The 72089-nt window shown below is 35.6% G+C and overlaps 1 protein-coding gene and 1 pseudogene across 1 annotated transcript; both read right to left on the bottom strand.

Annotated features, from left to right (window-relative positions):
- Positions 1-24525: 24525 nt before the first annotated feature.
- LOC132294518 (squamosa promoter-binding-like protein 7) lies at positions 24526-50719 on the bottom strand (annotated as a pseudogene).
- On the bottom strand, positions 32813-35762 carry LOC132294525 (uncharacterized). Its single transcript, XM_059792423.1, has 2 exons — positions 33865-35762; positions 32813-33761 (listed from the first exon to the last, which is right to left on the bottom strand). The coding sequence occupies exons 1-2, from the start codon at positions 35172-35174 to the stop codon at positions 33503-33505; spliced, it is 1569 nt and encodes a 522-aa protein (XP_059648406.1). The 5' UTR covers positions 35175-35762; the 3' UTR covers positions 32813-33502.
- Positions 50720-72089: the final 21370 nt, after the last annotated feature.

Below are 72089 nucleotides of genomic sequence, written 5' to 3'. Positions count from 1 at the left end.
GTATAAAATGACTTAACTACCCCAAAGACACTCATTTTAAATGACCAAAAGATCCTAAAATGTAAACCTCTCTTTTTCTCTAACTAAGTATATATATATATATATATATATATATATATATATATTAAAATTAGAAAATTGACCGTAGTTTGCTTAGACTCTATTCACCCCCCCCCCCCCCCCCCTCTAGAGTCTATACTTGGGCAACAATTGGTATCAGAGCGAGGTCTCTATTGAAAAAGCTTAAGTGTTATAGAGATCGATCATGACAAACTTAAATGGTCATCTTCTTCAAGAAGGTCAGTCCAATACTAGACCTCCTTGGTTTGATAGAACATATTATGGCTATTGGAAAAGTAGAATGATAGATTTCCTCCAATCCATAGACTATCAAATCTTGTTGGTTATTGTTAATGGACCCTTTGTTCCTATGAAAGGATTTGGTGCTGAAAGGGTCCCTAAGACGGAAGATGAATGGAACACCGAGGATTATAAACTTATCTCCTTGAATGCCAAGGCCAAAGTAAATCTAAATTGTGTTATAAGTCCTAGTGAATATAATAGAGTCTCTACCTGTACCACAGCTAAAGAAATCTGGGATAAACTTCAAGTTACTTATGAAGGAACCTCACAGGTCAAAGAATCAAAAATTGACATTCTTATGCATCAATATGAATTGTTTCGTATGAATGAAAATGAGTCTATTAGTGCAATGTTTGTGAGATTTACTGACATCATTAATGGCTTGAAACATCTTGGCAGAACTATGACTAACTCTGATCTTGCAAGGAAAATTCTAAGAAGCTTACCCGAAAATTGGGATGCAAAAGCAACGGCAATCAAGGAAGCTCACAATCTCAACACACTTGAGCTAGATGAACTTCTCGACTCCCTTCTCACATGGGAAATCACTCTAAAAGATAGAGAAGAAGATCATCATCGAAAGAAAGAAATTGCTCTCAAAGTCTCTTCAAGAGAAAAGGAAGTTACCGGCAACGAAAGTGAAGACAATGATCTAGCTCTTATCACTCAATCCTTCAAGAGATTTCTTCAAAGAAAGAAATTCAGCAAGGGAAGATTCAAAAAAGAAGAATCATCTAATGAGCAAGGCAAACGTGACACTTCCACCTGTTTTCACTGTGGAAAACCTGGACACTTTAAAGCTGATTGTCATGCCTACAAAGAGGAAAAGAAAAAGAGAAGAGCAATGCAAGCCCCTTGGGAAGATGACGACTCAAATGGATCCGAAAGCGATGAGGAAAAGGCTATCCTTTGTCTCATGGCTAGTAGGGATGAGGTAAACTCTAATTCTGATTCTTCCTCTGAAAGTGAACTGTCCTATGATGAATTAGTTGATGCATATAATGGATTACTTGATGGTTTTAAAGAATTGCATGATGAACTAGGTAAAATGGTCAAAAAATGTGCTTCTCAAAGAAGAGAAAAACTTATCATTGAAAATAAATTTCAAACTCTTCAAAATAAAAATGAGCACTTGAAAAATGAATGCATCTTGCTTAAAGAAACAGGATCACCTGAACTTATTTCTGAAAATGCATCCTTGAAGTTAATCATTGAAGATCAAATCGATGGTCTAGCTAAGTTTACTCAAGGTACAAAAATTTAGAACTTATGTTAGGCGCTCAAAGAAGTGTCTTTTATAAAAACGGATTAGGATATGACCCCTTCAACAAGAAAGCATGTTTATTGAATAAGAGAAAGTCTTTAGCTAACTACTTTGTTAGAAGCAAGAACAAAAAATTCTAGTTGTAATTATTGTAAAAGAATAGGTCATGTTATTCAAGAATGCTCAAAGAGAAAGCCTAAGTTCATAAAGAAATGGGTTCTTAAAGGAACTGTTGACCTTGAATCAAAGGTTTTTGATGATAATAATTCATTAATGATGTTCTATGATTACTAATGTCTTCTTGAGTGAAATTACAGAGCAAAGCATTTATCAAAACAAGCACTACAACACAAGGATAAAACTGTAGAAGCAACACCAAGGCATGACCAAAGGACTAAGCAGTCAAAATCAAGTCATCACAAGACATCAAGATGGGGCTAGCTAGGTTGGTGAGTTTCTTAGGATGCTTTGTTAAAGTGTATATGAACATCTTGAAGCTCAATCTCTCCAACATCATGCATATCATCTCATTCATCATGACTAAGGAACAAAGGACTCAAGTATATCCTGATCTGAAAATATAAGTCCATTTCGGTCTACCGAAATAGGAAGCTCTTATGCATCAGTCTATCGAACCTAGAGTAATGAGAGTATGCTATTCAAGCTTGAACCATTTCGGTCGACCGAAACAAAACAAGGCCTTACTTCGGTCTATCGAAATAGGAGTACTGAGAGCATGATATTCAAGCTTGAACCATTTTGGTCGACCGAAACAAAACGAGGCTTTACTTCGGTCTACCGAAACAGGAGTACTGAGAGAATGATATTAAAGCTCAAACCATTTCGGTCAACCGAAACAAAATGAGGCTTTACTTCGATCTACCAAAACAAGAGTACTTAGAGTATGATGTCCAACCTCAAACCATTTCGGTCGGCCGAAACACAAAGGTGTTTCATTTCGGTCGACCAAAGCTGCGTTTTTCAAAATTCAAATGGGCATTTTATTCTTGGGATGCGTGTTCAACAGCTATAACTTTATCAAACATGTCTGAAAGTCTATAAGAACACTTTAGAACTTCATTTAAAGTTATTGCAGACATTGAGAAAGAAAGCCTTGTAATCATAAAGCTTTAATCATACACATACACTTTATTTCATCAAAAGAGTATTGAGCTTCAAGTTATTCATACATACCCTAGAGTGAGCTAAATCTTGTACTTCAGATCTGAGAGAGAGATCATCTTGTATTCCATCTATATTCTTCAAAACTGGTAAGGGCTGGTGTGGCCCAAGGAAGACTAAGAGAAGGTGTTTCTCTTAGTACTTAGAAGCTAGGAAGAGCTTCTTGTAAGAGGTTTGCTCTCCACCCGTAAGGAGAAGCCATAGTGGATTGGGAAGTCTCAAGGGGTCTTGAACCGAGGAGTAGGAGTTTCCGAACCTCGCTAAAAAACACTGAGTACATGTTTGCAACTTCTAACCTATCTCTATACTTATTGCTTTATGTATGTCTTGATATGCCTCTTCATTTATGCTGATTATTGAAGCCTAGAATTCAGATTACATTATTCATTATCTGTCAAAGAAATTGGATTTGTCTTTAATTAATTTTAATTGTTGAAAAATTGACAATAGTTTGCATAGACTCTATTCACCCCTCCCCCCTTCTAGAGTCTAAACCTGGACAAAAATTGGTATCAGAGCTAGTTCTCTATTTGAAAAGCTTAAGTGCTTTAGAGATCGATCATGGCAAACTTAAATGGTCACCTTCTTCAAGAAGGTCAGTCTAACACTAGACCCCCTTGGTTCAATGGTACAAATTATGGCTATTGGAAAAATAGAATGATAGATTTTCTCCAATCCATAGACTATCAAATCTGGTTGGTTATTGTTAATGGACCCTTTGTTCCAATAAAAGGATTTGGTGCTGAAAGGGTCCCTAAAACTGAAGCTGAATGGAATACAGAGGACTATAAAGTTATCTCCTTGAATGCCAAGGCCAAAGTCAATCTGAATTGTGCTATAAGTCCTAGTGAATATAATAGAGTCTCTACTTGCACCACAGCTAAAGAAATCTGGGATAAACTTCAGATTACTTATGAAGGAACCTTACAGGTCAAGGAATCTAAAACTGACATTCTTATGCATCAATATGAATTGTTTCGTATGAATGAAGATGAGACTATTAGTGCAATGTTTGTGAGATTTACTAACATCATAAATGGATTAAAACATCTTGGCAGAACTATGACTAACTCTGATCTTGCAAGGAAAATTCTAAGAAGCCTACCCGAAAAATGGGATGTAAAAGAAACGGCAATCAAAGAAGCTCACAATCTCAACACACTTGAGTTGGATGAACTTCTTGGCTCTCTTCTCATATGGGAAATCACTCTAAAAGATAGAGAAGGAGATCATCATCGAAAGAAGGAAATTGCTCTCAAAGTATCTTCAAGAGAAAAGGAAGTTGTCGGCAACGAAAGGAAGACGATGATCTAGCTCTCATCACTCAATCCTTCAAAAAATTTCTTCTTAGAAAGAAATTCAACAAGGGAAGGTTCAAAAAGGGAGAATCATCTAATGAGCAATACAAACGTGATACCTCTACCTGTTTTCACTGTGAAAAACTGGGACACTTTAAAGCTGATTGTCATGCCTACAAAGAGGAAAAGAAAAAGAGAAGAGCAATGCAAGCCACTTGGGAAGATGACGACTCAAATGGATCTGAAAGTGATGAGGAAAAGGCAATTCTTTGTCTCATAGCAAATAAGGATGAGGTAAACTCAAATTATGACTCTTCCTCCGAATGTGAAATGTCTTATGATGACTTAGTTGATGCATATAATGGATTACTTGATGGTTTTAAAGAATTGCATGACGAACTTGGTAAAATGGTCAAAAAATGTGCTTCTCAAAGAAGAGAGAAACTTATCATTGAAAACAAACTTCAAAATCTTCTTAATGAAAATGAGTGCTTGAAAAAGGAATGCACCTCGCTTAAAGAAACAGGATCTCCCGAACTCATCTCTGAAAATGCTTCCTTAAAGTTAGTCATTGAAAACCAAATTGATAATCTAGCAAAGTTCACTCAAGGTACCAAAAATCTAGAACTTATGCTAGGTGCTCAAAGAAGTTTCTTTAATAAAAATGGGTTAGGATATGACCCTTTTGACAAGAAAGCATGTCTATTGAATAAGAAAGAGCCTTTAACCAACCATTTTGTTAAAAGCAAAAACAAAAGTTCTAGATGTAATTATTGTAAAAGAATAGGTCATCTTATTCAAGAATGCTCAAAGAGAAAGCCAAAGTTCATAAAGAAGTGGGTTCTTAAAGGAACATATATGCCTTTAGCTAACTCCTATGGACCCAACAAGATTTGGGTACCAAGTGAAAAAGTTTGAAATCTCTTTTGTAGGATGGTTTCAAAGTCTCCACATCTTCCAAGGACAAATGGTTTCTAGATAGCAAATGTTCAAGGCATACGACGGGTGACCGCGCAAAATTCTCCTCTCTAGAAGCATACAATGGAGGAAGCATTCCATTTGGAGATAACTCTAAAGGGAAGGTAATTGGTATTGGGATCATAGGTATTTGTCCCTCCTTATCAATTGAACATGTCTTACTTGTTGAGGGTCTAAAGCATAATCTATTTAGTGTTAGTCAACTTTGTGATAATGGTTTTGATGTGACTTTTAAATAGGATAAATGCATTGTTAAAAGAAATGAATCACAAATATTTTGTGCTCCTAGAAGTGGTAATGTATATACCTTGCTCTTAGGTGAACTTCAAGAACAAGATGTTAAATGTTTCATGTCATCCAATGAACATAGTTGGTTGTGGCATAGAAGGTTAGGTCATGCAAGCATGGACTTAATTTTAAGATTGTCTAAAAATGAACTAGTCAAAGGTCTCCCCAAGATAAATTTTTTAAAAGACAAAACGTGTAGTGCTTGCCAAATTGGTAAGCAAATCAAGTTTTCCTTTAAAAGAAAAAAGGACATAACCACTTCAAAACCACTTGAATTGCTCCACATGGATCTTTTTGGACCGGAGAAAATTGCTAGCCTTGGTGGCAAAATCTATGTCTTTGTGATCATAGATGACTACTCTAAATTCACTTGGGTATTCTTTCTTGCTTGCAAAAAAGAGGCTCATTCAATTCTATCAAAATTTTGCAAAAGAGTCGAAAATGAAAAGGAATATAAAATTAAATCTATTAGAAGTGATAGGGGTAGAGAGTTTGATAACCAAGACGTTGGAAGGTTTTGCAACGAAAATGGCTACAATCATAATCTTTCGGCACCTAGGACTCCCCAACAAAACGGTGTTGTTGAAAGGAAAAATTGATCTCTTCAAGAAATGGCTAGAACCATGCTTAATGAGCACAAATCACCTAGATCTCTATGAGCCGAAGCCGTAAATACTTCATGCTATGTGATAAATAGAGTTGTCATTAGAAAGATTCTCAACAAAACACCCTATGAGTTATGGAACAAAAGAAAACCTAATATAGGCTATTTCAAAGTTTTTTGGTGTAAATGTTTTGTTCTCAATGACAAAGATAATCTAGGAAAGTTTGATGCTAAATCCGATGAAGGCATTTTTCTTGGATATTCCTCTAGAAGTAAAGCATATAGAGTCTATAACAAGAGGACCTTAGTTGTGGTTGGATCCATACACGTTGTATTTGATGAATTTCCAACCTCTCCCATAAAAAGTGTGATGGACAATTATGAAGAAGTTGAACTTGAAAAGGGTACCAATGAACTTGATACAAATAGGTCCCCTAGAGAGCTTGAGAAGAGTATCAATGATCTCAACATAAATGAGTCTCCTATTGAAATATATCAAAGTTCCAATTCAAGTGATGATACCTCTCAAAACAAAACTACTCCAAATAAATGGAAGTTAGTTCATAATCATCCCACTGACCAAGTTATTGGTGATCCATCCAAAGGTGTCAGCACAAGGTCACAATTAAGAAATGTATGCAATTTCGTGGCATTCGTTTCTCAATTCAAACCTAAAAATATATATGAGGCTGAAAATGATGAATCTTGGCTTTTGGCAATGCAAGAAGAACTTATTCAATTCAAAAGGAACAAGGTTTGGAATCTTGTCCCAAGACCTCAAAATAAAACAATTATTGGGACAAAATGGGTTTTTAGAAACAAAAAGGATGAGTCGGGAACTATCATTAGGAACAAGGCTAGACTTGTTGCAAAAGGGTATAACCAAGAAGAAGGTATAGACTATGAAGATACTTTTGCTCCCGTTGCTAGACTTGAGGCCATAAGAATGCTACTTGCATTTGCATCTTACAAAAATTTCAAATTATTTCAAATGGATGTAAAAAGTGCTTTCTTAAATGGTTTTATTGATGAAGAAGTATATGTTGAGCAACCACCGGGCTTTGAAAGCCATGATTTTCCAAACCATGTTTTTAAATCAACAAAAGCTTTATATGGTTTGAAACACGCTCCTAGAGCTTGGTATGAAAGACTTAGTAGGTTCTTACTTACAAGTGGGTTTTGTAGAGGTAAGATTGATAACACACTCTTTACTAAAATCATAAATGAAAATTTGTTGATCATTCAAATTTACGTTGATGACATCATTTTTGGATCAACAAATGACACTCTAAGTAAAGAGTTTGCCTATTCCATGCAAAACAAGTTTGAAATGAGCATGATGGGTGAACTCAACTTCTTCTTGGGGCTGCAAATCAAACAAACTCTTGATGGAATCTTAATTTCCCAATCAAAGTACACCAAAGATTTGCTAAATAAATTTGGCTCAGAAGATGCCAAACATGCTAAAACTCCCATGTGTTCTTCCTTAAAACTTGATAAAGATGAAAAAGGTAAGGAAATTGATATTAAGAAATATAGAGGAATGATCGGAAGTCTTCTTTATTTAACGGCTAGTAGGCCAAACATAATGTTTAGTGTGTGCTTATGTGCTAGGTTTCAGTCCTGTCCCAAGGAATCTCATTTGAATGCCGTCAAACGCATCTTCAAATACTTGAATGATACTATTAACCTTGGTTTATGGTATCCTAGGCACACATCTTTTGAACTCGTAGGATTTACGGATGCCGATTTTGCTGGCTGTAAAGTTGAAAGAAAAAGCACAAGCGGCGCGTGTCACTTTATAGGTCAATCACTTGTGTCTTGGTCATGTAAGAAACAAAATTAAGTAGCATTATCCACCGCTGAAGCTGAATATGTTGCTGCAGGTAGCTGTTGCGCACAAATTCTCTACATCAAACAACAGCTAGAAAACTTTGGTTTATTTTTCGACAAAACCCCTATCAAATGTGATAACACTAGCGCCATTTGCATATCAAAGAATCCCATCCAGCACTCTAAAACTAAGCATATTGAGATCAGATATCATTTTCTACGTGATCATATTTCTAAAGGCGATATTAATCTGATGTTCATCAACACCGAGAATCAATTAGCGGATATTCTCATAAAGCCTCTTCAAGAAGATAGATTTTGCAATCTTCGGCGAGAAATCGGAATGGCTATAGAGAGTGAGATATATAGCAGCAACTGAACCTCAAAATCATCACAAAAATCAAGCCTCAAGATCAGCATTTCGGTAAACCGAAATCATAGTTCGGTCGACCGAAAGAAGATCTAGACATTCTCTATAAAAGTCATTTCGGTCGACCGATGAGCCGTTTCGGTCGACCGAACCTTCGAGCCCCATCATACATGGCCCATCTCTGAGTGTTAAAGACCCGTGAAATCAATATTTGGTTTCAAATCTCAAAACCGTATTCGCGCACCTATCTCTCACATTCTCTGAGGCGACTCACGTCGTGCAAATCTCCTCGATTTTCTTCTTCCATCTTCTCATGCGAATCACTCATTATCTCTCAAGGTAAGTTGCACATTGAAATCTCTAATCTTTTCGTATGATTTATCCTTGAGCTTATACATCTATCATTATCATCTCCTGTTACATCTCTAATAGTTAGGGTGTGTTGTATAAATCTCTGTCATCCATTCACATTACCTCTAATCAGTCAAGAGAAACAAATGGCAACCCGAAAGAATACATCTAAGAGAACTAGGCACACACATGACACTGAAGCCGGAGGGTCTAATCCCCCAAATCCTGTTCCTTCCGACCCTTATCGTGCCCCAGCTATGCGCCTATTCCGTGAACCTGTATTCAAAGAGGTTTATGAAACCAAGTTTCTTCACAAAATAGTTCAAAAAGGAAAATTCTTTGACAAAAATAAAACTGAGGAACTCATAACTCACACCTTCTCTCTCTTTGAAGCTATAGGGTTAGGTGAATTCTTATCCATCAAAGTTCTTGTCTACCCCAAGCTGGTTAGGCTATTCTATACTCATCTTGAAAGGATAGCAGGGGAGAACACTTTTCTTTCCTTCGTTGTAGGAACTCAGATCACACTCCCTCTATCAGCTATTCGTCACATTCTTAACCTTCCTCATGGCGATATCACCTATTACACTACCTATGACTGGTATGACAGGGAAGGATTTGACCCTTACCAAGTCGTTCAACAAATGAGCCAATTTCCTACCAACAATATTGACAAAATCTATACAAGTCAATTAACGGTACAAGCCCATCTCATTTATCATGTCATCATTCATTGCATCCTTCCTAAATCTGGTGGTCGCTCCGATGTCTCATTCATGGAGGCATTTCTTATCTGGTGTGTTCTAAATGGCAAGAAATTCGATCTCGTTTTTCTCATCTTTCATCATATGATCGATTGCGCCAAGAAAGCAAAAACTCATCTCTTCTATGCTATACCGCTTACCCTAATCTTGCAAGCATTCAAAATCCGAATAGAAGGCGAGGATAAAAAGGAGCTCACTAATCTCTACAGGTTTGACCGAGATTTATTAAGTCGAATGGGTCTCAAAAAGTCCACACACAACATTTGGTATGATCCCAAACATGGAGATCCAGTAGATGAAGGCCAAGACATTGATATGGCAGAGCACCAAGCTGTAGGTGCTGAAGAAGGTGTAAATGTAGAAGAGCAAATACAAGATGAAGAGGTTGACGAGGAAGAAGAGGAAGAACATGAATCCATGCATATACCTTCCTCCGACGAACGGTCCATCCATGAACTTCTACTTGAGAGTATTGCTCTTTCTAAAGAACAACTTGCCCTTGGCAAAGAAAACAAGGAAAACATTCTCCACCTGCGCCTTCGACTAGAAGAAGTAGCCAATGAAGTCGATCTCGTGAAGAAAGACCTTGCCGATCTCCGTGTCACGGGACTTCCTCACTTTTGATGATATAATATCCCCCCTATATTTTTGATAAATGCCAAAGGGGGAGAAATTGATGTGTCGCTGGTTGATATTGTGACTTTTGACTTTTGTGCTTTGTGCTGGAATATAGAATATTGACTGTTAAAAAATTGATGTAGTTGCTAATGTAAGTTGTGGATGGTAATACTGATTGTAGTTGTAATTGGAACATTGGGGAATTGGGGAATAGATGATGTATAAAATGATGTATCTTGTCCTTAAATTCGTGAATCAATGAAAATACATGTTTCTGGCAATTAAAACTTATATGCTTTCATGCCTTCAATTCTTTCATGATTTGTTTATATGTCTTAAATATGTTATGCTTTCAATTCTAACGATGGTTAAATGATTGCACAAGGAAAGTGGGAGATTTGTAAATCTCTTATTTATCTAAACTATACATATTGATAGGGGGAGAATCACTCACATACTTATTCTCATTTGACGAACACATCAATGAATTATCATCATCAAAAATGGGGAGATTGCTGACCTTGAATCAAAGGTTTTTGATGATAATAATTCATTAATGATGTTCTATGATTACTAATGTCTTCTTGAGTGAAATTACAGAGCAAAGCATTTATTAAAACAAGTACTACAATACAAGAACAAAACTGTAGAAGCAACACCAAGGCATGAGCAAAGGACTAAGCAGTCAAATTAAAGTCATCACAAGACATCAAGATGGGGCTAGCTAGGTTGGTGAGTTTCTTAGGATGCTTTGTTAAAGTGTATATGAACATCTTGAAACTCAATCTCTCCAACATCATGCATATCATCTCATTCATCATGACTAAGGAACAAAGGACTCAAGCATATCCTAATCTGAAAATATAAGTCCATTTCGGTCTACCGAAATAGGAAGCTCTTATGCATCGATCTACCGAACCTAGAGTACTAAGAGTATGTTATTTAAGCTTGAACCATTTTGGTCGACCGAAACAAAACAAGGCCTTACTTCGGTCTACCGAAATAGGAGTACTGAGAGCATGATATTCAAGCTTGAACCATTTCGGTCAACCGAAACAAAACGAGGCTTTACTTCGGTCTACCGAAATAAGAGAACTGAAAGCATGATATTAAAGCTCAAACCATTTCGGTCGACCGAAATAAAACGAGACTTTACTTCGGTCTACCAAAACAAGAGTACTTAGAGTATGATGTCCAACCTCAAACTATTTCGGTCGAGCGAAACACAAAGGTGTTTCATTTCGGCCGACCGAAGCTGCGTTTTTTAAAATTCAAACGGGCATTTTATTCTTGGGATGCGTGTCCAACAGCTATAACTTTATCAGACATGTCTGAAAGTCTATAAGAAACACTTTAGAACTTCATTTAAAGTTATTGCAGACATTGAGAAAGAAAGCCTTGCAATCATAAAGCTTTAATCATACACATACACTTCATTTCATCAAAAGAGTATTGAGCTTCAAGTTATTCATACATACTCTAGAATGAGCTAAATCTTGTACTTCAGATCTGAGAGAGAGATCATCTTGTATTCCATTTATATTCTTCAAAACTTGTAAGGGCTGGTATGGCCCAAGAAGACTAAGAGAAGGTATTTCTCTTAGCACTTAGAAGCTAGGAAGAGCTTCTTGTAAGAGGTTTACTCTCCACCCGCAAGGAGAAGCCATATTGGATTGGGAAGTCTTAAGAGGGGCCTTAAGCCGAGGAGTAGGAGTTTCCGAACCTCGCTAAAAATCACTGAGTACATGTTTGCAACTTCTATCTCTATCTCTATACTTATTGCTTTATGTATGTCTTGATATGCCTCTTCATTTATGCTGACTATTGAAGCCTAGAATTCAGATTACATTATTCATTATCTGTCAAAGAAATTGGATTTGTCTTTAATTAATTTTAATTGTTGGAAAATTGACCATAGTTTGCATAGACTCTATTCACCCCCCCCCCCCCCCCTCTAGAGTCTAAACCTGGACAACAGGAACATATGTGCTCTTAGCTAACTCCCATGGACCCAACAAGATCTGGGTACCAAGTGAAAATGTTTGAAATCTCTTTTGTAGGATGGTTTCAAAGTCTCCACATCTTCCAAGGACAAATGGTTTCTAGATAGCGGATGTTCAAGACATATGACGGGTGACCGTGCAAAATTCTCCTCTCTAGAAGCATACAACGGAGGAAGCGTAACATTTGGAGACAACTCTAAAGGCAAGGTAATTGGCATTGGGATCATAGGTATTTCTCCTTCCTTATCAATTGAACATGTCCTACTTGTTGAGGGCTTAAAGCATAACCTATTTAGTGTTAGTCAACTTTGTGATAATGTATTTGATGTGACCTTTAAATCGGATAAATGCATCGTTAAAAGAAATAAATCTCAAATATTTTGTCCTCTTAGAAGTGGTAATGTATATACCTTGCTCTTAGGTGAACTTCAAGAACAAGATGTTAAATGTTTCATGTCATCCAATGAACATAGTTGGTTGTGGCATAGAATGTTAGGTCATGCAAGCATGGATTTAATCTCAAGATTGTCTAAAAACGAACTAGTCAATGGTATCCCCAAGACCAATTTTTCAAAAGACAAACCATGTAGTGCTTGTCAAATTGGTAAGCAAATCAAGTACTCCTTCAAAAGAAAAAATTATATAACCACTTCAAAACCACTTAAGTTGATCCACATGGATCTTTTTGGACCGGAGAAAATTGCTAGCCTTGGTGGTAAACTCTATGTCTTTGTGATCGTAGATGACTACTCTAGATTCACTTGGGTATTCTTTCTTGCACGCAAAAATAAGGTCATTCAATTCTTTCAAAATTTTACAAAAGAGTCGAAAACGAAAAGGAATGTAAAATTAAAACCATTAGAAGTGATAGGGGTAGAGAGTTTGACAATCAAGACGTTGAACAATCACAATCTTTCGGCACCTAAAACTCCCCAACAAAATGGTGTTGTTAAAAGGAAAAATAGATCTCTTCAAGAAATGGCTAGAACCATGCTAAATGAGCACAAATCACCTAGATCTCTATGGGCCGAAGCCGTAAATACTTCATGCTATGTTATAAATAGAGTTGTCATTAGAAAGATTATCAACAAAACACCCTATGAGTTATGGAACGAAAGAAAACCCAACATAGATTATTTCAAAGTTTTTGGGTGTAAGTGTTTTGTCCTCAATGACAAGGATAATCTAGGAAAGTTTGATGCTAAATCCGATGAAGGCATTTTTCTTGGATATTCCACTAGAAGCAAAGTCTATAGAGTTTATAACAAGAGAACTTTAGTTGTGGTTGAATCCATACATGTTGTGTTTAATGAATCCCTATCCTCTCCCACAAAAAGTGTGATGATCAATGATGAAGAAGTTGAACTTGAAAAGGGTACCAATGAACTTAATACAAATAGGTCCCCTATAGAACTTGAGAAGAGTATCAATGATCTCAACATAAATGAGTCTCCTATTAATATCTATCAAAGTTCCAATTCAAGCCATGATACCTCTCAAGATAAAACTACTCCAAATGAATGGAAGTTAGTTCATAATCATCCCATTGACCAAGTTATTGGTGATCCATCCAAAGGTGTTAGCACAAGGTCACAATTAAGAAATGCATGTAATTTTGTGGCATTCGTTTCTCAATTCGAACCTAAAAATATACATGAGGCTGAAAATGATGAATCTTGGCTTTTGGCAATGCAAGAAGAACTCATTCAATCAAAAGGAACAAAGTCTGGAATCTTGTCCCTAGACCTCAAAAGAAAACTATCATAGGCACAAAATGGGTTTTTAGAAACAAAAAGGATAAGTCGGGAACTATCATTAGGAACAAGGCTAGACTTGTTGCTAAAGGTTATAACCAAGAAAAAGGTATAGATTATGAAGAAACTTTTGCTCCCGTTGCTAGGCTTGAGGCCATAAGAATGTTACTTGCATTTGCATCTCACAAAAATTTCAAGTTATTTCAAATGGATGTAAAGAGTGCTTTCTTAAATGGTTTTATCTATGAAGAAGTTTATGTTGAACAACCACCGGGCTTTGAATGCTATGATTTCCCAAACCATGTTTTTAAATTAACTAAAGCCTTATATGGTTTGAAACAAGCTCCTAAAGCTTGGTATGAAAGACTTAGTGGGTTCCTATTTACAAATGGGTTTAGTAGAGGAAGTTGATATTAAGAAATATAGAGGAATGATCGGAAGTCTTCTTTATTTAACGGCTAGTAGGCCGGACATAATGTTTAGTGTGTGTTTATGTGCTAGATTTCAGTCTTGTCCTAAGGAATCTCATCTAAATGCCGTCAAACACATCTTTAAATACTTGAATGGTACTATTAACTTAGGTTTATGGTATCCTAGGCACACATCCTTTGAACTCGTTGGATTTACGGATGTTGATTTTGCTGGTTGTAAAGTTGAAAGAAAAAGCACAAGCGAGGCGTGTTACTTTATAGGTCAATCACTTGTTTCTTAGTCATGCAAGAAACAAAATTCAGTCGCATTATCCACCACTGAAGCTAAGTATGTTGTTGCTGGTAGCTACTGTGCACAAATTCTCTATATCAAACAACAGCTAGAAGATTTTGATTTATACTTCGACAAAATCCCTATCAAATGTGATAACACCAGTGCCATTTGCATATCAAAGAATCCTATTCAGCACTCTAAAACCAACCATATTGAGATTAGATATCATTTCCTGCGTGATCATGTCTTTAAAGGTGACATTGATTTGATGTTCATCAACACCGAGAATCAATTAGCGGATATTCTCACAAAGCCACTTCAAGAAGATAAGTTTTGCACTCTTCGACTAGAAATCGGAATGGCTATAGAAAGTGAAATCCAGTGAAATACATAACAGTTGCTAATCCTCAGAATCAACACTTCAATTTCTGCTCTCAGGATCAGCATTTCGGTAGACCGAAACCATGCTTCGGTCGACCGAAATAAGGATGAAATTTTCCTCAACAGCCATTTCGGTTGACCGATGAAGCCACTTCGGTCGATCGAGCCTTCGAGCCCCATCATATATGGCCCATCTCTGAGTGTTTAAGACCCGCGAAATCACCATTTTGCTTTCAAACCTCAAAACCCTATTTGAGCACCTATCTCTCTCATTCTCTGAAACGACTCACATCGTGCAAACCTCCTGCGATCTTCCTCCTCCATCTTCTCATGCGAATCTCTCACTATCTCTCAAGGTAAGTTGCACTTTAAAATCTCTCATCTTTTCGTCATATTCATCCATTGAGTTTGTACGTCTCTGATTATCCTCTATTTGTAAGATTAATCTATTGTGATTACCTATATCTTTTGCTTCATTCTAAGATAGAAGTGTTTCCTTTCAGTCATCTCTAGTGTTGCTTTAAGCTCTGTCATCTCTTCACATATCATTAAAACTATCAAAATCACTAATGGCAACCAGGAAGAATCTATCCAAGAGAACTAGGCACACACATGACACTGAAGCTGGAGGGTCTAATCCCCCAAATCCTATTCCTTCCTACCCTTATCCTGCACCGCTATGCGCCTATTCCGTGAACCTGTATTCAAAGAGGTTTATGAAACCAAGTTTCTTCACAAAATAGTTCAAAAAGGAAAATTCTTTGACAAAAATGAAACTGAGGAACTCATAACTCACACCTTCTCTCTCTTTGAAGCTATAGGGTTAGGTGAATTCTTATCCATCAAAGTTCCTGCCTACCCCAAGCTGGTTAGGCTGTTCTATACTCATCTTGAAAGGATAGCAGGGGAGAACACTTTTCTTTCCTTCATTGTAGGAACTCAGATCACACTCCCTCTATCAGCTATTCGTCGCATTCTTAACCTTCCTCATGGAGATATCACCTATTACACTGCCTATGACTGGTATGACGAGGAAGGATTTGACCCTTACCAAGTCGTTCAACAAATGAGCCAATTTCCTACCAACAATATTGACAAAATCTATGCAAGTCAATTAACGGTACAAGCCTGTCTCATTTATCATGTCATCATTCATTGCATCCTTCCTAAATCTGGTGGTCGCTCCGATGTCTCATTCATGGAGGCATTTCTTATCTGGTGTGTTCTAAATGGCAAGAAATTCGATCTCATTTTTCTCATCTTTCATCATATGATCGATTGCGCCAAGAAAGCAAAAACGCATCTCTTCTATGCTATGCCGCTTACCCTAATCTTGCAAGCATTCAAAATCCGAATAAAAGGCGAGGACAAAAAGGAGCTCACTAATCTCTACAGGTTTGACCGAGATTTATTAAGTCGAATGGGTCTCAAAAAGTCTGCACACAACATTTGGTATGATCCCAAACATGGAGATCCAGTAGATGAAGGCCAAGACATTGATATGGCAGAGCACCAAGCTGCAGGTGCTGAAGAAGGTGTAAATGTAGAAGAGCAAATACAAGATGAAGAGGTTGACGAGGAAGAAGAGGAAGAGCATGAATCCATGCATATACCTTCCTCCGACGAACGGTCCATCCGTGAGCTTCTACTTGAGAGTATTGCTCTCTCTAAAGAACAACTTGCCCTTGGCAAAGAAAACAAGGAAAACATTCTCGACTTGCCCCTTCGACTAGAAGAAGTAGCCAATGAAATCGATCTCGTGAAGAAAGACCATGCCGATCTCCGTGTCACTGGACTTCCTCACTTTTGATGATCTCATACCCTCCCCTATCTTTTTTATGAATGCCAAAGGGGGAGAATTGATGTTGTTGGGTGGTTTTGTTACTGTGACTGTTGACTGTTAAAAAAAAAAAACAAAAACAAAAACAAAAAAGAATTGAAAATTGATTTTGTTGCTAATGTAGGTTGTGGATGGTAATGCTGATTGTAGTTGTATTTACAACATTGGTTGTAATGGTCATTGGGGAATAGATGATGTATTTAAAACATTGGTTGTAGTGGTCATTGGGGAATAGATGATGTATTTTGACCTTAAATTCGTAAATCAATGAAAATACATGTTTTTGGCAATTAAAATTTTTATGCTTTCATGCCTTCAATTCTTTTATGATTTGTTTGTATGCCTTAAATATGTTATGCTTTCAATTCTAATGATGGTTAAATGATTGCACAAGGAAAGGGGGAGATTTGTAAATCTCTTATTTATCAAGTCTATGCACATTGATAGGGGGAGAATCACTCACATACTTATTCTCATTTGACAAACACATCAATGAATTGTCATCATCAAAAAGGGGGAGATTGTTGACCTTGAATCAAGGTTTTTGATGATCATAATTCATTAATAATATTCTATGATTACTAATGTCTTCTTGAGTGAAATTACAGAGCAAAGCATTTATCAAAACAAGCACTACAATACAAGGACAAAACTGAAAAAGCAACACCAAGACATGAGCAAAGGACTAAGCAATCAAAAGTCAAAGTCAAGCCATCACAAGACATCAAAATGGGGTTAGCTAGGTTGGTGAGTTTCTTAGGAAATCTTGTTAAAGTATATATGAACTTCTTAAAGCTCAAACTCTCCAACATTATGCATATCATACATTCATAGTGTCTAAGTAACAAAGGACCAAAGTGGAAATCACCATCTAAACATGTTCCTAAGAATGAAGGTCCATTTCGGTCTACCAAAATGGAAAGACTAAATGAATCGGTCTACCGAAGCAAGAATACTGAGAACAATGACCAATCTCAAAAGTTATTTCGGTCGACCGAAATAACTATGAGTTTTATTTCGGTCTACCGAAACAAGGATGCTGAGAATGATGAAACCATTTCGGTCGACCGAAATAGAAAAGGGCCTTACTTCGGTCTACCGAACCAAGAGTACTGAGAGGATGATGTTTGAACCTTAAACCATTTCGGTCGACCGAAACAAAGCAGGGTTCCACTTCGGTCTACTGAAATAAAAGTACTGAGAAGATGTTCTTATCTCAAAACCATTTCGGACGACCGAAACTCAAGGGAGTTTCACTTCGGTCGACCGAAGCTGCGCATTTCAAAATTCAAACGGGCATTTTTGTCTTGGGGTGTGTGTCCAACAGCTATTACTTCATCAGTCATGTCTGGAACTCTATAAAAACACCTTAGAACTGATTTTAAAAGGTTGTTGCATTCACCAAGAGAAATCTGAGCAATCATATATCCTTTCATCATCATCATTCATATACTTTCTATCTTAAAAGGGTATTGAGCTTCAAGTTATTCATACATACTCTAGAGTGAGCTAAATCTTGTACTTCAGATATGAGAGAAAGATCATCTTGTATTTCTTCTATATATTTCAAAACTTGTAAGAGCTGGTGTGGCTCAAGGAAGACTAAGAGAAGGTGTTTCTCTTAGCACTTAGAAGCAAGGAAGAGCTTCTTGTAAAAGGTTTGCTCTCCACCCGCAAGGAGAAGCCATACTGAATTGGGAAGTCTCAAGAGGGGTCTTGAGCCGAGGAGTAGGAGTTTCCGAACCTCGCTAAAAATCGCTGAGTACATGTTTGCAACTTCTATCTCTATCTCTATATTTATTGCTTCATGTATGTCTTGAATTGCCTCTTCATAAATGCTATCTATTGAAGGTTAAAAATCAGATTGCATTATTCAATATCAGTCAAAGAAATTGAGCTCATCTCTAGTTGGTATATTAAAATTAGAAAATTGACCGTAGTTTGCTTAGACTCTATTCACTCCCCCTCTAGAGTCTATACTTGGGCAACATCTCTATATATAAGTCTTTTTTTGCCTTGCTACACAAAATATATTTCAAATTATACAAACTCTAAAAATTATTACATAATAAAATTCAAATATAATATTTATTAAAACTCTAACACGAAATACATTTCAAATTATTGAAACTCTAAAAATTATTACCTAATAAAATTCAAATAAAATATTTATTAAAACTCTAACACGAAATACATTTCAAATAATTGAAACTCTAAAAATTATTACCAAATAAAATTCAAATAAAATATTTATTAAAACTCCAACACGAAATACATTTCAAATTATATATTTTAAATTATAGAAACTCTAAAAATTATTACCTAATAAAATTCAAATAAAATATCTATTAAAACTATAACACGAAATACATTTCAATTTATATATTTCAAATTATAGAAACTCTAAAAATTATTACCTAATAAAATTCAAATAAAATATTTATTAAAACTCTAATACAAAATATATTTCAAATTATGAAAACTCTAAAAAAGAGTTTCTATAAAACTCTAAAAATTATTACCTAATAAAATTTAAGTTACCTATTTTATATATTTATTATTTCTAAAAAAATCTATACTCTCTCTATATATAAGTCTTTTTTTGTCTTCATGTAATCACATCAGTTTTATATATTTTTTTCCAAGGTACGTGTAACCCCCAGATTATGCATTGTTTTATCCCCTAGATTATGCATTGTTTTATTATTTTTTATTTGTCTCACCCCCATATCATGCATTATTATTATTATTATTATTTTTTGTCTTATACCCAGATCATGAATTGTTTTATTAATTTTTATTTGTCTCATACCCAGATTATGCATTGTTTTATTATTTTTTTGAGTAATGAATTCTTTTATATGTCCATGGCTTTTGCCTTCCGAATATGATGTTCTCTATAGAATAACCCTCAGCATTTTAACCCCTAAAGAAACTGAGAAAAAACTGGCTATTTGACTGGCCGATTTCATAATGGTGGTAAAATGTAATTTTGTGGACTTCAAGGAGCTGAACAAGTACATTGATGCAAAAAAAAAAAATTTGGGTTAGTTTTCGTTTAATTCTCAACTCTCCATATATATGTTCTCTCTTGTACATATATAAAAAAATCAAAATTAACATTAATATTTTATTTTTTATTTTATTTTTAATCTTGCTAGAATTGAACATGTAAAAAGAACAATAAAGGCACAACCAAAAAGCGGGAAGTCATTATAATGGATATGAGGTGCGTCATTATTATATTACATATACAATCATAATTATGCAAATATAATATAATGACTAAAGTAATTAATTTTTATTGCAGTTGAAGGACAATTACTTTGACGTTATGGGAGGATCTTGCTGAGAATGAAGGAAACTTTATCATGGAGTTAATACAGGAAAGATCTATTATCACAGTTACACATGTGGCAATCAACACCTACAAAGGTAAATTATCATACAAATTGATATTATTTACATTATATATTATTAAGTAAATTTATAATAATTTAGGGGGAAAAAAAAAGTAAATCTATAATAACAAACTTTTACAAATAACAATGTATATTCCAGGTCTGTCTCTACAAACACAAAAAGGATCTACATTGCAAATTAATATGGATATTGAAAGTATCAAAGTATTAAGATATTGATTCGTTATTTATTGTAACTTCTTTTACATTATATATACACTATTTGTAGAAAGAGAACATGTTTTTTTGTTTTATTTATTTAATTATTTTACAAGATAATTTATATGTGGACAAGTCCAAAGAGAACATAAATAACAAAGATATAACAAGTTTGATTTCCAGTACAAAAGATCAAAAATTCAATGGAGCTGAAAAGTCAAACTTCAAGACATAATAGGAAAATCTACAATGTCCTTTGAGGTATTAAATTTCAGTATATTTCTTAATCTTCCTTAATTGTGTATCACATTTTTATATTCAATTTATATATTGAGAAATTATATTTTGTTACACAACTTGCAGAAAACAAATTACTCTTTCGAAGCAACAATTGAAAATGTCATCAATGATCGCAAACCGTGGTACAACGCGTATGAGAAATGCAAAAAGAAAATTAAAGTTGAAAAAGATAGAGTATATTGTCCTCGATGCAACACAACAGACCCAAAATGCTTTCAAAAGTATTATTATATCTTAAAATCTTATTATTGTATTTATTTCAATAGTTTAATAATATTACAAGTACATAATTCTTTATCTTTACTCGTGCAGATTCATTGATGATAATTAAAGTGCGAAATATAGAACATATTGGAACACTTGTAACCCTAACAGTGTTCAATGATTGTACTTATCAAAAAAAAAAAAAAAAAAACAGTGTTCAATTATTGTCAAACAATAATAAATTGTTCACTAGATGATTTACTACAATTACAAATTGAGGTAATTTTTCATCCGTATTCATAAAATTTTAATTAAATTAAAAAATATTTACTTGAATTTCTCAATAGCTCTAAATTCTCGGTAGCTCTAAATTATATTTGTTTTTTTGCAAGATGTGGATGAATTCAGCAACAAAGTGACAAGCTGCAAAGGAAAATATTTTCTTTTTTCTAGTGAAGATAGACAATACTCAAAAAGTCGTGAAAACTTATTTTGCGGTAAAAGAATTAAAAGAATTGACACTTGACAATGATTCATTTCATGAAGAAATGAGATATGCAAAAAAGATAATGACTGAGAAATAAATAATTTAGGAATACTTTTATTTTCAAACAGTTATAGTTTTGGATTTTCTAATATATTTTGTTTCTTTTGAAGTGACAATTATTACAATCTAAAAATTGTTGATACCCTTTCGGATTTTATAATATATAGAATTTTATATAGTATTTATTTATGAATATTTTGTAAATTATAGAATTTTATTTTCATATTTTTAAAAATATTTATAGTTTTCATTCATACATTAATGGAAAACCTTATTTTGTTTCGTTTGAGGTGACAATTATTTCTCTAAGGCATTCTGGGCTGAAACTGTTTTGCCTATTTTTTTATAAAACTATAAACAATTAAAAAATATTTGAAAATATAAATTATATAAGTTAAAAAACATTCATCACGTACATCGCACGTGCGTTTTATTAATATATATATATATATATATATATATATATATATATATATATATATATATATATATACATAGTGTGTTGCCGACGCACCGAAGCACAAAAGTGGTGTGATAAGATGTGGCCAAGTTTGAATTTATAGAATGTCACTACCACTACTAACTATTAATATAGCTAGAGTAAATAGGGATCGTCCTAAGGAAAAGGAAGCGTATTTTTGTTTGGAAATCAATGTTGGATTAGTAGGTCGGATGATCAAAGATAGTTACAACTAAAGCAATATGAGGTATAGAGAATATGAGAAAGGAATCTTGGGATATAGAATTCACCACTAAGCATTACCTTCCTAGACATTCAATATTTGATGGATTAAGGGAATTGTGTGTTGTAAATGGAAGTGTGTGTCATTAATTAAATTATCAAGCTGCCAAGTAAGCATATATTGTCTAGTAAATCAAGTGAGTAGCACAAAATACCAAATTAAGCCATTAATTCTTCCATAAGCCCACAATTAATGCACACTCATTAAATTAGAGAAATATACTACTTGCATTTATAAGCATGAAACATCAAACAACAAGCATGGATTGTCCACCTATCTAAGAAAGTAAGGCAATTACACTACAACTAAGCTAGTGACATGAAAATTAAACTAATTAAACTAAGGAAGAGGTACAATCCATTAAGAAATAAGTATGAACCATCAAATAAACCACAAGAGTAATCTATTTAAGCACCATGCCTTGACTATCACTAAATTCATAATATCAACACATATAGATATGCATCAATGTCACAAAATCTAGAAATAAATACATGAACATTCATTCTAGCATACATAGACATATGGATAGAACTAAATGATCAATTAAAGTATTAAACTATACAAATCATTGTAGAAACAAGATTCATATATATAAGATATCAAGACAATAATTACAACACAAATCCCCATTAATTACAAAATATCAAAGTCTAGGAGGCATGCTTAGGGCTATCTCTAGCCCCAAGAGAATGGTTTAACCACTCATTGATGTTGTCATCCAACCTTTAAGGGCTATCTCCATAGTAGAAATCATCCTCCTCCTCTTGTGTTCTTGGTAGAAACCCTAGATGAGGGGAAGAACTTTCCCAAAATGGTGTATTTCTCTCTCTAATCTCTAGTCTCTTGTCAAAACCTCCTCTCCCTTTACTCCAAATAGCCAAAATCTTTATTTAAGTAGCTCAAATGTCACACCCAATGGCCAGACCTCGTGCACTAGGACCTCCAAATGATTGCACCACGAGCACACCTTTTATTTGGCTGGAACTCTGTTTTTCACTCACTTGAGGCAGTTCGATCGATCACAAGGTTGCTTGGATCGATCAAACTATGGCGACCCACTTTGGATAATGACAAGGCTGAGATATTTTTGGAATATTTTTGGGAAAAAGACAAAAGTGGTAGGTGAGAATAAGATTAAAAGGGTTCGATCGATCGAAGAAAAGGTTGGATCCATCATGGCATGGCTGGAACGATCACAGTGTGATCAATCGGAGCTTGGTTCGATCGATCAAAGAAAGCTTCTCTTCACCACTTTCCTTCCACTTTGTTCCTTTCTTCCACTAAGCAAGAGATTGCTTCTTTTAATGCTCTAATTCAACTGAATTGACTTATTTTGGGAATAAGTACCTGAAAAAGGAAATAACATAAAATTAGTCTAAAATGAGAAAATAAGATAGAATAAGGTCTTAGAATATTCAAGCTCAAGGGGTTTAAATACACATTTTTCAGCGCTTATCAATACACATATCTACACATACAGTACACGCATGGCAAAGAGAGATCATGAAAAAAGTAAATTCAATAAATGGTACACCAGTAATCATTTTTTTATTTATTTATAAAACAAGTGTAATTTATTGAGCAAAAAAATTGATGTTCATCTCAAGGCATGCACCACAGCAAAGACAATTTATATATTATTGAGTTTAATTATAATTTTCTTTTTGGGGACTAACCTTTGATTACCCCATTTTTTATTATATTGAATCTTTTTTATTATTTGTATAAGTTCTCATGTGCGTGTGTGTGTGTGTGTGTGTGTGTGTGTATAAGTTGTGGCTACATGGTTCAAAGTTAAGGAAAGATCTTATTTTCTTAAATTTTTCAAGTAATAAATTATTTAAAGAAAGTACTTGATTTTTGGGGATTAATTTTTAGTATTTTGGAATAAATGTTTGAAGGACAATTTGGACCTAAACAATAATTATTGATGCATATGTAATTATTTTACTTAACTCAATCAAAGTGAAAAATAAACTTTTAAATTAGATCATTTTGTTATTCAAGGCACCTAACTCTATGTAAATGTAGTTAATTAGTTATCCATATACGGTTACACATATACATTCCAATCGGTTATAAATATCTCAAACACCTAACTTTACTTTATAATTTGTAATTATACTTTTCAATTTTAATTTTCACTTTAAAAATTAAATATTCCCAATAATAGTGACACTATATTTTTTTTTTTTTATTTCCAGGATTTGAATAATTTTCTAATGTTACAAATAGACGAATTATTTAACAGATAAAAAAATAGAAACTACACTAATTATTTAACTAATTAAACAAAAAGAACTAGTGAGAGAGAGACTGTTCTTGGGCAAAACTTAAAATTGCAAAATTTAATTTAATTTAATTTTTTACCAAGGGCATAAACGGAAGATCGAATGGTTTAAAACTGGTGAAAGCACAGTTTTGAAAGTGCAACTTAAAAGGTGTTGTAGAAACAAATTTAAGATGACCACAAATTTTAGGTGAATCCCACTATGCCATTCTTATTTTTAGGACATTCTACTGATCACTACTGCAACAAGGGTTAAATGCCATTCCTTCCATTCCATACTCACCATTTTATGAAAGCATTTTGACAATTTTGAGAGCACATATAGTTACTTCTCTAAATTTTGTGCAACTTTGCAATCGAAATAAACAGTTTACCAAAATATGCTCTATTTGAAGCATCTGTTTCTGGTGCATCTGCTCATCATATGCACTTGCAGGGTCCTGGATTGGTCAGACATAGAACCACCCGAAAGCTTGAATCATGGATTTCCAACCAAGGAAGCATACTTATTTTACACAGGCACTTGGAACTAATGTACAGAAACAATAGACAGACCAATAACAAATTGTGTGTATATAAGAGACGATACATGGGACATTGGTTCCGGATTTACCCAACCAATCCCCTTCCTTGGCTCCAAGTCACCGGGCACCGCACCTGTTAGGAATTTTCATCTCACTACAACAGAAAAAATGAGGGGAAGGGCAGTAATGGAAATGTCAGGTCCTGGCACATCTGAATGAGCAAAAACTTACACCAGAGCAGCAGCAACGACCAGCACTTAGCAATCAAGCTCAGCAGCCTGGTGAACTGCAATCAAGCTCGGCAGGCTGGTGAACACATCCACATGCTGGAGACGTAAACTGCATACCCTAACAAGTACAGTGTACATTGGTATGTACAGGTCAAGAACAAGAGCCCCTTCATCAGTGTCGTTAACACCTAAGAGTTGTCAAAGAGACCTCTGCGTATAGTCACCGCAAATTCAACAGCCTTCTTAGGGTGGAGGAGGACTGCACATATCCCGAAACAAACAGCAGCAGCAGCAATTACAAAGATGAAAGGACGAGAGTTCCAATTTGTATTAGAGAAAATGTGACAGCAGGTTTTCCTAGGTTGTTCCTTAAAAAGGTTCACGTTCATAACCACCTCTCCATTCAAAAGTGAAACCTTCTCACTTCTGTCTGCAGACGTTAAACCCATCTCCATCTCCTGCAATTACAAACCACTACTTATTTAGTAGAAGACATAAGTAAAGTTGATGTACAAAAAGGCATTCAAACCCCAAAAACCACCCCTTCCACCCTTCTTGTCCCACCACCAAAGCGGACAGTTAGCAGCATGCCTTGGTGGTGAGCTTGAAGGACTTGGCTGTGTGATAAGTTTCTTTCTTCCTCTATTTTTTTTTTTCTTTTTGAAAAAAAGAAAAAGAAAAAGAAAAAGAGAGATCATTACAAGCTTCAATCAGATCAACTGATAAGCACCTTTTGCTTTTGGATAAAATTGAAATGCCTGTTTTATAAGCATGGACTGCAGCACACTATATTAAGTGTGACCTGAATCTCTATCAACCATAAAAGATTTTACAGAAGAGCTGCCATGAAGGGGAGAGACTTCTCATGTGTCCGAACATAATAATCCATATAGAATATACCAGTATACATTGCATGCTTGCACATTTTAAGATTAACAACTAAAAAGGACCCCCGACAGTAAAAGCAGCAAGCCTAATGGAAAACTAACCCACAAAAAGGAAAATAAAAATATTAAATAAAAAATAAAAAATTCCTGAGTGCTCTAGTATAACCAGCAGAAAAACAGTAACAAGTTGTTTGTGTGTGTGTGTGTGTGTGTATTAAGACCTTTATAGGCCGAATGTGCAGATATATAATACAACTCTGGTGCCTCCTAGGTTTCAATAGATAATTTCAAAGCCCGAATTTAACATCCGCAAAGGCGGTGTCGCGTTACCAACCTACCAATATATCATTCAAACTTTTCTTTTTTTCCTTAAGAGGGGGAAAAAAAGAAAGAAATGAAGTGTAATGCACTAGCAGGCAGATGTATGATAGCAAGTTCCTCCATAGATAGTAGGAAATTTCCGATCTTAAAGTGAATTTAGTGATCATTTAAAGCTTCTTTTTATCAAAACCATATATAATATTACAGCAATTGATTTCCTCACCTGATTGGTAATTGGAACAACGGAGAGCATCCCTTTTTCAGAGCATTGCTTGAAACAATCTTCTTTCAACAAAAATCTTCCTGAATACACTACTGAATCCCCTTCTTTTTGGAATTTCTTACCAATGATATCTCTAGCATGATCAATGTTCCTCTGCAATGGCCTCGTATCAGTATCAGCAGTGCCATTTGCTGAAGTGTTTAACTTCATTTTATCCAACCAAATCGTCATATATTGTAGCACTCTCTCCAAGATGGTAGTGGAGTTGTTATGTATTAGAAAGTTCAACAAACAATCAAATCTTTCAATTTGTGAAGACGAAATGTGCTGCATATTTTCTGATGTAGGCTCCTTGAGTAGCCATGCTATATCTAAAAGAAATTCAGACAATGCTCTTTGTCTCAATAAGAAAACTTCACATGAATTAGACAAAGAACCGATAGCAGCAAACTGTGATCCTTTTGAACAGAAAGAGGTGTCAAAATTCTGCTGCAATGTCTTTATCTCAGAACAAATCTCTTTGTAGCCTATTAGAATAGGAATGAAGTTGGATAAGCCAGACTGATTCTCGACCTACAAAAGATAATAGGAAGAAAAGGTTTAGTGTTGACAGTTGTTAAAAAATTCTTCCATGCTTTGAAATGCAATTACAGCCAACACTTTCAATTGAATGTTTCTAGCTGAAGCTCAAAGGTCAATGCATTCTTTCTTTGAATATGTCTTTCTTCAGTCTTAGAGTCCAGCGATCCACGAATATTAATTAAACTATTTATTGTCAACAACCAAGAACCGAGTGCACAAGATAATTTACTATTAGATATCAGGTCGAGGGTCCATAAGAACCTCCATCAGTGGATGAACAATGTTTGCAAATATATATATATGTATATATATATGTATATATATATATATATAACACATATCATGAACATAGAAAATTGCTAGTGGCCGGAAAGAATATTATTTTTTAGATTTAGACAATTTCAGTCTAGTATACCATCTCAGGCATATATACATAAATGATATCAATACACCAAATATACCAACTTGATGCCTGACAGATCATATCAGAAACACGATGCAGAGATGATAGAATTGGAAAAACTTTAACCACGATTGCACCCAAACAGATAATAAAAATATAATATACTCAAACATGAAGTTAAATGCAGAAGGTATGTCCCATAATCGATATCATCTATCCAATTAGCCGTAGTAGTAAAACTGAGTTACTTCAAAATGTTGAAACTACTCCATGTCCCATGAACATTAAAGGCAGTCAAAAGAAGGTAGCAAGCGCCATATCAGTTTCTAGCCATTACCAAATCTAGCGACCAGGAAGCATGCCAACACAGGCAATAAGACTTATCCTATGAGATGAAACAGAAAAAACGAACAAAAACATGAAGTCCTCAAAATTCCTACCTCAATAAATGCAGGGCCAAACAGATCTGGTTCAGTATGGGGGATATATATCTTGTATAACTGATGGTCAAGACTACAACCATTATTCCCTCCAGTCTCACTATAAGAAAGTGGAATGCAATAATCACAAGTCAAATACTTCCCAGCAAAAGATACAAGAAACCTGCCATCAGAATAGAAATACATTAAACAGTTAAAGAAGAGTATTAGTAATATCAAAGAGTAAAAGAGGAATCACATCATATGCAAAGGCTGCAATGAGCTGAGACGTTCTTTTGGTTAGAACATGGTATCCATTCATATTTGTTCCTTTAGAAGATGAATTGAGCTTGAGCTAATTTTAAAGCTCATTTTGTGAACACAAGCATTTAAAAGTAGAGTGTTTTGAGAACAACATTACAGTTTCCTCTCTTGCTCAACTACTCTCTCTCCCCCTCTCTCTCCCTATATGTATCTCTCTCTCTCTCTCTCTCTCTCTCTCTCTCTCTCTCTCTCTATATATATATATATATATATATATATATATATCTCACACACACATACATATGTCTTTGCTTTCTAAAGTTGGAAGCTGACTAAGATTTTGAGCCATTTTTTGTAGATTTTTTTTTTACTTTTTACATGCCAGGGATCAGAGAGTTCAGTATGTTATTTTTGTTGGATTTTCTTTCAACTCTACTAAATCTAGGACTCTCTGAGCAATCTAAACATATGAAATCTGATCATCAATTAGATTTTGCTCACTCTTGTGATCTGTATTCCATGTTTCAGTTTTTGCAATGACTTCACTTGCTGGTCTGATGCTAATTGAAACCCACAAAGCTTGGTTTATTTTGATGAAAAAACAGTTGTCAACATTTTCCTAAAATATTTTTCATCAGAAGTACTGAAAAGATTTTCCAAAATATTTTTCATCAGAAAGTTCTGAAGAGATTTCCCATTAAACAAATTGAGTAAAAGAGTTTCTAACATTTTCCGTGAACATGAACCGAGAAGGAAATTAATAACTGAAATAGATGATTGTGAAGGCTTTTGAAATCTTTTTATTCACACATTAGGTTTAAATTCATGTTTCAGAGAATATCCTCCGTCATTTTCGTCCTCTCTTTTTTCCTTTTATATTTTGATAATTTTTTTATTTTTTATTTTAAAAAATTCATCTTATTATGTTATATTGTTGCAACTGAATCTCCTTGGTGTGTAATCTACAGTGGTTTTATTAGTTTAGTTCTAGACATCTATTGTTCTATTATCACCTTTTTTATAAAAGCAGAAAGAAACTTCACCCAATTTATGTTCCTGCTAGGTGCAGGTTAATTAAATTACTGATTTTAAGACTGTTGCATCTCATTTTTATTACTAACTTCCTCAATGCAAATACCTGCTTTCAACTATAAGGCACTACAAATGTAGAGGAAACTAACATCGTGTAAATCTGTGATTACCTGTGGTTTTCATAAATTTCATTCACAATTCATCTCCTTTTTATTTTAGTGGCAAATTGGTTTCTCATAGGATATTGTTCATTTATGTCATTTTTTAAAAAAAATTTATGAAATTGAATTTTCTATGCTCTAAAGAAAGCAGGATTCCAGATAAATACTGAATATGTTTTTTTTTTATTTGTTATTTTATAAGTAAAGACTACTGAATACGATTGTGATTCCTCGACAGTGATGTAGCTAATAATACTGTCATGACTAATTTCATTAATTTGGCATCTCTTATTGGGGTTTTATTTTTTTGAAAAGCCTAATTTGGAGTTTTTATTAAGTATGACGTTTCATTGTTTTCTTATTATAATATAGATTTGAGGGGAAGAGAGTTCATCAGGTCCACAAATGGCTACTAATAATGGAAATGCAAGAGAAACAGATTATATTGGAAAACCCATTTAAAACAAAGATACATATATTGTTTAGAAGAATTTTGAAGAAATACATCTTCTCAAAGGCACAAAAAAGGCGAAATGCAGCTTTTGTAAGACATGACTTGCCTTGGGCCAAAGTCACACAACTCAACATTCTTAAGCATTTGAGAATTTTAATACGCGTTTGGAAAGTGAGACATTCAAATTCAAGTATGTCCATTCAAAGTTAGGAAAGACTTTGCATATATCATACTAGTACATGACAATCCGTTTACAATGATGGACCATGAGTTTTTTTTAATTTCTTTCCAAAGACTGCCTCTTTACATCAAGGCGCCAGGCTCTTGGAGCCTAAAGCACAAATGCAACACCAGACACAAGCCTAAGCAAATTAAATCATGAGTAATTCAAATGCACATTAAATACATCAGTAGTTGAAATTTTAAAATATGCAACACAAATTTTGCATAATTCTTGCATTGACAAAACTCCCTTATCTACAAAAGAAAAGGAATATTGTATTTGACTATATTATTCTCATTCAATTAAGATAAAGATATTTTTAAATTTTTTTTTAATTATTATTGACGTAAACAGGTTGCAAGGTAATCCAATATTCTTTCCATTTGACTACGAGCTGATCTCAAGCTTGATTTAAGATAGGTCTGACAGCGTAAAACATAAGCTCGAGCTTAGCTAGTGTAATTAATGCATGCATTTGGCCAAGCAGAATTAACAAAAATTAACGAGCACGATACACTGGATTTCTCATGCTTGCGAGTCTTTTTTTTTTTTTCTTTTTTCTTTTTTTGATAAGTAAAGATTGTATAAAGAAGCATTCAAAAGGAGAAAGCATCCCTCAGAAAATACACAAGGCCTAATAGGGCCTCTAAACTCTTAGAGAGTCCAAAAAATCAACCATCTCCTTCATGGATTTACAATATCTCCCTAGAACCCAACAAAAAAGAGTGCTAATAATATAGAAATTCAACTCCCCCATAGGAGTCTCCATTCCTTCGAAGGACCTCCGTTTCTTTCAAGCCATAAACACCAGCACATGCAAAGAGGCGTAACCCTCCAAAAATCATGGACTTGGGCCCCCACTATACAACCTCGCCAAGCCTCAATCAAATTTATGGGGGATATGGGCATAACCCACTGAACCCCAAACAAACTCAACAGTAAGACCCAGCAATCCCAAGCCACAGGGCAATGCAAAAGAAGGTGATCAACCGTTTCTCCATCTCTTTTACACATGTAACACCAATTGACCACTACCTATCTTCTCCTCCTTAAGTTATCCGGGTTCAAATCTTCCCTAACACCGAAGTCCACGCAAAAAAAAAAAAAAATCCCCACTTTGAGAAGGGCCTTGGATCTCCAAATAGCCTTTCATGGGAAAGACTCCCCACGGACTTATGTAATGCACCTGTAGAAAGACCGAACAGTCGAACACCAAAACAGCCTTGGGGAGAAGGAACCCACACCCATGAGTCAGAAAAACTCTTGTCTGCACACCATTTCCAAAAGACCAATGGCATCCTCGATCTCCCAATCCTGAAAGTGCCTCAAGAAACATATGTCCCAAATAGTTCTCCCACTATCAAGACAATAGCATCCGGTACAAAATCGTGTCTGTCCATAGCAATCCTAACGAGCTTGGGAAAAGTGATGGCAAGAGAGCAATCGCCATGCCAAATATCCTCTCAAAAGCGGATCCTCCTCCCATCCCCCACTCGAAATCTAATGTGTTTTGAGAATTCATCCCAGTCTTTCCGAATGGACTTCCAAATCCCAAGCACCGTAAAGGATTCTCACCTCCCTTGAACACCAACTACCTCTGTCCTCCCCAAATCTGCTCACAACCACCCTTCTCCAAAGTCTAGGACTCTCCACCCCAAATCTCCACAGCCACTTGCCCAAAAGAGCCTTGTTAAAAGGTACCAGTCTTCTAATACCCAGATCTCACAAACGAATTGGACTATGAACCAGATCTCATGCCACCCTCATGATTGCGAGTCTTATTTGAGCAACTCTGAAAAATGACTAAGCAGAGCTCAAACAATGTAGAGGTTGCTCGTTTGCAACCCTATAAATCTGTAAAATGACCTGAATGCAAGTTCTCTGAGTATTTATGAATAATATAACCACTAAAAAAAATAGTGTGGTAACAAAAATGAAGGGAGGGAAGGGACATCACACAGTTCTAGACTTCTAGTCCCGCTACAGCAGGGCCCTGGGTAGGGGTGCACACAGTTTGGTTTGGTTCAATTTAGAGGGTGAACTAGAACCAAACCGATCCCAGCGGTTCCAACAAAAATGGAACTAAAATGAACCAATGAAACCACCTAATCCGAACCAATGCAACCCGTATGAGAAGGGTTTTGATTGGTTCTGTTTCACCCCATAAAAGCATAGTTTAATAATAATTACATTAACTTGAATCAAACCTTACTCAAACTGAACATTTATCACAGATATAATCATCTTCTACTTCCTAGTCGGGAGTGTATTTCTAATTTCTAAATTCTACCAATAACATATTCTACTAATAACATACATGACCATGCAAGAAAGAACTAGAATATTATTTCATTAATATGTTTACGTAAATGGGAATGGGGGTCAATATTATATAAGAAATATATATATATATATATATATATATGACTGAATGTGTGACAGAACAGATTAATAAAAAGAAATAGACATATGCATAAGTCTTATGGTTCGGTTCAGATTGGTTCGGTCCTTGAAACCTCTAAACCATGAACCACACCAAGCCTAATGGTCTAAGAAGCACGGACACGGATACGGGACACGGATACAACACGACACGGACACGGCGACACGGCAAATCCAAAAAAATTAGGACACGGACACGGCGAATAGTGTATATATATATATATATATATATATATATATATATATGATGTAGTACTTTAAAAATTACCGAGTGTTACTATTTTTCATCAACCTCACAATGGAAAATATATACAAATCATAACTTATAACTAATAAATTATAAAAGAACAATGTTGCAAAGTTATAAAACCAAATAAAAAACAAGATATTAGAATAATAACTAGTATCATTTAATCATCATTGCAACTTTACTCCAAATACAAAAGCATAGACTGAAAGGACTATTAACATTCATGATTGTTTAACATTCAGGACTGTACTGTTAGCACTTAACATTCACAAAAACCTAAAGGCTAGTCCCAAAAAAGATACAAAAACAAGTCAGTGTACTATCATCTATTCCCATCCATCATTTGACCTAGGACTTTACCATTTACAATACCAAAAGGGTAGTCCAAAACAAAAAAAAAAAAGAACATATCAGCATTCATCTATTGTTGTTCATCATCAATTGTCTCATGAATCTCATCATCATTAACACTTCCATCATCGGTAAATAATACCGCCTCTAATTCTGGCTCATCAAGTGAGAGGTTTGCAACCTCAAGCACCCCAACATCACCAAATGAATCAAATGCATCTCCTGCAATATCCCACATCTTAGTTCGTCCTTCATTGTACTGTGGGGTTCTCCTTGACAGAAGACGGAGATTACTATGAATGAAAACCAAATCTTCAGCCCATTGTGGCGCCATCTTGTTCCTTCTCAATGAGTGAATAAAAGAATAAGTACTCCAGTTCCTCTCACAACATGAGGAGGAAGAAGGCTGGACAAGCAACTTCAAAGCTAACTCTTAAAGCAAGGGACCATATGAACCATGTACAACCCACCAACTTTTAGGATCCATTGTATATCTATCACATATAGAATCACTCTCCCCAAATTCCCCCGAGTTTGATGAAAAATTAGCATACTCCAATTGGACTTTTGAACGCTCTTGTGGGTCACTAAAGTATTTTTTAAGGCACCTTGTTCTCTCTCTTGAGACCTCTAAATCCTTGTGTGGTGGAACTCGACTTTGGTCTTCACTAAGCCACACATCACTATAGTACCTACAATAAATAAGAGAATGCATTTAATTCATAATTTAATTTCCTTAATTCTAAACTAAGATTAAAACTTCTTTAGCTTACAAATTAATATCTAATGATTTACCTTGGATTTAGTGAATGTGCCAAGCAATGAAGCGGAGTATTGTTCTTGTTCCAACGAGCTACAAGTATCCCATGCACCACTTCATAAAAGGAAGAACTTTCACTTTGTCGCTTTCTTTCATACCTATATATTGCCATCTTCACTTTTTCAATCATTGTATCCCACATATCATAAACTAAGTGAAGACAAGGCTTATCGGTATCACAAGCCCTTAGCATGTCATAAATAGGTGAAGTAAAGGAAAGGATATAATCAATCTTTCCCCACCATTGTTCATCCAACAGCTTCTCTCTCACATAATCGGCCTTTCCTACATCATCCTCCTTATAGCAAGTCCACTTGTCACTTGTGACCATTGCTTGGAGACCACCTTTTATAAGTTTAAATCTTTTCATCATCACAATAACAGAAGCAAAGCGTGTCTCTGCAACTGAAAGCAACTTCAAGCTGACAAACTCATTGAAAATAGCTAATCTCATTGAATGGTTCATGATGAAATTCTTTATTATTGTAACCTCATCAGCATAATCAAGAATCCAACCACACTCTGCATATGCAATTTCATTCTTTTCCACATTTTTTGCAGCACAAATATTTTTGAGGGCAAGATTAAGAGTATGGACCACACAAGGTGTCCAAACAATGTGAGGGAATTGCCCTTCAATTAGTTGTCCAGCAGCCTTGCAATTTGGGGCATTGTCTGTAATTACTTGGATCACATTTTGGGGGCCAACCTCATTTATGACTTCCTTCAACAAATTGGAAATGAAAAACTTGTCTTTAATTCCACCGGAACAATCAACAGCTTTCAAAAACATGGGACCTCCTTCTGTCATAGCCATAAAATTAATTAAAGGCCGCCTTTGTGGATCACTCCAACCATCACTTGCAATGCTAACACCCTTTGCCTTCCATGTACTCCTAATTGGTTGCAATAATCTATCAATATTTGCCTTTTCTTTTTGAAGTAGAGTGGTTCTCAATAGATTATAACCCGGAGGCAAATAACCTGACAGAGGATTATTTGCAGCATAGTTGTATGAACTCACATAATACGGGTTTCTTGCTAGATGAAACGGCAATCCTGCGGAATAAAACATCCTAGCAATCTCTGAGTGCAATTGTTCCCGAGCCTCATTATTAAATGCCTTCCCAATGGCACCCCCACTTGCCTTTCTTTTCTTTGGTACATAAGCCTCCTGAGTGAGACTAGTAGTACCACCCAATGATGCACTAGACGGCGGCAAAGGAACTTTTTTTGGTTTAGAATTTTTAATTCTCAATTCGGCTTCTTCAATTGCTTTTTGCATTTCTGCAATATTCTGATATGTGACTTTTGGACATATACGAATACCATACCAGTGTTCTGCAACAAGTGGGCTTTAACTCTTGTATAAGACCCCCTGAATTCGTTATTACAAAAGTGGCATTTGAATAAAAAATTTCCTCCTCCACCGCCAATTTTTTCTAATTGTGTGACATAGTTCCAAAGTGGTTTGTTATCATCTTGTTCGAATTGAGGAGTACAACTAGCAACTGATGTAGACAATGACATGTCTAATTCCCTAGACAAAGAAAAGAAAAAAAATCCATACTTACAGCAGTCAGCAAAGAAAGAACAGTAAGCAAAGAAAAAATAAATTCCTATTTGCTACAGATTCATAAGTCATATGCAATAACTGAAATTAAATCAAAGATGAAATCCAATTCATTTACAGGTCAATAAGTCACGACTCACACAAGCTAAAATTTAAAGCAAGAATAAAGACAACAGAGAAGAAAAAGAAGAAAAAGCGGAAGAAAGAAATTAGGAGAGAAATTAAGGTCTGTAAAAAAGGAAAAATACCAGAAAAGAAGAAGACGGGTTTGTGAACTGGGGTTAGTGGAGGGGGGGGGGGGGGGGGGAGGAGAGAGAGAAAAGAAAAAGAAAGAATTTGGGGTTTTGAAAAAGGAAAACAAAAAACAAAAAATAAAAAATAGATGAAGAAGAAAGAAACTAGGGTTAGTGAAAAACGGGGGAAAAAAAAAACAAAGGAGAGAGAAAAGAAAAAGAAAGAAACTGGGGTTTTGAAAAAGGAAAACGCAAAAAAAAACAAAAAAAAAAAAATAGATGAAGAAGAAAGAAAGAATCTGGGTTTGTGAAAAAGGAAAAAGAAAAAAAAAAAATGAAGAAGAAAGAAAGAAACTAGGGTTTGTGAAGAAAAAGAAAGAAAAGAGGAAGGAGGAGGAAGAAAAGAGAGGAGAGAGAGAGAGAAAGAGAGAGAGAGACTGACCTGGAGGCTGGAAGGAGTCGCTTTGATCTGCAGCAGGAAGTTGCAGAGCTTCGTCGTCAGTTTGAGAGAGCACAACCCCCGTCCTTTGAATCTGATCTTGTAATAGTGTAATGACTGCCTTAAATATCTATCTCTTTTGTTTAAAATTACATATTAACCTTGAAAGTTTAAAATTATTATGTTCTGACCACATAAGTAAGTAAATAACTTTATATATTTGTACTTTAACCCAACTTTCTTTTAAAAATTATCTTATAAACCCCCAAAAATAAGACACGCGTGTCGGACACACACCCTGGCGTGTCGGACACGTGTCCGTGCCGTGTCCAATCCGTGTCCGAAAATTTTAAAAAAATAAAAAATTCCAGACATGCTTTTTGCCGTGTCCGACACGTGTCGGGCCGTGTCCGACGCGTGTCCGTGTCCGACACGTGTCCGACACGGATTCTTTGCCTATTTCGGAGTGTCCGTGCTTCCTAGCTAATGGTTCTACTATTTTGGAAATGTAACTGAAGCCATACGGTTTGAATTAGTTTGGATTGGATTAACAGTAACAGTTTGCATGGTTTCATCGACACCCCTAGTCCTGGGAAGGAGGATTCAAGACAAACATAATCTTTGATATATCACAAAGCAGCTACTCTCAGGCTTGAACTTGCACCAACAGCACTAATGTTCAAGCATTAAACGGTTCAACCAGGCAACGGCCCTCCAATGAAAGATATAACCAAATGAAATTAAAAATCAGCTAAACTTAGATATCTTTGAAATATGAAAGATATTGCTCCCGGCCTAATGATACTCCACTAGTAGTTTGGCAAAAATATCAACAAGTATCCTGGAAGTATGTTGCAATTTGATTGCACCTTAGAATCGCCTTCTACAAGTAACTAAGGTGAGGCAATTAAGGTTATGAATACATCTCAACACAATAGAGGCTCATCATAAGTATTTTTCTTTTTCTTTTTTTTGATAAGTAATAATTCATTAAAAAAGCGTTCAAAAGGGGAACGCGTCCCTCAAAAACAACACAAGGCCAAATAGGGCCTTTAAATCCTCAACAAATCTAAAAACTCTACAAGCTCATCATAAGTATTTAGAAGATGATACAACTCATTTTGTCATTCTACTCTATCCACAACTAATAACTCATGAAGTACCACGTCCTTTCTCACCACCTACACCTGGAAACCATTTAGCACCCCTTGTCCTTGTAGAACCTTCAACCTAAAGCACATTACATCCATTTAGTGCAATTGTGGGTCGTCACTACATAGGACCAAGCTTCCAACTGTCCCTTAATCTGTAGTGATGCTACACCAAAATTGGAACAAATGCATTTGTCCATCATTTTCAGCTATGCCTTTTTTTTGCCTAAATAATGACTCAACTTGAGAAAGGCATATTCCATCAATTTGGGAGAAAATTCCTCTTTTTTTCATTTCTTCTGTTTGCAATTAGACTCTCCCTAAGGTTATACTTCAGTTCAATCATACTTACCAAAGGAAAAATACTTAAGAGTAAATCATAGGATTTTCATATCTTCCATTACTTATATATCTACGACTTGCTTCTGGAACCATCCCATTGTCCTTGAGCACCTTTAAGATCACCATATCATTCCTTACCTATGGCATGACTGACATTTGCTGCAATCGAACGACCCAGTTGTAACCTTAACACGTTCACAGTTGTTATGCCTAACTTTTCATGAATACATCACCTCTATCTTTCCTTGTTTTCTCACCCAGAAGTTCTCCATTGTCATTTCAGTCACACGGATGTTTTTATCTTGTAGCTGCTTGGCACTTTCAGAGTGAAATAGCTATTATCAATAGCATAAACATTTTTAATATTCACTTGATCAAAATTTTTTTTTTTTTTTTTTTTGATAAGTAAAATGTATAAAAAGTGCTCAAAAGAGGAGCATATCCCAAGGGAACTACACAAGGCCAAAAAGGGCCTCTAAACTTAATAGTCACTTGATCAATTAAATCCTGTAAAACAGACTAGTTTGGCCTCCTCCAACGCCCTTACATCATACCATAACTTGAATACACACACGTATACATATATGCCACAACCCATTAAAGAAGAGAAAATAAAGTTGCCATATGGTTCCAGAAGCAACAAATTATAAGGATCAAAAGGAATCTCATCATTTTTAGACAATAATATTTAATTTCATTAATTACTAAATTTTTTGTTAAGGGCCACTGGACACCTTGTGGGTAAAAGCAGATGGCTAGGAAAACAACAAATTGTCTGAGATGTGTGGCAGGCGAGAGAGGAATAAACTACCTGAACATCCTTATCGGTATTAGGGTGCCTCAGTTTGCTGGTTAGAAAATTTTTCTCTAATAGCACACCTGTGCCCCAAGTGTGACCTCCCTTGACCTCCTCCTTTGGTGGCGGCAGGTGGTATAACTCAAGCTAAAATCAGGTGTCCGTTGTCAGGCTGAGCATCAGTAATAGAATATGCTCTAAAATTTGAATGGATCTTCGACTCCACCGCCTCCCTCATGCTATTAAAGGTCAACACAGATAATTCAGCTTCAGTTATCCAGCTTACTTAAGAATCAGTGTGCTAGGTAGGTCCATTCAGAATTTTTGTTTCTTCTCTAGGCTAACCAAATTTGATATGCTTAGGCGAATGCACCCTAAAAAGAGCATTAATAACGAAGTCATGAAAAATCTGTCCATTAATGTCTTTATTTCAAAAGGATAAAAATATCACATAAAAGTTACCGAGGAAAAAATTATCAAGGAAAGTTATTACATAGATGGGAATATCTGTTGAAGGAAGTAGTACAAACCGGAATTTGGGTTGAAGTAGATTGCTTCCACATGCAACAAACTCCATGGGCTTGCCAGCCTCGAAACAAGTAGGATGAACATAGTGAAGCTTCGGTGGATTTCCCGCAACCTCAACCTTCATCACGGAAGTTTCATCTGCATTCATTAAAATGCTAAGATCACATTAGAAAGTATGAACAGTTTAGTAGTAAAACGAAGTAGCAACGCCGAGATTCCAAATGAATAAATTTGAACTTGACGAGGATCTTTCCAGTTCTCCAAGAAAGTGGGGCAAGGGGATTGATTGAGAAAGATCTCTTTTTCTCACCATAAGTTTGTGGACAGATCCCCGAGGAAGAGAGGAGGGGGGGGCGCGGTGGGTGGAACCAAAGAGGGAAAGTTTTCAGTTGAACACAACATAATTATATTGTCCTGCTCTCTCTTTGCGATGGAGTGGGGGAACCAATAATCTACCTGGAAAAAGGACCCAATCACTTTGAAAGAGTTAAATAAGGATCCACACGAGGCAAAAATATCATCGATGGTTCTCTAGAGTGAGTATGGTGGCTAATTAGTCATTTTTTTCTATTACCTCAATAATGCCCAACTGCTCTACAAAAAGAGGTCAAGTACAACTAACCTCCGCATTTGAATCAATTTCTCTTTGACAAGTATGGACAAAGTCTGATCATACCTTCTGGAAACTAAAAGACCACAACTATATGAGAAATAGCTATTAAAGACCCCTTTGTCCACAAATGATGAGAACTTTCCCCAAAAAATATTGTTCTTCTTACAGCTTTTCACAGATTACTAGTTTGCGCCTGCTAGCAACATTCTCCTCCTAACACTCCTCTCACGACAGAGCTTAATTTTGACACAAATTTGACCGACTGCAACTATAGCACCATGCGGCAGGTTTAATGCCAAACCATCAGCCTAGTTACACTCAAAAGACTTCAAGGAGGTGGTCTTAGTTTGGTTTACCACAAGAAAAGTGCTCCTACTTCAACCACTATCTCTTTAATCCTTCCAACATGATGTGCAATAACTAATAACCGACTACAACATCTCTTGCAATCAGCTTTGACACCCTCCATTAATTTTGCAAGTCTCACATTGTGGACATCCAATATGCGACCTGCTTTTTTTGTGTTAGATCTCATTCTCATGAGAGGGCAGACAAACCATTGAGGAGGAGGATCTTTGATCAATCAGGCTCTCTAGTTACTTTGAGGAGAATGAGAAGGGAGGTATAATTCCCACGGATTGGAATTCATCCGTTTGGAGAAAGAACAGTTAATCCTACATATATAAGATTAGACATTCCCTTGGAATGTCCATCCCATCCTACTTTGGCGTTGCAAATATGGTAACAGATTGACATGACTTTCCACAACCCATATAACCATAAGAATCTAACCCTAACGCGACGTTTGGTAAGAGAGAGGTAGGGAGGAAAGAGGGAAAACAGCAAGTATAAAGTATGCTTCCATTGTTTGGCAGAGACGCAAGGGAGAGGGAATGGATGGGAAGATGGATGACTCGTCCCTCTAAATCGATAAATTCACTTCCATCCAAAATCTTAGGGTTGCATCTCATACATCAATTATAAAGGTTACAAGGAAAATTTGATTTAGTAGGCATAATAGGTAAAAGAAGCCTGACAATGATATCAGGTCAGACAACTACAAGATGAAGGAATTGCAAAGGATTGTAACGTGTAAGAACACCAGATGCCAATCAAGTTGAAGGAGAATTTTTCTGATCACTTTAAAGCAATGACTATTCCTTCTTTTTTTTCTTTTATTATTATTTTTTCTATAGGCAACTATTTTTTTTTTTTTTTTTTGATAGGTAAGATTTTATTGAAAACGCTCAAAAGGGGAGCGGAACCCAAGGAAACAAAGAAACACAAGGGCCAAAGGGCGCCTTAGACCTTCAAAGAGGCCCAAAAAACAATAATCTCCTCCGTATTTTCTATAGGCAACTATTAGCAAGAAACGAAGACAATGTTCAAGCTCCCTTATGAATTCAACCCCAAGAAAGTTATTTTATTAACGAACTACTAACTAACTAGCTGACATCTTCATTTTGAAGCCAACATGGTCAAACAATAAAATTAACGAGTGACAAAACAAGAACATATAAGAATAAAATGAGAATGCATTTACAAAAAGCTAGAGGTCAAACCAAAGTAAACAAAAGAGGGAAAATCATTAATAATAATACAGTCTTGCAGCATTGTGAAAGACTCCGATTAGGATTACTAAAAGACCCCCCTTCCCTCCCTCTACCACCAAGAGAGACAGATGGGCTCTGATGAAGCAGAAGAAAAGTCCTTGCTGGAGCTCAAAAATCTAATCTCCTATATGAACTATGATGGGAGGAGCAGAAAAGGAAGTGATAAGAGTAATGGGAGCAGGAGGGGAGGGGGAGAGATAGTGTCTATGAAGCTCAAAGTAGTGTCTTGGTATGTTCAGGCATCAATGACCAAAGCAAAAGGAGAAGTTGGTGAAGGCTTCGATTAGAAAATGGGGGGCACATGTGGTGTGTTTGCAAGAATCTAAATTACCTAATGCCACAGCTAGAGTTATGAAATGTTTATGGGGTAGTAGAATTGTGGATTGGGTGGTGATTAATGTGGAGGGGACAGCGGGGGGGTATTGTGGTTCTTTGGGATAAAAGGTGGGTGTCAAAGGTGGATGTGTGGAAAGGAAGATTCTCCCTCTCTCTTCTATTTGCGCTGGAGGAAGATGGTACACAGTGGATGTTTTCTGGAGTGTATAGCCAGGAGGGGATGTGGAGAGGAGAGAGTTGCGGGTGGAGTTGGGGTTGGCTAGAAGGAGATGGGCGGTTCCTTGATGTGTAGGGGGGGATATCAATGTTGTCCGAATGCCTAGTGAGAGATCCACGGGGGATAACTGGACCTTAGCAATGACAGAATTTTTAGAATTCATTGACTCTCAGCTTCTTCTCAACCTCCCAATGGAGGGAGGCCAGTTCACTTGGTCTAGCGGGCAGGAGTCCCCCACGTTGTCAAGGTTGGACAGATTTTTTATTTCTAGTGATTTGGAGGAGATGTTCCCTGATGTGTCTCAGGTGGCATTGGCTAGTGCGGTCTCAGATCATATTCCTATTCTTCTTGATTGTGTAGGGGTGAGGAGAAGGAGAACCCCGTTTCGGTTCGAAAATATGTGGCATAGAGTCGAGGATTATAAAGACAGTATCCAGGATTGGAGGACTGGTAACAAAGCCAGAGCTTCCAACTTGCATCCAAAATTAGGCGTTTGAAGGAAGACATCAAGACTTTTTTTTTTTTTTTTGATAAATAAAAGGAAGACATCAAGACTTGGAACAGAGATGTGTTTGGTAATCTTGAATGGTGGAAGAACAGGCTGCTTCTTGAGATTTCAGAATTGGATAAGGAGGGAGAGCAGGGACTTGGTGAAAGGGAGGTTAGTAGGAGAGGAGTGTAAGACCCAGTTTGAAGAAATTGTGGAGATGGAGGAAGTTTCTTGGAGACAGAATTCTAGGGCTCTTTGGCTTAAAGAAGGGGATCGGAATACAAAAAAAGAAAATTCACCGATTGGCTAATGCTCACAGAAGAAGAAATCACATTGGGAGAATGCATTTGATGGCAATATGGTTACTAGGGAAAAGGACATCCGGAATGGGTTTGTGTTGTTTTATGAGCAGATCTTCACAGAGACCACTAGTTGGAGACCTGTGCTGGATGGGCTCGGTTTTGCAGAAATTTCAGATGGTTATAGAGATTGGCTTGAGAGGCCGTTTGGGGAGGAGAAGGTGATGGAGGCCTTGAGGAGTTGTGATGGTGACAAAGCACCAATACTGGATGGGTTCACCCTTGCTTTCTTTCAACAGAATTGGAAGGTGGTGAAGAATGAAGTGATGGCAGCCATTGGGGTTTTCTTTGCTGATAAAGTGTTTGAGAAGAGCCTTAATGCATCCTTTATTACCCTTATTCCTAAAAAGGATGGAGCTTTGGAGGCCAAGGACTTCAGGCCTATTCGCTTAGTGGGTGCAATTTACAAGATTTTTACAAAAGTAATAGCAATCCGGTTAAGGAGAGTCTTGGATGGGGTGATCTCAGAGTCGCAGAATGCATTTGTTGGTGAAAGACAGATTCTGGATTCTGTGTTGATTGCCTGCGAGTGTATTGAGGCTAGGGTCAGAAGCGACATTCCGGAGGTTGTTTGCAAGTTGGATATCGAGAAAGCCCATGACCATGTATGCAGGGACTTTTGATGGATATGTTACAGAGGATGGGGTTTGGACACAAGTGGCGGACATGGATTTATCGGTGCATTTTGACTGCTCGTTTTTCTGCTTTAGTGAATGGCTCCTGAGCAGGATTTTTTGCTAGCTCTCATGGATTGCGCCAGGGGGACCCTCTATCCCCCTTTTTGTTCATCATTGCCATGGAGGCTTTCAATAAATTGATGGGGAGGACGGAAGAGCTTGGTTTTATTAAAGGACTCTCAGTGGGTAGAACTCCCAATAAGTTGACAATCTTAGGACTGGCAAAATATACCCAAACCCAAATACCCGCCCAATAATTAGTGATTATTGGGTGAGTAGCTTAGTTGAGCGGGTTATTAATGGGTCAATCATTAATGAGTAATATATTTAGTGGGTTGGTAGTGGGTTAAGAGTCGGTACCCACTCCCAACACACCACGTGATCCTTTCTAAAAAAAGGAAGTTGTAGTTAGAGAGACAAAAGAGAAAAGTTATAGAGATGTGGGGGAAGAGAGGTGTTAGAGAGAGAAAGGGACTTGTAGAGAGAAATTTGAAAGAGAAAAGTCAAAAGGGTCTGTCACTTAGATGATGTGTAAAATTTTCTAAAAAAAAATTATACAAAACTTTCTTTATTGGTCTAGACCACAAATTATGTGTGAGCTATGTTACATGGACTCAGGTATGGGTGTCGGACACGGGTATGTATCTATGCGTCGGACGTGTCAAATCTCCAAATAGAAAGACACAAGGATACGGCTAAACATTTTATTAATTATTTTTTTTTTTTTTCTAGAGTAAAGTAATGTTTTTATCTAATATAATGTTCAATATAGGCATTTAACTCATTTTAAAGTAATAATATAATGTAATTGAATGATTGGAAATGCTTTTTAAGTACATGTCCAACCAAAAGTATCGGACACATATCTCATACCCATGTCCAAGGGAGATGTGTCAGACACAGGTGCTTCGCTACTTTTGAAGAGTCCATGTAACAGAGAGTGTGGGTAACCCAAGTGACCACTCACTTTCTGCCCTACCCCCTATTATCCCTAATTCAGGCAAAACGGACCACCTAATAATTTCTCTCTCTATTTTTCTCTCTCAACTCTCATATTCTCTCCCCTCCCTCGTATTCCCTCTCCTCCCTCGCGTATTCTCTCCTCGAAATTCTCTCTCCGCCATATTTTCCTCCCTCTTCTCTTGTTTCTCTCTCTTATTCTGTCCTCTATATTCTCTCTTCCGTATTATCCCTCTCGTATTCTGTCTCCTTTCTTTTTCTCTCTCTTCCGTTGTTTCTTTCTCCTTCCTTTATCCTATCCTCTCAATTTCTCTCTTCGTTTTTTTTTTTTTGTTGTGTAACTCTCTCTTTTGTAATCTCTCTCTTCTCATTAAGAAAATAAACAAAACGCTTGTCACCAATCAGTTTTATATATATATATATATATATATATATATATATATATATATATATATATATTATTAATATTAGTGTAAGAGTTCTAACATGTGACTTTTCATAAATATATATATACATATATACGGTGTGTATTTTCATTTATAGGAACTATTCTAAAAATAAAACTATCTATAAATATATATACATGTATATATATATATATATATATATATAGTGACAATTTGTGTCTAAAAACATTCGGGTCATCGGTTTGGGTGTCGGTTGACTCACCCATGAAACACCCAATCCATTTATGACCCGCCATAAATGGGTGATTCAAGAATTAGCAATTTGGTGTTGGTTCTTTCCCGATTTCTTATTTGGGACTCCCCCTGGGGGCTTCGTCGAGGAGGATTTCAATTTGGGACCCGATTATCGAGAGATTCGAGAGGCGGCTTGCGGGTTAGAAGAAACGGGGAGGCTTAATCTTATGAAAAGCACCCTTTCGAACCTCCCTACCTATTTTTTGTCCCTTTTCCCAATGCCTATGACAGTGGTTAGAAGACTTGATGCGATTCAGAGTAATTTTTTGTGGGGAGGCATGGGAGATGAGTTCAAATACCATTTAGTTAACTGGGAGAGGGTTTGTACCCTTATTTCAAAGGGGGGGTTTGGGAATTCAAAGGCTGGATATGTTTAATAAGGCGTTGTTGGGGAAATGGCTGTGGAGATTTAGGGGCGAGAGGACAAGATTATGGAGATGAGTTATCTCCCTATCAATTCGGTGAGGGAGATGGAGGGTGGCTATCTAGGGAGACGTTCTCCAGCAAGCATAGGATCTTGGAAACGCATTCGGAAGGGTTGGGATGAGTTTTCCAAACGCATTCGGTTCCAAGTAAGAGCGGGAGGCACGTTAGATTTTGGGAAGACCAATGGTGTGGGGACTTTGTGTTGGCTCATAGATTTCATTGCCTTTTCGGTATTCTGTGAACAAACATGTTGCAATTACGGACTATTATCGACTTGATAATGGAAGGGTGACTTGGGATGTGCAGTTTCGCAGAGAGTTCCATGATTGGGACCTTTTGGAGGTTCCAGATTTCCTTGCTTTGATTTACAACCAAGTGGTGGAGGGTGTGGGTTTGGATGAGATGGTGTGAGAGGGATCTGTGAGAGGGGTGTTTGAGGTTAGATCCTTGTACCAAAGTCTTATGGAGATCCTTGGCCCCTCTTTCCCTTGGAGAGCTATTTGGAGGACGAAAGCCCCTTTGAAGGTGGCTTTTTTTACATGGTCTGCTGCCCTTGGAAGCATACTCACTCTTGACAACCTGTTGTGGTGAACAGGTGCTGCATGTGTAAGAAGTCGGGAATCTGTGAACCACCTTCTACTTTACTGCCCGTGGTGAGGGATATTTGGGAAATGTTCTTGGTTGCTTTTGGTGTGGCTTGGGTGTTTCCCGAGTCCACGGTTGATTTGTTAGAGGCTTGGAAAGGGTGTATGGTGGAGAGCCGAATCAGAGATACCTGGAGGGCCACTCCCCTTTGTCTTTGGTGGGGTTTGTGGCGTCAGGCGTGAGAGAAATAGGAGATCCTTTGATGGGGAGGAATCTCCTACTTGGTCTCTCAAATACAATATACTGTCTTCTTTATTCTTTTGGGTCAATGGGCAAAATTGTAAATCTATGTATAGTCTGTTGGATTTTATGGATAGCTTAAAGTTGTTGTGTCGCTGTAGGCGGCTTGTATTTACCCTTGGATGCACTCCCCTTTTGAGTGCTTTTAATGAATCATTAGTTATCAAATAAATAAATAAATAAGAGAGATAAGAGTGATCTCAAATAATTATGTTATTCCAAAAACTCCACAAAAATTGAAGACAGTACCGGTCTTATATATGTGATGGCTTTAACCATTGTAGTCATAGGGTGTGTTTCCTAGCTTAGTGATCCAAATGCTCTTGTGAAGAATAAGGAAGACCTGGCCTTTCTAGAATGGAAAAAAGTTTCTTAGCTGGGTCATGGGGGTGGAAGGGAATATTATACTTTGATAAATTTTGCATTCGACATCCGTCCCTTTAATAGGAAGTCAATTTTTTTTTATACAACTAAGAGATTTGAGTACAGACGTTGGGGTATTACTCCAAAAACCATAAGGCTTCTCTTTCTTTGATTGACTTTTGTATCCTCATTTTTCTCATGTATAACTGCTAGTCAAACCACCTCCTTATATGAACATTTTCTACATTGCCATACAGATATGTAAAGCCAGCTACAACTGATATAATTTTTCTACTTTCTCTAATTGATGCCTTTTCATATGTCCCTTCTAGTATCATAACTGGGCTTGCTAGATTCATGATCATCAAAATTAAGAACTTAAAACTAAATAACTGAAGGCTGTAAGTTGAGAATTCCCACATCATAACACATAAAGAAAATAACAAATGAAAACAAAAACCAACCCACATCTGAAGATACTGCAATACACAAATTGAGCAACGCTAGAGCAATGATATACAGTTATAATTTAATGCATGAACTCACCTTTCCTTACACGGAAAATCATGTCATTTAGATAAACAAGTAAGGTGCCTCTTCCAGATAGCATCTTTCCAGGTGCAATGACAAAGTCATGTATATATATGGCCGGGTCTTCAAATAACTGCTCAATGCAATGTATGACCAAAGTTAAATTGTGTAGACCCTGCTGAGGAATGTACTCAGAAATCCGAAAAGCAAAACCCCTGATCTAGACTGGTTACATCGGATACAATTACCCACCAAATATAATACTAAATTCAAAAGCAACAGCTTTAGAGATATGATGGCTTTAAATATAAACAGATAAGGCTGAATTACGTAATACGCATGCAAATAGACATTTAATGAGTGCCTAACAAGATAGCTCCCAAATACGATTTTCTAATCAAAGATTATCTTTTCTTAACAGATAGTTGATACAACCACTAAAAAACATGAATAATTTACTTACCAGAATAAAGAGGGAGACAGAGAGAGAGACTAACTATCTTTGCAATGAATATTACAAGCCTCAACAAAACCCTATTGGATATTGAATAGAGCATAACTATGATCATTACCTTGAGCCACATAGACTTTGGCATTGCAATGAACACAGTCAAGATTATACAGCCAGGACGAATATACCCCTCCAACTCAACGGGCATGCTGGCCAACCACTGAAATATCTGCAAATTCATTTACCATCATGTTAATCAACTTCCAATATTTCTGATGGATAAAAAGAAAACCGTTATTCTCCCTTAAATACTAAACTGTAATAATAATCCTTTAAATACTTGATCCCGAAGTCTTCTTGGGAACTCTGCAGGATTCCAATCATAAAGCTTGAATGAGATCCGACCAGTTGGGCACTACAATCAGATACCAAATAAATATAACTCAATTTAAGTAAGCTCCTCAAATAAACAAAAAAACAAAAGCGCAGAACAACAAAGATTGCAATCATCAAAGGACTACCGTAGATGAGTAGGCACTCTTATTGTCACAATAGGGTGAAAAAAGAGTTTTAGAATTATCTTCGTCAGAAGACACAAAGGATAAAACACTATCACTTTGGATGTTTTGGGAATCATGAGCAGCAAAGTGTTGAATTGCGTCGACCTTCGTGCTCTAATAATGCTTCCTTTTCATCGCTTTGGCTGCTCAAGCATATGCTATCTGTGCCAGAAGCAACACACCGTTTTAGGCCTGTTTAACATTTCTAACCAGATCAGAAAGCACAGATAGATAGGGATAACAAGGGGAGACAATGTAGTATGAATAGAGAAATTATGTTAGTTATCACTCCCATACTTATGGGAAGAATTCATATAATGCATTACTTGAGCGGATCTAAATCATCTACCACAATTCAACATATTGCAGTGGAGTCGTCAGGGTTGTTGAAAATAGGGGTGGTGTTGACGATACCTTTCCTGGCTTCATCATCACAAGCAACGTCTTCACTCAAAAGGGCCCCTTGAGATTCCCTTTCAACTGCATCTCTGGACTCAGCTGGTTTTCAATGGCGTCTATTGTTGTGGCGCTCTAACTTTCTCCGACAACTACGTTTACCTTCATCAAAGTCTGACAAGAAGTGAAATCTGCCGAAGAACAAAAATATTGGCAGAAAATCAAGTCAAAACACACAAGAAAAAATGAGTGCATTTATTTATCCCAAAAAGAAATGGTCCAGTAAGTATCTTTTCACTCAAAAAGTGAGCAGATTTCCTCATTTTCCATAACTTTAACAAAATATTACTTAAAACATTAAGTCTACATACTTTGATCTCGACAGAGCTTTGGCAGCCATTTTCAGAAGTTACAAAAAAGAAAGAAATATCATTCAAATCTCAAACCCTTCCAGATGTAAAAAAAAGACTGGAATGGAAAATGCATCCGCAAGAGTCAGCACATGGAACATCATGGCTCTTATACACGAATAAATAAAGTTCCAGAAATAATTCATTCAACTCCGCAGATCCCACAAAATTCTTAATACCTTGAAGACGTAATTGATTTGGCACCCATGAAGATGGCTTGACACCTCATTTGGAAAACAAGGGATCACATTATTTCTATCGGGTGTCTTACTCCTTTTTGCTGCGTTTTCTTATATTTGAGAAACTATATTAACAATCCTAATTTATTACAATGCCAGGTGATAATCTTTATTTTTCTCTTTTGATAAGTTTTAGAGTAACAATCTTTTTAAAAGGTTCCACCGCTTTATTACAGTTTTGTAAAGCCTATGTGCTATTGTCTTCCTTCAAAATGATTCCAAAACAATATCATTCCACATTCTTTGATCCTAACAATTTAAAATGCCCAGTATTCACATTGCACTAAGCAGTGGCTGCAATTAATAAGTGGAAGACTTAAAATTTCAACAAAAGTAGGGCTGCTTTCCTACAGTTCCAAATTGTAAATTTGAAACATCTTAGTTATTTCTCCTGCCAGGAGTGTAATATTATCACCACAATCGTTGCACATAATCACCACCATAGCTGGCCGGAAATTCCCTTTTATTGGTATCATAGGCACATCACACGAACTATTGTTGTTTTCACATCCCTCACACCTCACCCCTCCCTTTGTTTATTTGTCTTTTGCAGCCCTTATTTTTCTTTCCTTATTGCAACACCAAAAGATGGGAAAGAAAGTACAAAAACAAAATTGTGCAGATAAAGATTTCCTTTTTTTTTTTTAGCATAGAGCCCCTCTGTAAGATGGGACCTTTGCAGCCAAATATTCTCTTTAATTTATATGTGTCAAAATTTATCTCAGCAAAATCATATCCTAAGTTCTAAATTACACTATATACAAATATCATAGCCGTATATGCCTACCCAAAACACTATAAGCTGAATTAAAACCCCTAACACAGCGAATTTTGCTTACTTGCCACACTGCTGACAGTATCTTTTACTCTGCCCATCAAGAACAACAGCAGTAGCATTCGCACACCGGAGACAAACCCTATGCCGCCGATGATACCCCTTGAGCTCGCTGATGTCGGCCTCACACCCAGGGACCTGACACCTCGCCGTCCCAGTCGCCGCCCTCACAGGCCGGGCCCGCTTCTTCCCCTGCCCACCCTCTTCCTCCTCGAGCTTCGCGTCGAGCTCCGGACAAGCGCAGGGGATCCGACCCGCCAAGAAATTTGAGCACGTCATCCTAGGGTCCCGTTTCCTAACCCGGCTGGGAATTTCCGGCGACAACGCCGGAATCTCATCTATCTGATGGGGTTCCGAGGGCGGTGGTTGGTCGGAGTCCCAGGAAAGGGCCAATTGATCGTCGAGATTGAAATCGAGGAAATCGCTCCAATCCCAGAGCGATGCTGTGGGTTCGTCGACGACTGTGTTTGAGAAGGTGTCCATTTCTGAGGGCTCGGATTGAACGGACTGCGATGGTGGTGGTGGTGGTGGTGGTGGTGATTGCATTGTTAAAACCCTAACCCTAAAATGGTGGAGGTGGTGGAGTTGGTGGCGTTGGTTAGAGAGAGAGACAGAGGGGTTTGCGGAGAAGGGACGAAAGAGGGGAATGGACCCAGCTGTTGGAGTCAGCCAGGCGTGGTGACAGTAGGTGGTGACACGAAGTGAAGTCGTGAGATTCGATTGAAAAAAACTATTATTATATGTAACGTTTCACATAACTCAACTATATTGTTAAACGTGGATTGATGTTGATGTGAGAGAACTCTATATTTTTACCCTTTTCTTTCTTTACATTTGGACTTGCACTTCCATACCATATAATAAATAAACTAAACTGTTTATTCAAAATACATATTTCACTCATTAAAATATTCGAACTTGATCCGTTTGCAATTCTAAAAATAAAATAATAATAAATTTTTAATATATATATATATATATATAATAGTTCTTAGAATATAGTCCTTTTATAACTGAGTTTCAAAAAATATTTTTCAAAAGACTGAATCAAACAGAATTTTGTACAATTTTCTAATTCTTAATTAACTAAAAATAAAATATTATTTTTTGAATGACAAACCAAGTAGATCTAGGGATGGCAACGGGGCGGGGTGGGGCGGGGATCTCATTCCCCATCCCCATCCCCGCCCCCATTTTCAATCCCTATCCCCGCCCCCGACCCCGGCTACGTAATCTTTCTTAGTTTCAAAATTTTTACACAACCAAGTTATAACAAAGCCAAAAACATTTTTTTGGAGCAGGAAAATAACATAAATTGATATCATTTGATTTGGTATTTCTAACTAGCTGATATTGATATATAAAATTCTTTTTCTTGTTGTTGAAAAATAAAAAATTAGGCCAAACCCAGATCATAAAAGATAAAACTTATCAATTGTTCCGATCATCAAGTCAAATTAAAAAATGAAATCAATTCAATTCAAATGCAAATTAAAAAATGAATCAATTGAATTCAAATCCAATTGGAACAGAGGAATGGAAGAATGAAGAGGCAATTGATATTTAGAATAGAATAGAGAAACCTTGCAATTTCAAAGAGATGACACCATCCTCGACAGATACAGTGTCGACGTTTCCACCATTGGCGATCAAATAAGGGCGAACATCGTCTAGAACGATGTGGACGTTGTCAACTGTGAGATCGAATTTTTCGGCAGAGTAAAGTCCGCCGGTGCCGGAAGAGGAGGTGACTTTAACAGTGTTGATGGATCTGTATCTGCATCTTTATTTGAAAGAAACCAACAGAGCAACCGGCCAATCATTATGTGTATTTATTTTGCGCAAAAGAAGACGCTATAGATAAGGAGATAGAGAGAAGTCTAGAGTGTTTTGTAGAGTGAGAGAGAAAACTAAGGGGAAGAAGAAAATAATCCCGACCCACACAATATACAGATCATGAAAGCGGCTAGGGTTAGACAACCTAGAATGTTCTTATATATATTAATATACTTTAGTAATAAATTATTATATATAAGGGTATATTAGTAATTTCATATTTAATCGGGGCGGGTTTACCCCATCCCCGGCCCCGGCAGGGATTCACAATTTATCCCCATCCCCATCCCCGTTTAGCTAAAAGGATCCCCATCCCCGCTATAAATGGGGCGGGGCCCCGGCGGGGATGTGGAATTTGCCATCCCTAAGTAGACCTTATCATTCTCATTTTTAAATAATTAAACAATTTGAGATCAAAATGTATGTATTTCATTAGATAAATTGAGTTTTTGTTTCAAATACATTACACATATTTTACTAAAAACTTTATATTTCGATCTATAGAGGGTAGCGATTATAACAGTATAGTGCGATTATAACAGTATAGTACAGTCTTGAAAATCAATAAATTCTTAAATGAGAACAAAACATGTTTGGGACGAAAATTTGGAATAAGAATTTTGGAATAGGAATATGGTGAAACATGTTTGGTAGCATTTTTTACCTTCTGAAAATATTCCTAAATTTAAAAATATGGGTTTTGAATTTTTGAACAATTGAAATGTATGCCTATATGTTTTTTTTTTATTTTTTGATGGTTAGAATAAATTAAATTTCCAGATCAAAGCCATCAAGAAACAGATCATCAGATCTATGCCTTTACAGCTGACAGGAGAGGCAAAATATACACAAATACATACTATATATATATATATATGAACTACAAAATCATCTATGATAATAACTATTATAACAGAACTTGATTAGTTGATTTAGAACTAAAAAATTATACACAAATAAAAAATTTCAGAGCTTGATTTCACCAAATACAATTTAATTTGCAAAACAAGAATTACAGAGCTTGATTAGTTGATTTAGAAAGAAAAAAAAAAATTAAAACACAACCCATACACACAAGTTAGCAGTTGCAGAGAGAGGGGGGGGACAAGCTTGAGAGTTGAGAGACAGCGGCTGAAGCTTGCGAACGGCGAACCACAACTGGAACAGCGGGCGATGGAAACTGAAAGATATGGGTTTTGATTTTTTGAACAATCTGAAATGATATGCCGATAAGGGTTTTCAACTTTTACAGATTAGAAAATATATGGGTTTTGAACTTCTGATTCTTGTAGATATTGTAGTTTGCAGTTACAGAGAGAGAGGGGGGCAACTTCAGAATTGAGAACGAGAATAGAGATTGGGGCTAATATTTTGAACTTCTGATTCTTGTAAATTTTATAGTTTACAGTTGCTGAAAGAGAGAGAGAGGGCAAGTTCAGAGTTGAGAACGAGAATAGAGTTGGAGGCGATTGGGAGGCTGAAATGATTTGCTCTAAAAAAAAATTTGTCTCGCTACAGTGTAAAATGTTGCCCCCACTACAATGCAAATTGGGCTGGTCAAGTTGTGGAACAAGCCAAAACACCTTTTTTTTGTTCAAACTTTTGGTACATATTTTGAAAGTATTCTGGTACTGTTGAAAACAAAACAAGCCGGCCTAAACATGTTTTGTTCTCAAAATGGGCTACTGTAGCGGGTCTGGAACATTACAAAACATATGGGAACACTTCCCAAACAGGCCTAAGCTCTTATAACTTTTAAAAATTTATAAATAAATAGCAAAATAAAATAGAAAGATGATGCATTGTACTTTTCTATTATTATACTAACTGCTTCTTTGAGAGAGGTCGTTTCACAATGTGATTTTGGAAGCTTTGAAAGTCAATTTTATATTTATAAAACCACTACTACTATATAGTATAATGAGTAGAGATCGTCCACGTGGACCAACAGCTTGCTTCAATTTATGATTAGTGAACAATTGATTTAATAGAAAAAATAGTTTGTTTAAAACCCTAATTAAACTAAACAAAATAACAAATGCAAATAAAAAAAAAGATAAATGGATAACGGAATGAAGATAGAGATACTTAGGTTATGGACTCCACCTTTGGCCTTGCAATTGTACCATTGTAATCAAATTGGGGAAAATACTTGTGCAGGCTATAAGCACACAATCATAGTCAAGAGAATGTGTAAATTGCATCAATAAGCATGACTCATTAAATCTAATCATAAATTGTCTACCTACCTACTACACTAATGTTATAGCATAACCCATTAAATCTAAGCATGAACTATCAAACCAATTGCAATTACATCAATTAAGTATCATTGTTTAACTATCACCCACACAACTACAAGAAGTGAAGATGTTGATATCAATCAACCACAATCAATGCATAAGACAATGTAAAGATCATAGAAGACTAATAGAAGAATTAAACACATAACTAATCTTGGTACAACCAAGTATAATTCGCAAGGTTAAACAATCTACACAAATAATCCCCAAATTTAAAGACAAATAATACAATACTTGGCTTAGGGCTTAATCTAAGCCCTAAGAGAATAAATCGCTAGCCATAGAGATGACGAAGATGAACATTGAAGCTCCAGTCTTCATCTCCAAGCACAACTCAAGAACTTCAATGATTGAGAGAGGGTTTTTAAAGAGAGAAAGTCTTCAAAGCTTAGCCTCTCATCAACTTCAATCTGCATCTTCCTCCAAATGAGGCTTCATCCTCTACATATGCTCGGATTTTGGCCCTAGGATGGTTAGAACTCGGCCAAGGATCTCCCATTTCAAGCACAACCAGAGTTGAAGAGAAATGAGCTTTAGATCTGCTTTTGTATAGCTTCTGCGGCGAACTCGATCAATCAGGCTTGAGGCTCGATCGATCAAGGCTTTTGCTCGATTGATCAGGCTCAAGGCTCGATCGTTCAGGGATCTGGCTCGATTGATCAGGGATCTTAATTTTTCAGTTTCAACCTTCTTTTGCTCCCACTCCTCGCCAAGACTTCGTTTGACCTTCCCAAGGGCTTTAAGACATTGAATTTAGCTCGTTTAAGCCTTATGAACCTGAAATCGAAATAAAACAAATTAAGACTAAAATGAAAAAATAAAGATAGATAAATGTTCTATTATACCCAATATTAGGAGCTAAAATGTGCATATTTCAGCACTTATCACACCCCCAAACTTAAATATTGCTAGTCTCTTCGCAATGAACAAGAAAGGAAATAAAAAAAAAAAATAAAAACTATACAACTAATCAAAAGGAATCAATAAAACAACAAAAAGATAGCGCCATTTTCGTAGGGATCACGGTTACATTTAGTGTGATACCCCTAATTTTAAAAGGATAGTCTCGGCATTTTAATAATTGTTTTATTGCATTTTTATTTGTTTAATTGTTTATTTGCCTGTTTATTTTAATTAATTGATTAATTATTTTATTTAATTGAATTGTTTGTTTAATTGGTTATTTAATTATATTTTTATTTTATTTAATTGGATTAAATTAGTGTTATTAATTATAATGTTAAATTAGGGTTTTATTCTTTTATGAAATCACATTTTTGCCGACTAGGATTTTATTAGGTTTTCCGTCTCTGATTATAATTGGATTTAGGTTTTATATTTGCCTATAAATATATGTCATAAGTCTGCCTAGGGTTTTAGAACCCTATTCACGACATAGTGAAGGCAGAAAGACGTAACAGAGACTTGTGAGAAAACAAAGAGATTACAGTTGGGGTTTCGGCTGTGGATTAAAGGATGGACTTAGGAGGAGGGAAGGTTTTGCTTGTGGATTTAAACCAGAGCAGTAGGAGGTTGACAATGAACAGACGACGTCGAAAAACTTAGGAAGACGGCGATGAGGTTTTTATTCAAAATCTCACAGGCAAGTTTTATTCTCTCTCTCCCCTTGACCTGTGTTCTATGCATACATAAATGATCTCTAGGAGTTTAATCGGATATTAAATGAATCTTGCATACTTAGTATATGTTAAGTTAATCGCCTGTAGGTGTTTAATGTGATCTGGAATAGTTCTTGCAAATTTGGGTTTCATTGTCTGATCGTAAAGCATAATGAATCGGTAATTGTTTTTGTTGTTCTTTTTAATACAAACTGTTTGGAATGAATAACTGGGATGATACTGGATATAATTTAGACTCCTAAGTTCAATATTAATGAAGGACGGAAGGGTTGGAAGTGGCCAAAGACGAAGCAGAAGGAAAGGAACGGTTCAAGGCTCTCAGAGAGGGAGAGAGCCGGCTCCATGGAAGTAGGAGCCGGCTCCCTCAAGTGAAGAGCCGGCTCTGGGGAATTGAGAGCCGGCTCCCACCCCTCTAGAGTCGGCTCCAAGGTGCATGGAGCTGGCTCCATGCTTGGACAGAGCCTGCTCTCAAGTTTTGAGAGCAGGCTCTCTTATGTTAACCCATTTTGGAAATTTTCTGGGCATGGTTTGGACGATTTGTTCTTCCCGAATTGTTTTGGGACTTTACTGGGGGGTTCTAAATATTAGTTTCATGTAATATTAAAACTTCTTATGACATAATTTATACCTTTATGCTAATGGATGGAACAGTAGGAAAGTAAACAACTTTGCATGTTGTTAACGGATGGAAGGGATTTAATTGCTTAATTTTATTTTAACAATTTAACAGAATATAGCATGATTATAAATCTTGTTTTTGATACACAATAGGGTCATTTATTTATCAAATTTGATCTATGCTTACTCTGGACTCTAAATGCTGAAATATTAAACTCTGTTCTACAATTACATGGATTAATGTGTTGGATTATAATTGCTGAACTATTATACTTTGTTCTGTCAATTACATGGATTAATGTTTTGGATTTTAATTTCTGAACTATTATATTATATTCTGTAAATTACATGGTTGTAATGGATTATATGCACCGATATGGGACGGTGGCATACTAGGGATGGTTTAGCTCAAAACGCTAAGGCCTACCTTATTGGAATAAGGGAATGGATTGTAAAGTATTGAATCCTACTTATATTTAAGTCAGATTAACTGAGTAAGTTGAATGACTACCTAGATTAATTGTTATTTGTGGTTAAGTCAGATTAACTGAATAAGTTGAGTGACTAACTGAATTATAAATCTTATGTCAGATCAATGAACAATTGAATGACATACTCTGGTTTTAGACGGACTTTAAATATATGACTATGGTACCACGATATGAGCTTGAGTCTCAGGATCGTTGGTTAGAGAGCGTATATGTATTGGGATGCATAACTGGCTATGATGGTAGAGGTGTACCTTGTTAGGTCTAGGTACTCATGCCCACCTCTGGTGCGTTTTGCATGTTACTTTCTATTCAGGTTGAGACCCTTTTGTAGTCCAGTGAGAGTCCCGTAGTGTAGATATATATATATATATATATATACACGTATGGACTAGTTATATATTGTTGAGATATCTAGGATGTATCTGCGTATCAGGCCTCTGTTTGGATTGTAGTTAGAATAGAACTTATTCGTGGGCCTAACCCACTCTTATTTTTCAGGTGTTCGACGGTTCCAGTCTGAGGGCTTGTTCGGGCTGAGCAGAGACGATCATTCACTCTACCGACAACGTAGGATTTCATTCCATGTTTTAGATTTGGTTTTTATCTTCAGTTGTTTATTTTCAGTTTGGATTTTGATTAGAGGTCCACTAGATGGATTCCCAAGTTGTACTCTTGGAAGTTTTGGAGTATCGAATTATTTTAATTATTTAATTTTGAGGTTTTCATATTTCGAGATCTTTCAGCTTTATTATTTTATTTTTTAATTCTTTTTTGTCATCTGTGTTCGTTTAAATATTAATTGTTTGGTATTCCCTCGGGTTCGGGCTTGAGCCTGATCAACCCATGTCTCGGAGTCGAAGGGTATCACATTTAGCACATGCAATAAGCTTTTTAAACCCCTAGAGGATAAGTAAAGTCTCGTAAGGGTTTCTAGAAATGATACCCACAAACATTAAAGGCTCCTCCACACTTTAGAAACATTAAAACACATTTCAGACAAATGTCAAGAGAAGCCTACCTCAAGTATGCAAATTTTAGCCATTTCTAAGCTTTTCTTAATATTTCAACATCATGCAAGCAAATATAGTCTCCACATATCAAGTAAGTCAATTACGCAAATCAAAATCAATTCTAGCATCCTTTTTTTAGTGAAGCGGCATCAAAATATGTTTTTTGTAATGACCCAATCATTTTTCTTCTTTTCCATTCCCTCAAATTTTACGGATAAATTTTTTCCGTCGATTTCTTTTTCCGAGTTTTCTTTTTCCGTCACTTTTTCACTATCTTTTCATTTTGTGTAACTTATCGGGTCGTGCTCAGATTTAATTCCGACCTTGCATGCATTCATTTTACTTGATTTCTATATGATCCACATTTTTACTTTTGTAGAAAAGCATGCTAGATGTTTGCTTTTGCCTATAGGGGTATAAATGTAAAGATTCTTGAAAATTATTTTCTTTACTTACGGTATTTTTCGTAATTATCTTTTGATAAAATTTTGTATTTAAGGTTCTTTTAAATGTATATTTTGAATGGCACCTCATTTTGGACTTTCTGAGAAATTCACTTTTTGAGTTATCCAGTGGAGGGGCATTTGTGTAATTATGGAAAGTTTTCAGAAAAATTTCTCTTTTTGGGTTCAAACTTTCATGAGGGGTTTATTTTCACTTTTTATGGACTCGGGCACTTCCGGAATATTTTTTGGATTTTTATTTCATTTAATTTGAATTTTCGAACCCCGTTAGTCGTCAATCTTGTCTGGGACATATCTCTTCGCTCGGAACTCGGTTTTTTGACACCATTTCTTCCATTGACCTTAGAATTCCATTTCAAAACTTTTTTGTTCACGGAGCATCAGTATTTGAGCACATCTTCACTGATTTCACTTTTTAGACCCGGACGGGGCTCGTTCGGACTGTTCGGGACACCTTTTCGACCTATTAGGGTTAGTGGATGAGAGAGAAACATCTCTAACTTTTTATTTCCTAAAGCAGCAACCACTAGCCTCCATTGAAGAACCTTAGAGCTGCCCCTTCTATCTCATTTTTTCATCTATTTCCTATTTGAATTTCATCTTCGCGGTTTATACTTTTTCAATCTCCTCGACGACGCGGTCATTTCTATCCGATTGGTTTCCGATTTGTAGCACTTTAAATTTTGGGCTGGGAGTTCAAACTTGGATTTGGGTCTTCTCACTTAAGGATTCTTGCTCTCCTTGTTGTCCCCGCTAAAACCCCGAAATTTCATCGCATTTTGTGGAGTTTGATTTTGGTGGGATTTGAGAATTTCATCTTTAGTGATGTAGGGGGTGTTTCATATTTATAATCTTAGTGTTTTACATGTTTTTAAGGTTTATATATGCATGTTTAAAGTTTAGATCTAGAAATAGTTTTTCTTTGAATTAAATGATGATTTAATTTCATAGTTGAAGCATGCTTCTATGTAATTAATAATATGATATTTGGAGCGCCCATGACTTATAGTTCATCATATATTATGTTTGAAATTTTTGGATGACTTTTGAAATCTAGAGATTTTTAATTAATTAAGTTAATTAAAAATTAATTAAGTGTTTTAGTGGCTTAATTAGACTTTTGATTTGATATTTGAGTTATTTATAATATATTGTTTATTATGTGTTAATTTCATGTCATTTAGTGATATTTTGCAATCTAGAGGAATTAATTAATTTTTATTTTATTAGCTTCCATTTAATGAAATTATGATTTATTGGCACCTTTGATATTTTCAAGACCTAATATGTTACATGCCATGGTAGTTGAGGACGTAGAGCATGTCTTGTGTATTTTCACAATTTGATTGTGTATGATATTTGATTTTGTGCATTTAGTGTATCTGTATATGCTTGTTTTGCACAATTTGTTAATTTTGGAAGTTTGGGGATGTCGTAAGTATGATTATGGCTAGGCCTAGGCTCTAGTATAGGGGACAGAAGGAGCCCTCTATTTATAGTGCACACTTAGGAGAAGGCACCCACGGGCTAGTAACCCAAAAGTGGCCTTATGTGTCCGGTTTTGTGCCGGCGTGACGTCCAAGTTTCCGTTTGTTTGATTTCGCATTTTAAATTTCAAGTTGTGTTCTTTGCGAATTTATATTTTGTTATTTGGCATTTGATATTTTAATATTGTTTAATTGCTTATTTATTGTGGTTTATGATGTGGATGATCTAATTTAGTTTAAGATGATCCCTTAGTCTCACCTTGGACATAGATGTTAGGTGGCACGAATCACATGGATTGATTTATATCAATTTATAAAGACTTGCAAAACTTTAGTTTATACGTATGTTCATTTCCTACAAGTAGCTTTTTGTTACTCACCCACGTAATGGAGACATTTTTCAGGTACAGGAATCAAGATTCAGGATTTGCATTATGCCTTGGATGATTTGTAGACTTGAAGCATTTGATTCATGGAAATGTTAGCATGAAATGCTATTTTTAGTTTAAAATGTCAAAATTTGTATATTTGGTTCTAAATATCTAATGTGTGCATAAGTACACCTTTTGTGATATATTTGATATGTATGTGATGAGGCCAAGGGCTAATGACCTTATGATTCACTTTTATGCTATTTGATATTATGCTTAAAAATGAGAAAAATTAGAAAATGCGAAATTTTAGCATGACAATTTCAGCTTGGATGATGAGAATTGTGTTTTATCATTTTTCATAGTATTCTTATATCATATATGACGTGTGGCTTTAGGCAAAATAATTCTTTGAATGCATCAATGATAGTTGACTTCAAATTTTGCTTAAAAGGACCATTTTTCATGATTTTGGAGCTTGGACATGTCATATTTTGCATATAGTGTATTTTGAGGCCATGGGCCATTAGGACGCATTTTATTATGTATATTACACTTGCTAGAATAATCACATTGTACAAAATATCATGGTTGCATGTTATGGTTGATGGTAGGCTTAAAATTTTTCATTTTAAGGCATTTTTGAGATTTAATAGGTCGAATTTTGCATTAGGTATAATTGGGGGTCATAAACCATTCCCACACACTTCAAAACACTTATTACGTATGAGTGCACAATCGTTTTAGCCCACAACTTCATATTTAGTCATTTGAATACTTGGTTGCTCTCGTTTTTACATTTTTCGCAAAATCTGGTTTAAGGGCATCTTGGGGATTTTTCTTTGAAAATAAATTCCGGTTTTGACATGGTCACTTAAAAAATGTGATTTTAAGGGGGGTTTCTTCACAACTTTTTGCCAAAAAATGTCATCTCGGCCTCCAAAACCCCGCATCAAATCTGATTTCCTGGTGCGCACTTCATTAAGAAAAAAAAGTGTGATCTTAATGGTATTTTGGGAATTTCACGTCAAAAATAAAATTTTCTTTTGATATGCTCAGCTTGGAAAAATTATTTTAAGGGAGGTTTCTTCTTTGTATTTTTCGAAAAAACGGCGTTTATTGTCTCAAAACGGCACAATGTTTTAGCATTTTTTTTTGCCAGCATTATTAATGCTGTCAAAATACTATTCACGGTCGCGGCGACGTCCAATCTTGTTTCGACTTTTCTCCCTCGTCTGAACTCCGTTTTGGGTAAACTTTTTTTTGAACTTTGTCAATTTTTCATTATCTATCCAATGGTGAGCTTGGTAGCACCCATAACTTTCTCAAAATTACGATTTTACCCGTAGGGCTAAATTTGTCCCTTTTTTTTTTTTTTTTTTTTTCAAAAAACTTCGTTTCCTCATTTTGTTTCCTTTATGTTTCGTGGCTTCATGGGAAGCCATGTTTGTCTCTTAGGGGTAACGTACATCACTTGAAACTTTGTTTGCATGTGAAATGACCATTTTGCCCTTGGGGATATACTTGGTCTATTTTCACCTTTTTGCTTCCGCATTTGTTTTATTTCCGCTTCCACATTTCGGATCCATTATCGGGTCAACTTTTGGGTCGCATTGACTATCCGGGTCTGTGAAAATTCAGAGCATCGCTTTGTTATTTTAGCATAGTCAATGTAAAGATCATAATAAGCTGGTTATTAAATTAATGTTATGCTTATAATATACATAAGATGTTTATGTATGATTTAACTTATTGTTACATTTATAGTTGGTATATGGTTGAATTGTAGGCATGGATGAGTTGTCAATGGTTTAAATATATTGCCTAATTATTTGTATGAATAAAATACATACATAAAAAGCATGGATGAGTTGTTAATTTAAAAATATAAATATATACTTAAGGAGGCATAGTTGAGATACTAATATATAAATAAATATATTTATAATGGTATGATTGATTTATCAAAGTATAATTAAATTGTTATGTGTTAGATGATTAAAATTTCATCTATTGTTATTGTATGTATAAGTTGAATTAGGATTAAATATTCTTATATTAGAATAATCTAGTATTTACAGGTAGTTATTTATTTTATAATATTAATAAAATAATATTGGTGGAGACATGGACGATTTGTTAAAGCTTAGATATTGATTATGTGATTAAAATAATAAAAATTATTATTTGAGTTTTGGATTTTATATATTATTCCTTTAATTATAATTTATTTTTAAATGATTAAATAACTGTCTAAATCTAGAAATTTAATTTAATTATTTATTTGTATAAGATTTAATTCACATGGATGTATAAAGCTTAGAATTAAATTGTGGCATATTATTAAATTAGGCTTTGATATGTTCATTAACATATATTAAATTGAGAGTATTTGAATAAGTATTGCAACTTTTATTTAATAATTTTCTTTTACGAAAATTTAATTCACATGGTTGTAACTAGCATGAAATCAACTTGTAGTGTGATATTAAAATAGGCATTGGTATGTTCTTTAATCTATATTAATTTGAGGACATTTGTAATTGTTTAAAAATGTAGAGAAAATTAATTAATTAGCTTAATTAATTTTATTTTAAGTGTTTTAATCACTTAATTGGATATTTGATGTGATATATGTGATAACCGTGCTATGTCTTTTAATATATATTAATTTGAGGCTATAGAGAATTTAATTATTTTATTTAATTAAATTTTATCTAATTGTTAATGGATTTAATTATGTTTTAGAAGTTGATTCTATATTTAAATCATGGATTTGGATTTGTTGTATATTCACTTGGTTATGTTTTAAATATTGGATAACATTATTGTTATATTTATATTCATGAGAATGTATTTCTAATAATGAATATATTGTTGTCTTGTGTAATGAATTGCACATTGTATATTTGACATTTAATATGTCATTGTAGCTTGAATGCCTATGGCATATCTTGTGTGATTTCCATGACTTGGATGTGCATGGTATTTGGCTAAGTGCATTGAGTATATATGATATACATTTGTTGCTCTATTTGTTGATTTTGGATCCTTGGAGCATCGTTTGTTTTGATATGGTTAGAGTAAGGCTATAGTACGGGAGATTAGTTCTCTCTATTTTATAGTACGCACTTAGGGGAAGGTACCCACGGGCCAGTAACCCAAAAGTGGCCTTTTTATACGGTTCTATTCCAGTTGGTGTCCAAGAATATCCACTTCATTTGATTTCGCAATTTCGTTTTCAAGTTGATAATTTTGATTATTTATAACTTGATGCATTATTTTGGAGGTTCCAATTATGTTTGATTATATCATTTTGGTCAATTCTGTAATCTTGATCCAAGTTAGTAACTTTGATAAGCTATACTTTGATATGTTAAATTTGAGATTTCAACCATGTTGTATTGTATCATTTTGTTGGTTTTGTGTTTTAAATTTTCAAGTTGTTTATAGTTGATTACTTTTGACTTGTGCTTTGGTGCATGATGATTCATTTTTACCTAGTATACAAGTGTTTTGTATACTTGTATATTAAATATCTTATTGCGTTGTACCGCATGTTTCTATGTTATTTGAATTGCATGAATGATATGATTTATGCTAGAAATGATCTAAGGTAACTTAGGATGCTCCCTGAGTCTCACATTTGACATAGACGCTAGGTGGCATGACCGTTTGAATTAAATTATATCAATTTAATAAGTTTGTAAAACGTTAGGTCTTTGCATGCTCATCTCATACAAGTAGCTTTATGTTACTCACCCACGTAGTAAGGACATTTTTCAGGTACAGGAATCAAGATTCGGGGATTCACATTATGCTTGGATGATTTGTAGATTTGAAGTTCATGATTCATACAAATGTTAGCATGAAATGCTATTTTTAGCCTTATATATCAAAACTTGTATATTTAGTTCTAAACATGTAATGTGTACATAAGTACACCTTTTGTGATGTATTTGACATGTATGAATGAGACCATGGGCCAATAACTTTTATTTTACATTCTAAGTACTTTTGTTTCAAGTTTTTCTTTGAAAAAAATAGAAAAATGGTTCGCTTTAACTTCATTACATTTGCATGGGTGGTGTGAAGTGAGTTTTAACACTTCCATAGGGTCTCTTTAATCATGCATGAAGTTTGGCCAAGGGCCAAACAGTCATTTGAAACACTTTTGTAATTTTAAGTTTCAATTTTCTTTTAAAAGTTCATTTTTAGGCATTTTGAAGTTCGGGTAGGTCGTATTTTGTATTGGTTATTTTTGAGAGCCACGAACTATTTGCGCGCGCTTAAAATCACTAAATACGTTTGCGTGCATAATCGTTTTAGCCTAGAAATGCATTTAGGGTCAAATAAACAATTAGTGCAAAGTTGCATTTTCATTGTTTTGGCCTAATCTGATCTAGGGATATTCTGAGCATTTCATGACAGGTTTTAAATTTTTCTTTCGACATGATCAGGCAGAAAACTTGATTTTAAGGGGGGTTTATTCTTCATGTTTTTCCAAAAAAAAAATCATCATATGTGATGAGCGGTGAAAAGTACACATTTAAACCCCTTAAGCTTGAGTATTCTAGGACCTTTATCTATCTTATTTACCCGTTTTAGTACTTATTTGTGTTTTTGTCTATTTCAGGTCAATAATGTTAAAATGGGCTAAAAATGAGTTCTTAAGGCCTTTTTGGAGTCAAACTAAGTCTTAGCGATGATCCGGAGCAAAAAGAGGCTGATTTGGAGCAAAAAGAAGCTGATACTGAAAAGCTGAAAAGTTGGATGGATCGCAGAAAAAGTTGGATCGATCGAAAATAAGTTGGATCGATCAAAAAAGTTGGATCGATCGAAAAATAAGTTGGATTGATCGAAAAAGTTGGATCGATCGAAAATAAGTTGGATCGATCGAACTGGACATGCTGGCAGCAAACTGTCACTTTTTTCGTGCACGCCCAAAAGTTAACCTACCAAAAAGTTGCGGGATTAGATATTTTTGGGCATATATTCTAGACTTAGTGACTAAGAAAAGGACCTTCTTTATAAAGGGAAGCAACCCATTTGTAAAAGAGGATTCTTTAGGCTTTTTATCATTTTTATTTTCTACATTGTAATTTTTATTTTCTCTCTCTAGAAAAAGTTAGAGATTAGGGTTAGAAGAAAAGAGAGAAGTGGAGGCACATCTCAAGAACACATCTCTAAATCTACTATCTCTTCATCTCTAAAGCTTAAAAGAAGAAGAAGAAGAAGAGGAAGAAGAAGATGGAGCCATGTTTGGAGCTTGATTCCATGACTACATCCACCTCCTCCATGATTGACTAGATCTACACTTAGGGCTTGGATGAGCCCTAAGTCTTGTGTAATCTAAACCCTTGTATTTCTATTTTTGGGGATTTATATATATATTGTTGTGATTAGTGTTCTAGCCTTATGAATTTCATGAATCTTGGTATATTTCTATGATTTCCATGGTCTAATTCTTCCTATTAATTCTCTAGTTTATTTACATGTCTATGTGTGATTAAATTAGGAATTATGTCTCACATGATTCATATGGGTTAATTCTTCCATTGATTCTCTATTTTAATTACATGTTGTCTTATGTGTGATTATTTGGGGAATTGATCTCTACACTAGTTTTTCTATATTAATTGCATGTCTATGTGTGGTTAATTGAGAATCTAGTGATGGCTAGACATTAGTGCTTAATGGAATGCTCTTGTTATGTCTCTTAATGGTTCATACTTATTCCTTGATGGATTGTGCCTCTCCTTTAGTTTATTTTCATGCTAGTAGTGTAGTTGTAGTGCAGTGTTAGATGGGGAGACAATTCATGCTTGTTCTTTGATGTTCCATGTTTTTGAATGCAAGAAGCATATGCTCTAATATTGTGGTGTAATGGAATTTTGAGCTTAATGAAGGATTAATGACTTGTTATGATATATTGTATCTTTCACATGTGTTTAGACAATATATTCCTCTCCCAATAGATATATTGTGGCCTCTCACATGATGTTTAGACACTACATGTTTAACTAAGTCATCCTTGTGAATTATTTGGACTATGAGCTTAATGAAAGGTTTAATGACTTGATTTGATATTTTGTTCTCTTCACATGTTGTCTAGACAATATATTCCTCTTCTAATAGATATATTGTAGCCTTTCACATGTTGTTTAGACATTATATACTTGTTGAGTCACCTTTGCTAATTGAACCAATTTTGTTCACAACAATGTATTCCCAATTAATGGAAAGCAAGTGGTTAATTACACAAGCTTAGTGGTGATTCCAACACCCTAAGTCCTCTCTTCTCATCTCTTAAATCCCTATCTCTACTTAGTTTTATTTTAATTGCATTTTAATTAATTCTTTTCTAGAAGTAATCAATCAACCCAATTCTCTTTTGCAATCATTTGGTACGCTAGAGTCGAAGTTGAAATTCCAACACGTATAATCCCTTGGGACGATCCCTACTCACTCTTGCTACGTTAGTAGTGGTGTTGGTAGTGGTTTTTATAAATTTAAATTTGACATAAAAGGCTTTTCTTGAACCACACATTCACTACATTCAGTTTGGCGTATTGGAACGGCCGTCGTCAATATGCACCGCTATGCTTAAGGCCTTAAATCTTCGATGCAAGTAGAGCCAGTAACTCCTACATTGCAAAACACCCTTGACACTCCCCGACCATGTCGTGAAGCCACGAAGGAAAAAGGAAATGAAACGATGCCTCCCTGGCATGCGTCTCACTCCCTCAGACAAAGACTACGATTCTACGCTCACATGAGCGTTATTCGCATCAACTGTCAGACTAAGGTCTCGAAACACCCAACCAACAAAATAGACAAGAAGGTTCCCGACATGGGTCTTTACGGAATGAATTTCTCCTATCGAAGGAAAAAACTTCATAAAACAAGAATGCATGCAACGGATACGACAGACCCTAAGAGATAATATTAAAACAAGACATAAGAGTAAATAACTAGCATACAACATAGCAACAGCTACCTACTCACATAAGTAGTAAGATCACATAAAGCATGCCAATGTAGACAAGAGAAGAATGTAAAACATGACGATATGTTGTATATAATCATGTCAAGATGAACAAGCGTATACAATGTATTCAGGCAGACAAGCATATAACACATACTAAAATAACAAGCAGGTACCATGTGCTTAGGTAAACAACCATATATCATATGCTAAGACAGTCAAGGTAAGCTTCTAAATAAGTTGCCACATAAGCAAACAGACATGTTATCAAATCAAAACATGTTATCAAGAAGTATTTAAACACATAGAGCATGGAAACACAAGCATGATATGCACCCAAACCCATTGTCCAAGGTATTCGAACCCGGACGCTCTGATACTACCTATGACGACCCTGGTTTTTCAAGCCAGTGCGTTCTGTGATGATCCGTAAGATAACCCGAAACGGATCCAAAATATAGAAGTGAAATAGAAACAAGGTCTCTAGGGATACACAAAATCCCTAAGACGCCAAGGTGACCTTCCATGAAGTCACGGAACTCAAAAGAATCAAATACGGAAGCTAAGATTATAAAATGGGAAGGGTACTTGACCAAGGGTAAAATGGTCTTTCCAAACAAAACTGGATGCAACTGAGCATGCCTTTAGATAGAAAAGGAAAAATTAATAAATCTAGGCTCAAGAATCACTTAATTCGGAGTCCGGATGAAGAAGATATGAAATGTCAAAGTTTAAAAAAAACCAACTTTTGGGTTTCAAATCAGTGCGGCAAGGGTAATTGACAAAGGGTAAAATGGTCTTTTTTGACAAAACTAGATGCAACGGTGTATACCGTTAGATAGAAAAGGAAAAATTAATAAATCTAGACTCAAAAATTACTTGATTCGGAGTTCGGATGAAGAAGATATGAAACGTCAAAGTTTCCAAAAAACCAACTTTTTGAGTTAAAAATCTGGGTAGTGAATAGTGTTTTAACTGTAAGCATCATTTCTAATTTTTTTCCCAGAATTGAGGCTAAAACGGACCCTTAAACGAATTTTTCTGAAAAAACACGAATAAGAAACTCCCCCTAAAATCGAGTTTTCTACCTAGAAACATGAAAGAAAATGAAAAATACACACTATGAAATACCCAGAATGCCCCTGGATCAGAAGAAGGTCAAGAGGGTTGAAAGCTGTTGCATTTGATTTTTCTGAATCTGTCCACAACTGAGAGCAAAAATGGGCCCCGAGATGAATTTTTTTGGAAAAACACGAAAAAGATACCATTCCCGAAATCAAATTTTCTACCCGGCCACATAAGAGAAAAAAAAAAGAAAAGAAAAAAGGCACATTTTGAAATGCCCAAAATGCCCTTAGATCAGAAGGGGGCTAAAAACTCAAACAATGTAACTTTGCACCAAGTATGCATTTGACCCTAAATGCATTTCTAGGTTAAAATAAATGTGCACGTAAGTGTAATAAATGATTTTAAGCGCGCGGGAATGGTCCACAGCTTCCCAGAAGACCAGACTCAAAATTTGACCCCCCAACGGCCAAAAATGAGAAAAATGAACTTAGAATCGAAATTTAGAAAATCCGGAAATATGAAATGGTACCAAATTACCGTTTGGCCCTTGGGCATACTTCATACATGATTAATGAGACCCTATGGAAGAATAAAAACGGAATTCCCACACCCGATGCAAAAGTAATGAAATAATGACTTATGAATTTTCAAGGTTTTCATAACATTTCATGAAATCAAGAATTACATAAGATGCAATATAAATGTCATTGACCTCTAGCCTTATCTTATAGAAGTCAAATACATCGTAAAAGGTGTACTTATGTACACGTTACATATATGGAATCAAAGATACAAGTAATGCAATAACCACATTTCATGCACAACCAAGATTTTGGAAACACACAAGTCATGCCCTAAGTTCTCAACTATAATGGCATGTGAAATGTCAAGAAGTCATAGTGTGCATCTATATAGACTACAACCAAGATATATAGCACATGGAATCCATTGATGTAAATATACCACAAGTATAAGATTAATGATTTAATTATTTACTAAACAACACATGAGTAATTAAATCATTCGAAGACAATTGTGCAAGTTCATTACGTACATTAATGAAACCAAGATACAAGGGACCATGTTGCTTGATAAAAAGATAAAAGTCCATGAAATACAAGTTCGATTCATAAGTTTGACAAGAGTTCAATATCAAGGCATGATTAACTCGATGGAAGCATAAAAGGGAATTTAATCTACTTAAGGTATTAAATTCTCAAGATTACAAGGCAAGTTCAAATATCATATGAAAAAGATATGTCATTGATCATGTTAAGGACAAGTTCAATATCAAGTTTCAAGTTCATTTCATACAAGACACAACCATGTTAATTAAATTCCATACAAAGGAAATAAATAAATGTAGGTCTCAAAAATTATCCGATTATTCTACATTTGATAAAAGTGTGAGAACTTGTCATGGAAATCATAAATACCAAGTTAGAAACTTAATCAAGTCCATGGAACCATTGAATAGATTTTTAATTAATTCACTTAATTAAAATCTCTAGATTTTGAAACTCATCTAAATGACCTCAAATTAAAGTATGTTATTAAACATGTCAAGACTTAATTTAATAGCATAATACAAGTGAATTCCATATAAGATACAACCATGAGGATTAAACCTTTATACAAGAAAATAATTAAACGAAAGGTTTCAAAACCTAATCAAATATTCCCAATTTAATATATGTGAAAGTATATGGCATGCACATCAATAATATCAAGTCGGAAATCAAATGGAGTAAATAGTACACTTGGAATAAATTAGTTAATTAAATTAATTAATTATCTCTAGATTTTTAAAACATCTCTGAATACTCTCAAATTCACATATGTTGAAGAGTATGCTAGGGCCTAATATAATATGACATCACATATTGATTTGAAGCTAGATAAGGCCACATGAATTAAATTTTCATTCAATTTTTTTTTTAAATAAAAGCTTCAATACTTGTCCACATGCTCTCAATTTAATATATGTCAATGATCATATCAAGGTGTAATTTAATAGCATGCCACAAGTTTAAACCAAGCTATAACCAACTGGGAGAATTAAATCTCTTACAAGAAAATAAATAAATAAAGTTTCCAGATTTATTACAAAGGAATGTGATTAAGTTATGTAAGCACAAAATACACTCAATATAACCAAGATATAAACCTAAGACATCCCCTATCGCAATTTGAGATGAAAATCTCAATTCCCCACTGAAAGAAAAGTGTTCTGAATCCGACGACACTTATAGGTTATGTCGGGGACAACGAGAGGATCAACTTTAACCTTTGGGGCACCATGAAAATCCAAACCCGAACTTGAAAGCTGAACTCAAAAATGATCAGAAATGGATTCTAATAAGGGGGAAAGGAAGAACATGTCAAGGCTTACGAAAAACGGTAAGGCACTACGACATTTCACATGAGGGAAGAAGGTGGAAAAGAAGAAAAGAAGGTGGCAGCCCCTTGGGCTACCATGGCTGCTGCTGGAACGTTGGAGAATATGAGAGGAAAATGTTTTAATTTTTTTACAACCCCTTATTTATAGTAAACCCTAAAAGTTCCCCGAAAGGGCCCCGTCAGGTCCGGAAAGGTGGATTTGAGTAGACGCGCTCAAATGGAAAAACCCTGTGAACAAAAAGAACCAAAATGAGAAAATATGAACAAAGGAAGAAACGACATAAAAAACTAAGTCCCGAGCAGAGAGATATACCCCGAACAAGTTCGGTTGCAATTGAGGTAAGAAATCCCTGAAACTGGGGAAAATGACTAGGAGGAAATTCTAAGTGTTCATGACTCAACAAAATGTGAAAATAAATCCCGTATGAGGATCCAGATTCAAAATGAGGCACTTTACAATAACTTTTGTTAATTGCACAGTGGCACCTAAAAAAGGGATAACTGCAAAATTGCCCAGAATGAAAATATCTTCCAAAAGATATTTTCTGAAAAACCCCTAAAATAAAGTATCTTTAAAAGATATTTACGAAAAACACCCCAAGAAACAAAATTATTTATGAAGAACTTTACATCCATGCCCCTATGGACATCGGGAGCAACTAGAGAGCTTTTCTACAAAAGTAAAGATACTTATTTCGTGGAAACCACTTAGGCTGATGGTACATGTTGTCAAAAACCAACTCTGAGAATGAAAAGTGAGGTTGTGCCAAAAAGTGACAAACGGGAAAAAAGACGAAAAGTGAATAGTGTCTAAAAAGTGAAAATGTAGAAATGACTCAACCCTTAAGGGAAGTTGTCAATTCAAGGGAAAGAGTCTCGAAAATAATTTTCAAGCACTCGAGATGACACTAGGTGACAAGAAACGGAACTCAGAAAAGAAAATTAAACGAAAAAAATTTATCCGTAAAATTTGAGAAAAAGGAAATGAGGGAAAATGGCTGGGTCATTACAATTCATCAGTTCACGGACACATGAAGAAATTGTGTACTATTTTCATTCTTATTATGTTGTTTTTTTACTCATTCATTATTATACAACAGATTTAATCACTTGATGGGTGCTCAAATGTGATGCATTTTAGCACCTAAGCTAGGGTATTTTAGTCCATTCATCTATCTTACTTTCATGTCTTAGATACTTATTTGTGTTATTACCTATTTCAGGTTAATAAAGTTCAAAGAGGCTAACAAAATTCATTTAGCCTAATTTTGGAGCTAAGGAGCAAAGTTGGAAAGAAGCCAAGAAAATGCACCAGAGGAACTTCGATTGATCGAAGGGAATCCCGATCGATCGAAGATGTCTTTAATAGATCAAAATGAGGCAGTGACAGCTCAGTAAAG

The sequence above is a fragment of the Cornus florida genome, unplaced genomic scaffold (assembly GCF_030987335.1).
Source record: "Cornus florida cultivar Cherokee Brave unplaced genomic scaffold, ASM3098733v1 CherokeeBrave_3.0.0_Hap2_Chr01, whole genome shotgun sequence".
NCBI lineage: Eukaryota > Viridiplantae > Streptophyta > Magnoliopsida > Cornales > Cornaceae > Cornus > Cornus florida.
The sequence above is the reverse complement of the archived record's forward strand: the minus strand, read 5'-3'. Positions and strand labels throughout refer to the sequence as shown.

Excerpts from the sequence above, each read along its gene's own strand:
- LOC132294525 (XM_059792423.1), bottom strand. The coding sequence starts at position 35,174 with ATGCAAAAAGCAATTGAAGAAGCCGAATTGAGAATTAAAAATTCTAAA. Across the intron at positions 33,762-33,864 it reads GCACATTCACTAAATCCAAG|GTACTATAGTGATGTGTGGC; the intron begins GTAAATCATTAG and ends TATTTATTGTAG.